This window comes from Vigna unguiculata, chromosome 5 (genome assembly GCF_037176805.1).
Source record: "Vigna unguiculata cultivar grain cowpea cultivar isolate G323 ecotype 2 chromosome 5, ASM3717680v1, whole genome shotgun sequence".
Classification (NCBI taxonomy): domain Eukaryota; kingdom Viridiplantae; phylum Streptophyta; class Magnoliopsida; order Fabales; family Fabaceae; genus Vigna; species Vigna unguiculata.
The window spans coordinates 7,257,576-7,329,664 of record NC_140796.1 but is presented as its reverse complement, the minus strand read 5'-3'; the positions used below and the strand labels follow the sequence as shown (position 1 = coordinate 7,329,664).

Here is a 72,089-nt window from a genome sequence, read left to right as displayed (position 1 = left end):
TTCTTTCTACATCTCCAAAATTTTTTCTACACCTCCAAAAAAAATTTTAAATCTCAAAAATACCCTTTGAACATTTAATTAAAGTTAGGCGCATCACACTCCAAAATTACTTCTGAATGTCAACTGTCGGTGAACAATACTTCTGGAAGTCAAAATATATAACCAGAAGTCGACTTTTAGAAATCAAAATATATAACCGGAAGTCAACTTTCAGAAGTCAAAATATATTATCGGAAGTTGATTTCTGAAAATCAAAATATATTACCAGAAGTTAATCTCCGGAAGTCAAAATATATTACCGGAAGTCGACTCCCGAAAATCAAAATATATTAACAAAAGTCGACTTCCGGAAGTTAAAATATATTATCGGAAGTCGACTTCCGAAAGTCAAAATATATAACCGAAAGTCGACTCCCATAAGTCAAAATATATTACCGAAAGTTGACTTTTAGAAGTTAAAATATATTACCAGAAGTTGACTTCCGGAAATCAAAATATATTACAAAAGTCGACTTCCGTAAGTTAAAATATATAACCGGAAGTCGACTTCTGGAAATCAAAATATATTACCGAAAATTAACTACCGAAAGTCAAAATATATTACTGGAAGTTGACTTCCGGAAGTCAAAATATATATATTTTTTTTTTCATTCATATTTTTTTTTAATTTAAAGTTTTGTTTTTAAATTTTATTTTTTAGTTTAATTTTTTTAATACATTATATAAAAAATTATATATGCATATATAATTTTATTTTTTAAATATATATATATATATATATTAAAAATACTTAAGAAATAAATTAAATTAAAAATACTTAAATTTTATATTAAAAAACATTAATTTTGTGTTAACTATTTTTAATTTTATTTAAAGTTTATATTTTCTAAGCTTTAAATGTTTTTTTAGTTTTTTAGTTTTTTATTTTTATTTTTTATGTTTTCATATTTCTTAATATAATATTTTCAAATAAATTAAATTAAAAAACATTAACTTTTTAACAAAATACTTTAAAAAATTAAAGAAATGGAGAAATATATATATATATATATATATATATATATATATATACATATATATATTAAAAATTTATTTTATTTTTAAAATATGCCTTGAGAAAATAAAATTTTAAAATATTAATATAATACCGGAAGTCGGCCGGAAAGTCAAAATATATTACCGGAAGTCAATTTTCAGAAGTCAAAATATATTATCGAAAATCGACTTCCGAAAGTTAAAATATATTATCGAAAATCGATTTCCGGAAATAAAAATATATTATCGGAAGTCAACTTTCTTTCAGTAATGTTATTTTTGGGGTGTAAATGGTCAAAGATAAAAGAGTACTTTAGGTAGTTTTGTTGGAGGTGCAGGGAAAAACAACCAAAGTAAATTATTAGAAGATGTCAAATTTATTATTATATAATATCAATAAGATAAATGAAATAAGATTTATAAATTGTAAAACAATGATAAATAAAATAAGATTTATCAATAGTAAAACAAAGAAGTGCAAGAAATTTATGGGTGTGTTTGGATTGAGGAGTGAATTCAAAGGAAAGTGAGTAAATGAGTTCGAAGGAATACAAATATAATTATATTATTATTTGGATTAAGAGATAAATAATGTGATTTGAGTAGATTTAAGACGCAAATATGTGAAAGCGTGATGAGATAGATACTATAATACACCGATACTTCAACTTGGGTCACGTATCTGTGTCTGACACGAATCGTGTCCGATCCTTTACCGATAATTATCAATGAGTATCTAATTTATGAAGTCGTAGTACAATACAATAAATAAAATCTTTGAATAATGATCAATTTTAGTGAAAAAATAATTAGTCACTGTATAATGACCAAATTGAGAACTAAAATAGTTCAAAAAAATTACAATTGGTGTCTAAATTGATCATTAAAATAGTTTCAATTATGAATTGGTTTTTAAATTGATCACTAACATTAGCTACCATGTTTTGGCTACCAAAATAATTGGTCTCTGATTAGAAAATTTGGATGTACACATTGACAATCATATATTTATTTATTTGTAAGAATTATTGTATACTTTTCAATATTTATATATCACGTATCTATCACGTATTGTATCCTATTATTTTGACAATAAACGTATCGACGTATCGGATACGTGTCGTATCCGATACACTATCGTATCTATACATCATAGGATAGATATGATAAATTAAAAAAATATTTTAATAAATTAAAATAAGTGATTTTTATTTTACCATTGATAATAAATGTAATATAAATTTCAAATACAAATATTAAAAGATATGAAAATTAATTTCAAATTCATTTTCCTAATTAAAAATAAAGTCAAAGTCAGAAGATAAAGTTAAAATTATAAAAGAAATGTAAGAACACTTTTTTGAATATGTAATTATAATAATACAGTAAATATTTAATTATACCTAAATAAAAGCACCACTCATTTGAATCTCTCATAAAAACATAATACAGTAAATACAGAATGCACCCACAAACTCATGTGAACGTAAAACTAAAACTCAATGTGTACTTTTCTATAGATAAATCATGCATGTTACAACTTTTCTATTGATAAATCACTTCACAAAAACAATTTCTAGCATATATTTTCTTCCTTCTTTTTTTTTATGTGTACTTTAATAATTTTATATAAGAAAATATAATTAATTGTTTTTATGTAAACAAAATAGTTGAAGGTTCCTTTCGGTATTTTTCATTTTAACTCATTTTTGCTGATAAATGTGATTCTTAGACAAGAATCAACACACCAAGTTTCTATGGTGAAGTTCAAATCTCACTTTGATGTTAAGAATTAAAAATATGTTTTAAGTGATTTTTTTAAAATTTAATAGTTTTTCTTATTTAACTATTTTTTAAATTTAATTATTTTCTAAAACTAATATAAGTTTTTATTGTAACAAATATGAAATACCAATTCCACAATATATTTAAGAATGTTAGAAATGAGGTGTTACACTAATTACAGTGTGCACATACATCGGTGAGATTTGATGGTGATGAATTCCTCTCATCTTCACATAAATATTTCTGTGGGAAGCCTCGAATTACAGTTACTATGAGGACTGTCATTAATCTCATGTGCCTGAATTTAAGTTTAAGAACACTCAATATGAATAATCAAATAAATAAGTATGAATATAATAAATCAAAGAACACGAAATCTCAGACATTTCAAATGTGTCTGTCATAACTATGTCCTTTCCCTATTTAATAGAGTGATGTTCTTCTTCCATGGGCTCCATGATGAGATTACTGTGTTTCTTATCTTTTAATTTTCAAAAAATTTAATTTAAAATCAATAATAAATATATCATTATTTTTCAAAATAGTTATTAAATATAAAATAAAAAAATAAGATATGTAAAAAAAGAAATTAAAATAATGATTCAAGACAAAAAAAATTAGAATAACAGCTAAAAGTAAATTATTTATGAAATAATTAATTTTTAAAATAATTAAGGATAAAACTGGTATTATAAAATGTGGACACAAATGAGGAAATCTTCCTCATATATTGTTATAGATTAAGTCAATTTATTTTTATAGTAAAATATTCATTTAGTTTCGTTATTTTTATTTAATTTAATTTAATTTTTATTTTACAAATTTTGATGCAATCAATTCTTTTCTATTAATGATAGTGTTAAAGATGTTAAGAATATGTCACGTGTTAATTTCTAATTTTTTTGATTATTTATTTATTTTTTTAATTTAAAAAAAACATATTGACATGTATTAAGCTATCGTCGTGTCACATAGTGGGATGTGGCATAGGTAGTGTCACATATCACGTTGTCGTGTCACATAGTGGAATGTGGCATAGGTAGTGTCACATATCACAGTTACGTGAGGTGTCATTTAAAGTGCCACTTATTTTTTCCAACTAGATTTTTGTCTAATTATTAATGTCATTTAAATATTTTTTATTTCTTTTGTCTTTTGCTTGTTTTGGAGTGTATGTTGGTAGTTATGTTTTAGGTTTTCGTGATACCTAAGTGCAATATGATCAAACACTTAGTTGATCTTTCTTTGGTCATAATATTTCATACACTTTGAAAATTATTTTCATACTTAAAATCTAATTTGATTAGAATTTTCATTGAGAAGTTTTGTGAATGCCATTTAGAAAGCTCAGGCTAGGAAATGCTTGGTTTCTAAGCCTATCCAAGAGAGTCACCTTCTTTTTCTAGGAGCATCTTTATATATCTTTCACTTTATATTCTTTTTAGAAATTTTTAAAGTTTCTTTGTGAAAATTGTTTTAATAAAAGTGTTTGTTACAATTGTTTTGAAAAATGTGTTCTCATTCATATGTTAGTAGGTTACGGATGAAATGTATCATATATTTGAAGACAATTTTCCTTTCTATCAAGATTTCGCTATCTTTTCAACGAATAATTAAGATTATAATAATTTTAATATTTTAATTATATTTTAAATTATTACTTTTATTGAAAAAAAATCTCTATAATTTGTGTTTATGTCTTATTTTAATGTATTTTACATATTTGTAGTCATTATATCACTATTCTCTCATTATTAAAATTAAAATGTATGTAGTAGCCTTTTAGAAATAAAAGTAAAATCTATGATTTTGTTAGTCGAGACTCTTGAAAAAATTTCATAGATCGTTTATGATACATAGTATAATAACTTGAATTAACCCATTTAATATTTTATATTTGAAAATGACTGTATACTTGTATTATTTTCTTATTAATCTTTATGTTTTATACGTTAAATAAACATAATCATATTATTAATACTAACATTAACATAAATACAGGTATTGTTGTCGATGTATTTTTTTATTTTTTAAATATTTGTACTATATTATAAATTAATAATACATTTTAATTGACTAAGTTAATATATAAGAAAAAAATATATATAGCAAAAAAATACCTAAATAAATTAACAAGTTTAAATAAATATTGTAAGTAAAAGATAAAATAGTTTAAAAGATTACGATAAAAGATAAGAAGGTTTATTAAAGATTTTCTAAAAGATAAAAAAGTTTTAATAATTATTTAAACATTATGATAAAAAGATAAGATGGTTAATTAAATATTTTTTAAAAGATAAAAGAGTTTTAATAATTATTTAATTTGAAATATTTTTTTCAATTAAAATATTTTTGAAGAGATAAGATTTTGGTGAATAATAATATCAATTACGAAGATATAAAATAAAGTGAGATAAGTAGTTATAATGATGTATAACTTGAATTAGATAAGAATATGTTCAAAAGTGAGATAAGTGGTTATAATGATGTATAACTTGAATTAGATAAGAATATGTTCAAATATTTTCTTCGTTAATATTCTCTTAAATTTCTTATAAGATAACTAAATATTATATATATAAAAGGGAGTTGAAACACAAAAATTGAAAATATTTTATTAAGATAATGATAGGTAATTATTTTTGAAGCATTCTTTTAAAGAGAAACACGGTATGAAATACAAAATGAAGGTTAAAAATTCAATTTAAATATTTGAGTATTCAGAAATAATATTATTGCTAAATTATGTTTTTGTCTTTATTTTTATAATAAAATATTAATTTGATCTTTTTATTTTTATTTATCTCAATTTGATTTTTATTTTGAAGATCTAATGTAAACAAGTTTTTTTCGTTAATTAGTAGTGCAATAACAATATTGAATAAGTGTCATGGGTTTTTTTGTAATTATTTATTTATTTAGTTAATTTAAAAATAAATAAAAATTTGTCAAATGTCAAGTTGAAGTTATCATGTATGTAAGGCATGTTTATTTTTCTACCTTATTTTAAGGGTTGATCCTAAGCAGATGGGCCTAAGGGTTGGCCCATAGGGTGCCAAGGCCCCTAAAACAGCTAGAGTTCACCATTCTGCACTCACTTGCAAATGTTCTCGTTTTTCAAACACTCTCTTCTCCTTGCAGAAGGCTCTGCTAGGGTTTAGCCAAGGTTTCGTCAAGTTAACCAATCTCGCCCCTTTGCTCCACGTAAGTTGTTGTCAACTTGTGCTCTTTCATTCAGTCTTCTCTTCACGTCTTCCAGCTAGGGTTTTGTTAGGGTGGGCTCGTTTTTAAACTGTGCTACTATTTTCAGCTCTTGAATCTGCCCTTAGAGTTGTTGTGCTCAACTATCGGTTGTCAGAGCCCTTTTTCTAGCTATTTCCAGGTAAGGAAAGCTAGGGTCCATTTGTCTAGTTCGTTTTCTGCTTGCTCTAATGCTATTGTATGATTTTGTGGTCTGGATGCTACTGTGAGTTGATAAAAATGTCGTTTTAGTTTTTGGGATTATGTTTGTGTGATTGTTGCATGAGGGAACAGTGGCAGGCACTGATTTTCTCGCCCAAGCGAGCATGTCTCGCCTAGGCGAGACTAACAAAGGCTCGCCCAAGCTTTTCTGCGCGAACTGTCTCTCAAGCGACTCGTCTTCATTTTGAGAGAGAATTCACAGGAGCCACTGTTCCACTGCTCTCGCCTAGGCGAGAAGGGGCTCGCCTGAGCGAGGTCTTCTAGCCTGAGCGAGACTGGGGTGAGTTTTGTGCTATAATGTGAATAGCCAATGATGTGGTTGCTTGCTTGCCTGACTTGAATGCTTTATTAGAAAGGTTTGAGGGATGATGCCTTGATTAATATATGAGGTTGAGATGGAAATGATGTGTTGCTTTATTGCTGTATGAATTGAGAAGCATGAGTTGTATGATTGGTTGTTTACGCATGACGTTGGTATTTATGGGAACTTTCTGATTGGTTGGCGAAACATGTATAAAGTGTGAGTAGGACGTAATTCCATGACTCTTGTAGTGAGAACTCATGGTGGTGCCCCATCTAATGGACGTAATTCCATGGGCCCTCCTAGGGGGAGTCCATGGTGGTGCCTCATCTATAGGACTTAATTCCATGAACCTCAAGGTGAGAGTTCATGGTGGTGCCTCAACGACAGGACGTAATTCCACGAGGGTAACGTGGTGGTGCCTCAAGAAAAGGACGTAATTCCACGAAGGCCACGTGGTGGTGCCTCATGTAAGGATGTAATTCTGCGAAGGCCTCGTGGTGATGCCTCACTATTAGGACATAATTCCACTGTCTCGTGGTGGTGCCTCATTATGCGTATCCGGATAGTCTAGTCTTGGAGTTTTAAATGATTAGGTGCCTCATGTGTGGTTTCCCATTATTTATGCTTGACTATGTGATTGAATGTTGAGTGTTATGATGTAAGAATCTTGTGCACTAGCTTACCCTTTCGCTTGTTTCTATGGTTGTGTGTGGTTTTTCTCCTTTGCGATGATCATCAATTTTATTGATGTGAGCAGATGTGAGCATATGTGAGAACCCCTAACAGTGGTAATGATAATAGGGATGCTGCAGCTTGATGGTTACGGACGGGTATTGGGCTCACAATGGAGCCCATTGCTGAAGGAGCTTTTATTAGTTATGATTCTCTTGTCTGTACAATACCTAATACTACTTTTTCACCGTGTACCTTGTTTTAGGTCGTGTGAGGTCTCTTTTTATGTAATATGGGTATGTTTGGTGTACTGTGTACCTTCATACTCCAAACTTCGTAGTCTCTGAATATTCATGTATGTGACGTTTTATTAAATTGAGGTTATCCAGTTTTTGGGATGTTACAACGTACCAGTGGCAATGTGATGTGATAGTGCAACATATCAGTATTACACAAGATGATGTAGTTATTTTTTCATTCTCAAGAAGACTGTGAAAGATTTTCAAGATTTGTTACCGTGATTTGATTTGGACAAATAAGTTTATTTCCAAAATTCGTTACCGTGATTTCATCATAGAAAAATAAGTTTGTTTGTATATAATATAAAATGCATTGGATTGGAAGACGACCGTTAGTTCAATATTTGTATAATTATTATTATATTTAAATAGAAAAAATATATTAAGTGTTATAATTATGTATAATTATATATAATATCTAAATAAATAATTTGATAATATTTAGATGTAAATTTATTTGCTTTAAATTATAAAATTGATTAGTGATGTGTAATTAAACCATATAAAAGGTTGAGGTGGAGTTTACACTTTTCCATATAAAATATAGACATAAAATATTTTAGGAATCCGAACAAAATAATAAGAAGAATAATAATCACAATAATGATAATGATAATTATTATAATACTAATATAAAATAATTATACTATTAGTAACATTAATATTAATAATAAAAATAAAAATAATACTGAATATTTATTAATACTAATATTTACACTAATACTACTAATACAAAAAATAATAATAATAATAATCTATAACTATATATAAAGGGGATTCCCTCTTTTGTGTCCACATTTCATAATTCCAACTTTACCCTTTATAATTTAATTATTTATTAAATTTTTAAAAATTAATGGTTATTTGTATAAGTTTTTATAAAATTATTTACTTATCTCCTTTTTCTTTTTTTCTCTTACTATTCATCAACAGTTATTTTTCTCTTATTTTCTCCGTACATTTTATTTTATTTTTTATAAATATACTTTTATTTTATTTATTAACTTAATAACATTACAACATCATCAATTATTAATATAATTCAAAAAAATGTGTACACACAGGCGCGATAGCGCCTGTGTTTACACTAGTAATAATAATATGGATCTCATAAAAAAAGAATAATAGTATGAAAACAATTAAATAACCAATCACAAGTATTCTTAATAATAAATAATATTTATTTCAGAAAAATAATAATAATAATAATTTTTAATAATAATGTTAATAATAATACTAATGTAATACAACTAGTAATAATAACTAGTAGATGGTATTAAGACATATGCATGTATACGATTATTATTATTTCTTAAATTATATTAAGAAAATTAATATAATTATAAATAATATGATATTTTTTTACTAATATATAATTAAAGAATGAATGTTAGTTGTGCGCACACATACGTATATATAACTTGTAATTTAATTATATGTCTTAGCTTATGAAATTATTTTTAAAAGTATACTTTGTATGATCTATATAATATTTTATGATTAGATTAGATAAATTAAAGTTAACTCCTTTATACCTAAATCCAGTGCAAATGATCCTAAGAAAATTTCTTTGGTCAATTAAATATCAGACAAATTTCTTCGGTGAATTTTTATCCTGCAAAAGAAAAACATTTTACATTCATATCTATCTTTTAATTGTAATTATTACTTAGAACGTCATGAAAATATGATAATTTTGGAAAACATGTGACTTTGTCACCTTTCTTAGTAAAAAATTCCTATTACGTAATTCAAATACACTTTATTATGCTATAATTTGATCTTCAATCCAGATCCGTATCTTTCATTATGCATGCTCTATAAAATATTTTTTAAATTAAATAGATCTACACTAAAGTATAATGAAAACAACACTTTAATGTTAAATATATTCACAGTAAAGTACACAGTAAAAATAGTGATTTAGGAGAAAAAAAAAAACTCCTGACCAACTTTAGTGAATGTCTTCAAGAATGCACCCACAATTAATGATTGCAATTAATGATTGATGGGTCGATTTATGATGAATTAATGATTGCAATTTATATGCACCGAAACTTTAGTGTGGGATTTAAGGGGAATTTGGCTTGAGTGTAACTCATTTTTGTTTTGTTAAACTTTCTCCTGTCAATGAATTGTGCTTTGGATTATTAGGGAGGAATGACCCATGTGTTTGCATATTAGTAGGGAAATGTAGTCTAAAATCTTTCATATTTTTTCTGTGAAGAAATTATTGTGATAAGTTAATCTTGAATAAAGTGTAAGTTTTTTTTTTCTCTATCATGATTTTAGTGTATTTTGCCATGATTTTGTTATTGTTTATTTTTTACTTTAACAAATATTCCATGTTATAATAAATGAAATATAATTTCATAATGACATTTTATTTGAGACTATAATTTTATATAATTTACTATTAAATTTAAATAAAAATATTGTAGCAAAAATTAAATATTAAATTTAAAATTTATTTACGAATTTATAAATAATAAATATGTTATTATGGAACAACTGGCGACTCCTGGAACAACTGTTCATGGTCATTATGGAGAAATACTTTCATATGTTATCCTAATTTAACTATCAACATTATCTATATAACTTTTGTTATATTGGCTTCTTGACACGTCTCATAATATCTCTAAGACTATTTACACTTAATGATATATAGGAATACTTTAAACATATTAGTTTATTACTAATAACAATATTAATAATACTAATAATAATATTAATAAGGCTAATTCTAATTTCAATGTTGATAATAATAACAACAATAATCATAATCATAATTATATTAATAATAATAATAATAAAATACAAGTAATGATTATAGTAATAATAATAATGTAAATCATCTTGGAACTCCATTGAAGTCCTTCAATTACTCACCCAACTTTATATTTTGGAAACAAAAGAACACATAGTGGGAAAACTTTTCCTAATCCTGACAAAATCTTTCAGATATATATATTTTATTTCATTCCACGCCTCTTGAAAAAAAAACACATAGTTGAAACACTTTTATTGTATTTGATTTTTTTTTATCTTAATTTATATTAAAATATTAATGTAATATTCTTATATTCAAATAAATAATTATGAGTAATTTTTATATATAAATTTTAATCATATGAGAAAAAGATAAGTAATTAATTATGAGTACTTTTTATATTATATATTAAATAAAATTAAAATTTATAATTAAATTTCTAAATTATAAATTATATTAAAATGAAAGATATTATATGGATTGTTGTTAAATTAAGATGTATGCATATTATACAATACAACATATTGATGTTTAAATTTTTCAATAGAAGCATATACAATTATAAACCTATAAACAATTTAAACCAAAAAAGAACATCGAAGAAGCATTTGTTTAATAATAATAATAATACTAGTAACAATACTAATAATAATTATAATAATAATAATAACAATACCAATAACAATAATAATAAAAATAATAATAATAACTTTACTAAAACTACAAATATTAATAATAATACTATTACTATGATTAATTGAAACAATATACTAATACAAATAGTGCTAATACTAATAATAATAATAACAATAATGATAATGCTAATTATAATCCTAATAATAATAATAATGTTAATATCAATACTAATACCGATATATACAATAATATTATACCGATAATAACAATGAGGGTTAAATATGTTTTTGGTCATTTCATTTTGACTGAAAATTTAATTTAGTCCCTTTTGGAAACATTGAACCAATCTAAATTTAGTCATTTTAACCAAATTTTATTAAGTTTATTTGACATTTCAAACACATTTTATTATAATATTTTAGTTTGTTTACACTGTTTGACATATTTTCTCTTCAACGTTATTTGACAAATGCGTTTGAAACGTCAAATAAACTTCAAAATAATTGTTTAAAGGACTAAATTCATGCATTTATAAAGATGAGAAACTAAATTGGTTCAAAGTTTTCAAAAGAGACTAATTCCAATTTTCACTAAAAGTTAAAAGACATATTAAATTTAATTGTGTTTAATATGATAGTATACTTAATGTTTAATATATTATATATTATAACATATCGATATTTCAATTCAGATCATTTATCGTGTGCGATATATATCCGTGTTTGATACTTGAAGATACTTAATAATGTAGTATCTAATCTATATAGTAGTAGTACTTTTATGATGACAATAATTTAAAAAAATATGTTGACAAAATTTAATACATACGATTTTAATTTAGATTCATATAATAATATCAATCATATATTTATCATGTTTTTAAGAATTATTGTACACTTCTCCTATCAATTTATACAACCATAAACCGTGTGGGAGTGGAAAAATAAAATATTTAATTAACATAAATATTTATTATGATTAAAATTTAAAAAACAATTTAATTTTTTGTATTGTATTTAAAAAATTAATATCAATCTACATTTAAACTTTGGTGTTTCAGTTATTAAAAGCATCATATCAATGGATTACACAACCATATATATTATATGATAGTGTCTAGCATGAATTGAGAGCTTTTTAGAGATCACATGAGAGCACAAAGATATTGAATTATCTATCTTGTAAATTTCAGTTCATCTGCTTAAAATTTTGTAAACCCACGGCTAACTACTACTATAAAGAATTAGAGAAATTAAAATTGAAATTAATTTACATAGAATCCAACAGAGTTCAACAATTCAAGAAAAAAAGCTGAGAAAAACCAAACAATTCTACATCTATGCAAAAGTGGAATATAATCAAAATAATGAACTACCAAATTGGTTAGAATCTAAAAGGAATTGCAATTAGCAGTTTCAATTGAAAATCTAAAAGTGTAGATACAATATAATTACAGAGATTATATGTAAATATAAATGAGCAGAAATATAATTAGGGGGTTATGTGTAAATATAAATGAGGGGGTTATGTGTAAATATACAAAGCGCTCGATGCACTTTACCCTTTGGCACAAATGTAATGACAAAGAGCTCTAATTACTATCAACATAAATGTAGTACCAGCCTTTAATTCATTCGATGAATAGTCATCAAAGGAAGCTACCAATCCCAAGGCATGATTAGCAAGGTTGCACAACTTTCTATGTTGTCAGTGGTGACACCTACCTAACTAAGATTTGAAAAAAAGCAATAAACTATTTTAACGTGTAAACATATCAATAAATTTAAAGATACAATAAAAGGAAAATTAAGTTATTGAAATGAGTCTCTTAGTAATTTTAAGGAATAACCCAAGGTTATCACAAAACCTAACTAAAGTAATCATAGCCCACCCTAAAGCTAATCCTGAATAGTTAATCCTGCTTGATATTTCTCCTTGCGCATATTGAGCATAAAAACTCAAATCAATCCAAATATATAAATTCTGAAAATTTTTGTATCTGTATCCAATACTTCGTAATACCATTGTTTCTTGATAATGATGAAAATGAATGGACCATAAAGCCAAAGACAATATAAATCTTACCTACTCTAGAAAGATAAAAACAACCTTTAAATCCTACCTAGCTACATGGTGTTTCCATATCAATGAGGTTTGTTTATTTTTTATTTTTAATGAAAGAATCCTCATTGAAGCGAAGGCTAAGGATCAAGGCTTTACTTTGTTAATTTCACGAAGAGCTTCTCCAACATTCTGTCCTAAAATACTGCCTCATGTTATTAACGACATAAAAACAGAAAATAATACAGTCAAGAAAGAACATCATATACCCACATTCTCTAATTGCCACTTACTGATTGAGTTCAATTTAACTCTTGAGGTTGCATGTTACCATAATCTTAATTTAACTTTAAGATCATACAATGGAAGCAAGGCAAACAGGCCAAAGAAGCCAGATCCCATAAGAGGTAACACCAATCTCAACCTCCAAGCTCCTCTATTGAAACACTCGTGGTATCAAGCAAGGGGTTACAACCCATTATAGACATAAGGATCATAAAGGATGATGCTGAAATGATCTAACATAACTCCAATTCATTCAATATTGTTTGATTCCCATGTATATATATATATATATATATATATATATATATATATATATATATATAAAGAAAGAAAGAAAAACCTACCATTTGAAGATAAGCACGATCAGATGATCTTGGTTTGGGACTTCGATTTATGGAATGGAACCAACATGGGAAACCACCTCCATCCTACTCTGAAACAAATCAACAATAACTCATCATTTGGAATTCTTGTTCACCATTTTAACCAAAATATGAAGACTGTTTTAAATATACACCATACAAACTTTGAATTTGCAATGGAGAACACATATTTCCTTCTCTTGTTGTCATACTACAAAGGCAAAAATAAATGGCCATCATGGATTGAGATAATAACTTTGCATGTCTTTCAAACTTGAAAATCATAACAACAAATTGTTGAAGTTTATAATTGACAAATGATCCTGCATATAAACAGGATGAAGTAAAGTAGTGAAATGAATTTCAAATATGTAATTCAAGATATTTATTAAATGAAATGTAAGCAGTATAACAAAATCATACATCACAAACTACGATTATAAAAGGATTAGCAAAGGAAGGCTTTTTAGAGTGAAGAAACTTGGTCACTGTAAAAGTTTTAGTAAGTGAATCTATCAGTTATAATCATAGTTATAATAATATTCCATATTATGGACATTTGAATAGATTAAATCATGGAAGAGATCAAAACTATCATGGAATTTGCATGACAATGGGTTATTACAATTATACAATCACATACTATAAAAAAAAAACCCATGGATAAAATAAATACAAAACAACAATGGTCTATGATGGTTAAAAACTAAAAGAAGGCACTTGATATAACTAAATGCAAATAAAGAACAACTAAAACAAAAACCCACACTATTATTTGATTCTCTCTGAGTTTAGAACACACAAATAGGGTATTCTTATCTGAAATAAAAATCAAACATTAATGAAGAAAACATTTACTCCTAAGCTTTAAAAAAATAAACTTTTCTTCTCTGTGATGGTTAAAATTAAAAGAAAGCAACAAATTTTAATGCAACTAAATGCAAATAAAGAACCAAAAGGAAAGTCCATAGCATTACCTGGTTTTCCCAAGTTTAGCTCATAGAAACAAGATCCTCCTCTCTGAAAACAAAATAACTTAAAAATTGTAAAGGGAATAAGAAAACCTAGAAAATTGAATAAACATGAATTGAAATAACAACCCTATATTCTTAAAAGCCAACCATGCAAACATGTTGTTTCCCATCCTCCCCTCATGAAAAGTTTTCTACAAAATCATAAGCTAATCAACCAAATAACTCCCAAATTAGATACTTATTCCACTTCACATGATGATGACAACTTACTTTTGATCATTGGGGAGATAAAAAAGTTTTCCACCATATATTTCGAAGAAACTAACAAACAATTAGAATTCCAGTAGGAGTGGTGCATTAATCTTAAAATATCTTATGAAGCTTTGAGAGGCAATGGTTGCATAGTATATGTCTTCCCACTGCCTATATGATAAAGTAATTTCATATCAGCTAAAATGTTAAATATAGGAGAAAATCAAGACAAATGAAATGCTTGCGTTTACCAACATATGATGTTTCTTTTGGAGGTACATAAGGCCAACATTTATTTTATGGTTGTGGCTTTAATTGATAACCAAAGACTACTTTTATAGAAAAGTGGTTCCCATGTATCATATTTATTCACCCAACAGATTTATGATTAAAAGTTAAATGAACTAATCAGGTTAATCAGATAATTATAAATTAATGATCTAATTTGTATGTAGATTTATGGTTTACACATATAAAAGCTAAAGGACAAAAATGTTATGGTTAAAGTTGAGATTCACAAATAATGTGGATCAAAATCCATATTAAAATTATAAAGCAAATTGAATGCTAAAACCTTGTTTCATCATCACGATCTATAGTATTATGCAGTTCCATGATGTGATGTAGAAAAGTTTTCTCAACCTTAAAATGACAACTCAAGAGATTCAACACATTAATTACTATGATTAGTTGTATCGTTTCAAATTTATATATTTTGAGAACTATGCAAAAAATAAGGCTATGGATGTATGTAAAATAATGAAATGTCATTGAACAACCAACACCTCGTGTCATTGGCAATAAAAATTGAGTAGTTTAAAAAAAATATGGAGAAAGAATACTCGTAGATAATCTTAACATACATAATTATCTTGAACAAAAGGCCTATTAGTATATAATAAAGGCAAAAAAATGTATGTCTCACCAATTTAAAGAAATTGTCTTAACAAACCTGTCAAACTTTCCAAATCATAAAACATCAACTGACAAATCATATTTAAACAAAAAGAAAAAACTTATACTATTAAAAATGCATTCAACTTAGAAACAATTTTAGAACCTAAATAAATTTAAAAAATTTGAATGCGTACACCTTTCTAGATGAATAAACTAAAATTTTAGAATCCCAAATAACTCTAAAAAAAGTTAAATGCATGTACATTTTTAGATAAATAAACTAAAATGCGTACAAAATATTAATATCAACGTCATTAAAAAAGTATTTAACATTAATCTGCACAGTTAACAAACCTGCCAAACTTTCCAAATCATAAAACATCAGCTGACAAATCATATTTAAACAAAAAGAAAAACTTATACTATTAAAAATGCATTCAACTTAGAAACAATTTTAGAACCTAAATAAATTTAAAAAATTTGAATGCGTACAAATTTCTAGATAAATAAACTACAACTTTAGAACCTCAAATAATTCTAAAAAATTTAAATGCATGTACATTTTTAGATAAATAAACTAAAATGCGTACAAAATATTAATATCAATGTCATTAAAAAGTATTTAACATTAATATGCACAATTAAAAGGTGAATAAAATTGGAAGTAAATAACAATATTAATATAGCTAATAAAAATAAAACAAACAATACAAAAATTGAAAGTATTGATTTTTTTGAAAAAAAAAAACATTATTTAACAAACCAATACGACAAGGTACCAAAATGATGAAAAAAATCAAATAAATACATACGTGTCAAATAAACAGATCGAGATGTTACAGTAATATCCCTAATAATTTGTTTTCTTAACTTTTAAGTAGATACAGCGGTCATGAAGAAATCGTTAAAAACTAATTTTGACAAATGTATCTATGGCGTTTATCTTAATCGCTAAAATTAAAATTGTTAGTCGTCATAAACTACATCGTTGAAAACTTCAAAAAATTTGTTGTAAAAGTAAAAGCATTGACATTGACACATATTTTAAATAATAAAAAAGTTTACCATCCATTATGAATATTTGTTGATTATACTTTCAAGCAAAAAAAAAAACGTTAATTATACTTTCAAGGAAAAAAAAAATTGACATGCTAATATTTATACTACTTAAATAATTAATAACATATATTAAGAAAATGTGCACTGGAATTTAAACTTGTACATATAATTATGAGAGAATCGAAAGGACTATAATGTTTTTGGAAGGATCCAAATAATTTGATAAGTTAACACATCAGATTTTTCTTAATTGCATGAATAACTGAACGTGTAATCTCCTATTTGAAAATAAAATTTTTATTTATTTATATTAGAATATTAGTTATATAATAATAATAATAAATTACATAAAATTAAAGTATATTGCTATAATCTTGTATAATATAAGGCTAACATATTTAATATATAAAATAAATATATAAAAATAATGATATTTGACCAGAGAATGCAACAATTAGGTTTCAATTAATAACATATTAATTGAAATTAACTATTATTAACTGATATATGTTACGGGCGGAATGCAAAATCATATTTCCATAAATAGTAAAAAAAAAACTACGGAGACTTCACAGAATTAAAAGAAATTAATTAGTGTCATTTGACATAAAGGATGTATCATGAGTCAAATTCATTTTTTTTATCGTTTTTATCCGAAACTATTATTTTTTTTAATACCTTTCTTTTCAATTTGAACTTTATTGGTCTGCACACGTTTTAGGAATAATGCATACCCTAATACCTAGAGTGGAATCACTATCATTTGTATCATTCGTACTAGTTATTAAACTAAAACTAGAATTCTCACTTTCACTACAATTTCTGACCTTACCTAAAAGTAACTATAAAAATAACTGTTATTATATTCGACTATATTACCAAAAATGCAGCTATCAACACAGATTTGAGAATGAAAATAACTATCAATGCAACTATTAATATAATTGTTCCAACTAAAAAGAGTATCATTCATGGAATGATCGTAATCACTCTGAATAACAGTATTCAGATAGCTAGAAAAAAAATTTTCTTGTTCACTTAGAGAAGAATGATTGTTTTATTTTCAATATCTAAATATATGGAATAACTGTTCTTCTTACTCTTCAGTGTTTATAATTCAGAGAAAAAGTTTTCCCGATAACAGATAAGTTGAATCATTCAATTCAAAAATACTTTCAAATAAGCAATTCATTCAATGGTAAAAATATTTGTCAAATAAATTAAATGTTAAATTTAAATCTTTCAAGTAAAATGTACGCGTACGAAAAATAAAACTAATATGTAATCATCATTCTTATTTTTAAAATAAAAAAAATATACAGTAAACAAAGATATTTTGTATTACATTGTGTTTTGAAACTAAAATAAATCAAATCTTATACAGGACAACGACATAAAGGACAAGTGTGTCTAATTTTCAACCACTTTACAATACACTGACGATGAAAAACGTGATCACAAGACAACGACGATAACCTCTCACTTTCTTCGTAACGAAAATCTTCCATGCAAATGCTGCAGTTCTTTTCCATCCTCAAAAAAAGTGTTGGAATTATATCTAGCATGATGTCTAAATTCAAAGAAATCGGGTCTTCTGAATCTATAGACATCGGATCACAACAAAATTCTAGTATATTCATACTTTTGTTAACAATTTCTTTTGACATAACATCAACAATTTCTGGGATGAAGTATTTAGAGCAACACGGATCAAACATGAAACTCCTTAAAAAATTTTGATTATTTTTGATGAAATTCTGACTGCTAATTAACATCGACCTTTTTAATAAGGTTGATCTTTCAATGTTATTAGTAGAATGTATATATCGAATTGTGATAGTCACATTTATCCTTAATATGTCACTGACTTTGACATTCACTTCATCATCAATTCGCACTCGATGGTAGTAATGACTTATTTTGCTTAAAGTTGCCATGTTGAATGATGAACATGTACCGATCTTTGTGTATTTATATTGAGGTTGTAAATAATTCATACAAAGGAAATACTACTAAATATAATATAAATGATAAAGATAGGATTTCTTCATTTTATAAGAAGTGCATACATATATATATATATATATATATATATATATATATATATATATATATATATATATATATATATATATATATATATTATTTTAAGATTTCCATAATATTGATTAAATCAATTTTATTTTAATTTTGCCAAAAGAAAATACCCATCTATCAAGATTTCGCTATCTTTTCATTGAATGATTAAGATTACAATAATTTAAATATATTAAATTATTATTTTTATTGAACAAAAATCTCTATAATCCATTTAATATTTTATATATATATAAGATGGTTTATTAAAGATGTTTTAAAACATAAAAGAGTTTTAATAATTATTTAAAGATTATGATAAAAGATAAGATAGTTTAATAAAGATTTTCTAAAAGATAAAATATTTGTAATAATTATTTAATTTGAAATATTTTTTCACTTAAAATATTTTTGAAGAGATAAGATTTTGGTGAATAATATATCAATTAAGAACATATAAAATAAAGTGAGATAAGTAATTATAATGAAGTATAAAGTGAATTAGATCTCATAAATATCAATATAAGAATACGTCTAATTTGTTAATATTCTATTGAGTGTTTTAGAAGATAATTAAATATTTAATATATATATATATATATATATATATATATATATATATATATATATATATATATATATATATATATATATATATATATAGATAGATAGATAAATAGATCGATAAGAGAGTTGAAGACAAAAAAATTCAAAACATTTTATTACTTTTAAATAATGATAGGTAATCAGAATGATTTTAAAGCATTTTTTAAGTGAAATACTGTATAAATTACAGAATGAAAGGTTAAAAGTTCGATTTAAACATTTGAGTATTCAGAAATAATATTATTCTTTAATAATATTTGGAAAAGAATAATTTAAACGTGTAGAATCATATTTTCTAAAATATTATTTTTCAATGAGTAGCTTTTTAAATTTTAATTTTTTTAAATATTTACTTTTCAAAACAATATTTTTATTTTATAAATTTAAAATTCTTTTCACTTTTAAATAAAAATTAAAAAGAATTTGAATTCAGTTCAAAATTCAATTATCCGATAACTGATTTTTTTTCTTTCAAAATTATACATAATCATTTTTAGAATTAGTTCAATAAACCATACTATTTGAAAAATTATTCGAAATAATATATTTTTGGAGTGAAAAAAAAAAAGTGAAATCGTATCATTTTGATAAATGTAACATGCTAGATAACATGATCTAATAGTCAAAAAAAGACTATAAAAATTAAAAGATACATATTAACAGTAATTATAACAAAATTTTGGTAGTTTGATTACGTTTTGATATTCTTTGATATCAAAGGATATTTGGTATATTGGGTAACATGTCACATTATTATTATTATTATTATTATTATTATTATTATTATTATTATTATTTATTTAAGGTAAGTTATTGATACTAGTTAATATTACACTACCTTATCACATGGATCCAAGACCAAAAGGCCTTATAAATACATTTAGTATTCTCTCAAGAATACACACACTCAAATAAATGCTAATTCTCTTCTATAATCCTTCCTTACTTTGTTACTGACTTGAATGTCAAAGAGTCTTTTGCAGTGGATCTTATTTTGTGTTTTAGCCCTGAGGAGCATACATCAGGATTCTCCAATCCACTTAGATCTTGCAACTTGTACACATGTTCATGCTTCAAATTTAGTAAGAACATTTAGTGCCCACTGTGGGATCTTGGTAAAAATTTATCTTGCCTCTACATTTTATGCAATCCTTACAAGAGGTAACTCATTATGGTCAGAATTTTGCAATGTCTTGTAAGAATGCTACCTTGACACTATTCCTTTCATTAAATACTTTGAAACTTGTTACAAGATTGACATGTGTAATAAATCGTACAAGTAATACAGTGGACAAATTCAAATATCCTATCCCATAGGGATTAATGCAGTCTAAATAAAATGGTTAGTTACTGTAAAGTGTGAGAATAACAAAACATTTGTCATTTCAAGGAAAAATGTAAATTTAAAATTAAATGTAAAGAATAAACAAAAATTGACACAATTGAAACAAATAGCTTGATTGAGAAAAATATAGGATAAAAACCTAATCGGGATTGGGTTTCATGATTCCATTGAAAGTAAAAATAATAAACAATATATTTCTATTATTGTCTTTCACATTCGCAAGACTATGTAACAAGTCTTAATGTCTTGGTGGCAAGTCTAAACTTTAATAAGAACCCTAATGTATGAGACATTTCCTTATTAAAAGTTCGCATTAAACCCTAAGTTCGGATGTTAAGAATGACCAATGATATACTCTATGTCTAGATGCACAATCAATTAGTTGTATATTCTAGTATAGGTTCTAATATTGTGTTCAATGATTAGATACTCACAAATATGCACCATATCTAGAACATGCAATTAAATATCATAATCTAGGTTTCTAAACTATCTTTTGGATAAGTATGGACTCTCGCACGTGCAAAATTTATAGACTATGCAGTTAAATCAACAATAAAACATAAGCGGTTATGGAAAATAATTATATTGAATGAAGAATTTACAGAGAATTAAGAATACATTACAATCAACCCCGTGAATGAGGAATGTAACACCACATCTGATATGTCGTGTATGATTTAAAAATTTCCAAAACTTCAAAACACAACCTTTGATACCATCCTATTAAATAGGAACTTCACAACCATTTCATTTATAAAAACCACTTGTCATAATGTCCTTTGAATAAAACTTTATTATCCAAAGAAAACATCATTAAAACTCAAACTAATTCGGTATAAGTTGTCAAGAAAAGTTAGTACAAATACTTCCAAATGAAAATAATTCTCAAAATAGACAATTATCACATCATAGTCCAAAAATAGTTCTAAACAAGTCTTTCCCCTGAGCTCCTCATAGTTAGGCATCTCCAGTAGCATCTGCATCAACATCTACTCTCATATAACACACACGTTATATGATCATCGCACAAACACAAACAACACACAAAAGAAAGGGTGAGCTAACCCATGCCACCCAAGATATCGACACAACACATGCTCCAAAACCACAACATGCAATCATCAACATGTTACCTTAAAGTAATATAAATGGTATGACATTCTCTCATAACCAACCACTCTACATTTCCTTCACAACAATGCCTTTGGAAAGGGTATTTCCCCCGCTTTCCATATACTTACAAGCAACAATTATACTCGCTTTACAAAGCCTTGGATAAAAGCACTCTTGCTAAGCTGATGCCAAAGACTTATGGCTGAAAGAAACACTTTTACCTTGACTCAATAAAGTGCTTTGGATAAAAGAACCATCATGGATTTACTCAACAAAATTCAAAAGGCACAATGTTGCACATATTTAACTTAATGCCTCTCAATAAAACTTACCAAAGACTTGCACAACCTATACTCACACTTCACCATAATACTTGGCACTTACCAATTGGCACATAATTCCACCACTAATTACTTCCAATTTCATATTCACAACACAAAAATACCAAATCCTCAAGCATCAACAGTATTGCAAATATTACGTACCAAATAACCATGATCATAACCTATTGCATACATGAACATGAACAACGATCAACTCAACTTACCTTTCATAAGCAATTTTTGCCACTAATAATTTCTCAACACAATTCTCTGTTGTCCAAATAAAACACTTTTCCAAAGCCACAAAAAATATTGCATAACAACAATTAAAACTATCCTTCATATCAGTATACCCCAAAATCATGAACACCACTATATCAACATAGACTTACCCAAGAGATGCTCAAATAATTTCACTACACTAGCCAAACGATCATATAAAAATTCCCAATCCTAGTTCATCCCCTATTCACAAACAATATTACAATGATTTTTTTTCTAGACACAACAAATCTTTCTTTACGCCAAAACTTAATCTAAATTGTACTGTTTACAATCCCTCCATTGATTCATCCATACATGAATATAGATCAATAATCAAAATCATATAGTGCTCATAAATAATAATGCATCTTACATCCCAACTTCAACCATTTTACCGAAGAAAAAAAAATTGTTTCTCTTACAATTCCATATTCTCATTGCAAAATATTTTTATCCAATCAACCACAAAAGAATAAGAAGGAAGTTTAAGCTCATCTTACTTGGAATTTCTGAAACAAGAGTTCTCTTCTTTAAAAATTGAAAATTCCACTGCTCCAAAAAGAGACTCTCCTTCCTATCTCCTCTGCCTCCAAAACTTAACCAAAATTTGGATTTCTCTATCTCGGAGCTACGTCGCCTCACCACTCCTTACAACCCAAAATTTAACTCAGGGAAAATCATTCTATTCTAATTTCCCTTTTTAATAATCCATTTTAAATTAATAAAATAATCCAAATAATGACTGCACTAAATAGAAATTATTTTGACCACCCTTTTCAATTTTCTACTCATAAAAGAATTAAAAATTAAATTTTTAATATTTATTTTTTGTACTTAATTCACCTCGATGAGCTATTATTTCCTATGTTTGTGACTAGATACAACGAATTTGTATTCAACCTTTCATATTCCTAAGAGCACCACAAAAATATCAAAAAAAAAAAAAAAACAACAGTCATGCCTTTGAGCACCAGAAAAATACCAAAAAGAAAAAACATTCTTTCTTTTTGCTCTGGCCAAGATTCAAACTCACTACCTCTAAATGTCAAACCAACACACCAAACCATATCAACCATCCCATTTTTTCTTAACAACCACATTCACAACAAACATTACAATAATACCCTCATAATAAAACATGCCAAATAAATTACAAATAATTATAAAATTATATGTCACACCAAAGGCACACATAAAATCTTCCAAATCAATTATAAAAATAATATTTAAAATATAAACACTATAAATACACTCATTAAGAATCAAACCCATGACTATGCTACATTTCATCTCTAACTATATCATTAACTATTAATTTGATTATTACTCTTCACATCAAATTACCACTTTGAAATAATAATTATTGTTCCTGAGTCTTACAAGGAAGTTAGATACGTTAGCTACAAGGCACACTGAATACTAGATTGAGGTTGAAATTGAATGTCTTCATCCTTCAAAATGCCCTTCTACGTCAAGTGTAGAGATATCAAGTTTCTTTCTTTTCAAATGTGTTTAACCTATGCCAGGACCTTCTTGATATATATATATATATATATATATATATATATATATATATATCTTTTAATCTTTGGAGATTCCATATCTTCTAATTATTCTTCAATTATTCTCACTTGTAATTTGAGTAACTAACTTTGTGGATATATGATACTGTTAATAATCTTCTCAAATCTCTAAGATTTTCCTTTATTTGTAGAATATAATTCACACATTTATCTTTTCTACTTTTATTTAATAAAACTTAAAATATTATATAAAATCCAAAAATAAAATAATAATAATAAACATAAAAATAACTAAAATAAAAACATGATAATATCAATTATCAGATATGATATGTACGGAGGTGTGAGTTCATGCTTTATACTTTCATCATCATAATACTTCTGAAACTCCAATGAAGTGTATTCTCCTCCCCTATCTGTTCTCAAGAATTTGATGTTCCTTTCGCATTGTTTTTTTACCAGCCTTTTGAACTTTTTTAGTACCCCCAATGTCTCATTTTTCCTTCTAAGCAAATAAGACCAGACTTTTATAGTTAGATCATCAATGGAAAGAAGGAAATACTTGTTGCCACCAGGTGTCTCAACTTTAATGGCCCTCACACGTATGAGCAAACAATTTCAAGCTTTTCCTTTGTTTTCTGAGGCAGATGCTTTTGAAATCTTCCTCTAGTATGTTTACATTGCACACATTCTATGCAAATAGTTTCTGGAACATCCAACCTTTGTTGTAGCTTGTAGTTCTTTTTTTCGTCACTTGTAGTTGTACTGCTTATTTATGAAAGACCACTTTCAATCACCTTTGTTACTTCTTAGAAACTAAAATGGCCTTCATTATGGTTTTCCAGTCATCGGACATTTTACCATCGAATACTAGCAAGCCACCCTGAACAATACCATCCACACTAGCCATGTTGTATCTTGCACAAAAGATCACATATGCACAAAATATTTTCCGACAAAGTGTATTATTTCACGATGAATGGCTAAAGAAGATGATTATGTGATTCACCGCTTCATGATGGGCTCATATCATGGTCATTGTTCCATTATCAACATGTAGTTTTGCCAAGGTAATCAATAAAATTATTTACAATGAAATTAAAAAAATTATTTATATTTATTTTTAAAATTTAAAAAGTATACTCGTGTTTTCCATAATTTATATTAAAATCTATTTTATTTAAACTGAAACTTTATGAAAATATTAGTGATAAATTTTAATATTTAAAAATTAGTAAATTTGAAAATAATTAATTTAATCCAAAATAATATTTATAGACTAATTGTGTTGACATTTGTTTTTGTAAAAAGTTTCCATTACTAAGCTAATATTTATTAAAAAAATATAGATCTCAATTTTTAATTTTTAGTGAGCTATATAAATTTAAAATTAACAATAATAATAATAATAATAAATAAATAAATAAAAACGAACAGGAAGTGTATGGGCTTAAACTGGGTTTATGCCTTGCAAGGTCCAACCAATATAAATGTTTGACTCTCACCACATAAGCGATCCATAGGTGCCTCACCGAAATTTTAAAACTCTTCAACTCTGTTCTTCGTCGCAACACAGCGAGAGAAGGAAGATAGAAGATAGATTTGTCTATAGTCACAGATACACATAGTTTTTTAAAGGTCAGAAATATCTTCTTCACTCTCATTGTTTTTCTTTTTTTTTCTCATTCTTTTTTCTTTTTTTTGTTCATCTCATTCGTTTTGCGTCCTCATTGGGTCGCAAATTACAGTGCATCCCATTGACATTCAAAGATTCAAAGTTGAGTATTTAATCGGAATGTGCACTCTTTATGTAATTATCAATCATGGGCACTTCTTTTATGAATTGTGTGCATGAAAGAATGAACTAGTCTGCTGCAAGATTCACTTCTTTTGTGTGTGATAATGAATTGTTTCTGAAGATGCGTTTAAAGGTGTTAAATGGGAATATTTCCTTCTTTTTTACGTCCAAGCAAGTATTCTTTGGTTTGTTTTTGACCCAACTCAACTTTGTTATCTCTGTTTTCAAGGTATCCACCTTTTGTAAAACTCTTGGCTGTGGTATATGTAATTTTTCTTTTATTTCTTTTTTCTTGTAAGGGATAGTGAAAACCAGAAACGAATTAACCTAATTTCTCCCAAATTTTGTTTTCTTTTACTCTATAGAAACAAGAGTGTGACCGGAATTCTTGATCCTGCACTAAAAAAGTATGAAAATATTGTATTCCGATGTTTAAAAGTTTGTGACTTTGTTGATGTTGTTAATGTGCACATTAATAAATACTGCATAAGCTTTTTACATATTTGTGAGGCTGTGATTATGATTATGCAGCCAAAATGATTCTTTAACAAATAGATGACTTGGTATCCAATATGCTCCCAATAGTTTGATAAATATGTATCCTAAGCCTAAACTCAGATTCTTTAAGGTTGAATATGATGATCACTGTTTTATCCTTGCAAGTGTGAATATGAGTTTGTGATGGATGGTGTTGAATATGATGATCACTGTTTTATCCTTGCAACTGTGAATATATGAGTTTGTGATGGATGGTTTTCTGATACTTTGCATTACTGTGAAGATAGATATTGTTAAAATCTGTTAGTGATGGATTGCTCTGATAGTGCAAGTAAAAAGGCAAAATCCGCTACAGGGAGTAGTGTTATCCGGAGGAGACCTCGTGTACTACTTGCAGCGTGTGGAAGTGTTGCTGCTGTAAAATTTGGACATGTTTGCCGTTGTTTTGCAGAATGGGCAGAAGTAAGGGCAGTTGTCACAAAATCATCCTTGCGTTTTATATCTGCACAAACATTTCCTACGGATATTCATGTATTTTGGGATGATAATGAATGGAACACTTGGAAAAGGATAGGTGATCGTGTGGTTCATATTGAGCTTAATAGATGGGCTGAAATCATGGTCATTGCTCCATTGTCAGCTAATACTCTTGGTAAGGTAATCAAACTGACAAATTTTGCTGGTTTTATCTCTTTCTATCTGCATTATCATGTGATAAAGACATCACCATGCATTGAACAAACTGTGTGGTGTAAAACCGGTCTGTTTGTGCAACCATGGTGAATAATCTATTAATAGAATATATGTAAGTTCCTTATTATCATGTAATGTTCAATGTCATTCTTGGATTTAGATCTTCTCCATTGTTGAATAATAGAATGTATTCATTGTTAGAGAGGATATAGTTTTTATTAAATAAAAAACTCACTATGATTAGCAATGACATTGTGTGATCCATGTAATCTGAAAGAATTTGGTGTTGCTGTATGATTGGTCATAGGAATTAGATATGTCACACATTTCTGCATTTAGTCAATATTGAAACTGTTAAAATCAAGATCAAATGACTTATATTTTATTTATTATATCCAACTTATAAAACACATTCTCTGTATGTGAACTTATCTTCATCTATCAATACTAGTTCATGATTCCAAAAATGCATGAATGTAGGGAATCTAATTAGTAGGACACAAGATTGATAAAATTTCTGGCCACTTAACAAAAAACAAGGATTCAAATCTGATTCACCTCTTGTATAAGTCTATGAGCATGTTCCAATTGGCTCTTGTTATATTTCTCACTCAGAAATGTTTTGTTGTAGATAGCGGGAGGGTTATGTGACAATCTTCTGACATGTATTGTGAGAGCATGGGATTACAGAAAGCCACTTTTTGTGGCACCATCCATGAACTCTGTTATGTGGAAAAACCCTTTCACAGAACGACATTGCATTGCCATTGATGAGCTCGGCATCTCTCTCATCCCACCTGTCACACATAGGGCAGCTAATGGGGATATTGAGCATGGGGCAATGGCTGAACCTTCTACCATTTACTCAACCGTGAGGCTCTTTTATGACTCAAAGATGCAGTAAAAGGAGTTTTTAATCAGGACTAACAATTTTGACCATTATGGTGTAAGTATGGATTTTTGGTTGTCAAGAATCTTCACTCTTTTTGACCTTTAATCAATTGAGTTGAGTACTTAACATACTGTGATCATATTTGATTTGGTCATATAGTTTCATTGAGCAGTGCCTCTTTACTCTGTAGTAACTTAATAAGTAATAAGACCCTGCATGAGATTGTTTACTTAATGGCAGATGGTTATGTTGGTTTTTATGTTTTCTCTTGCAATGGTTTTTAAAGTTAAACATTTTAAGAATATTATGTGAAAACTAAATAATGTTCCTAAATCCTAAATAACAATAACAAGATAATTACAAATCCAAACAAATTTTTTACCATGGAGATGCTTTGAGAGAAAACTCAGTTTTGGATATTTTTTGGTATTAAGGTAATCTAATGTCCATCTTGCTTAGGAAGGGGCTTACTGCATGTCAGGCTAGTCGTTCAGATTTTTGTCTTTTTAGTTTTCTCTTTGTACCAAAAAAATATCAATTTGAAATTATTGTAATTACATTTTTAAATTTAAAACAAAAAAACTATAATTGTGTCTTTGATCTTACAAGACTCTTGGCTTAGATGAAGGTCTGATATGTGTACAGCTTTTTCAACCTATAAAACTATAATATTCAATTTAGTTCGAGTCCTGTCTCTCCACTTTATCATCCATAATTCTTCACTTCATCAATTTCATTACTCTTTTTATCAACTTCTGGAACACAATAAACATGACTATTATCTCTCTTCTCTAAAGATCGTTGACAGTAATCAACAACTTAATTTAAATCATGTCATGACAAAACTCATACCAGATTATCTCTTAGACCTATTTTTCCCTTTTATCCCCAATTTCATTTCAAAATATAATAAGTATTGCAACGACTTACATTCTTACATTCATTATATGATCACATAATAAAAGACGATCCATGTAACACAATTAGTACCATCTTGTATAGTGTCTCGTTATCAATTTAAATGGTGTCAAGAAAAATGACCAAATTGAATCCAATTTTATAAAATAAAGATCAACTTGAATGAGAAAAAAAAAAGGACTAAATTGAACAACTACAAACTGTATCAAAATAATATTTAGAACATAATTTTATAATACAGAGAGATTAAATTAGATAAAGTATTTTAATTATTATAAAGTAAAAATATTTTAACATTAAAATGTTTAATAATTAAAAAAATACCAGTTTATGATATTTTTCAGTGTTACTTAATATTATTTTTAGTTAAAGATACAATATTTTTTAGTTAATGTTAACAAAATAATTATTTTTATTAAAGCTGATTATTGTTTTTTGTCTGTGAATGTTGGTGATAGTTATTTCATATAACATTGATTATGTTATTTCTTAACATAATTAGTCTAAGTCTTTATACTATTTTGTTTTTTTCGATGTCGGCCAAACATTTTCAAGAGTTATATTAGTAGAGGTAATTATAAATAAGGTTGGTAAAGTTTTTTTTTTCTATGTTAACACAAATTCTGGTCAACTTTTGGGAAAAAAAAACATTCGTGACATTTTGATTAAAAAATAACCATTGCAAACATTTAAAAAAATAACCAAAGAAAAAAGCTTTAATTAAATTTTTTCCTTGTCAATAAATACAAAATTCTTGATTAATGTTCATAAAAAAATTAATATTATCTTGCAGTAAAAAAATCAATATTAAAAAAAACTCTCATAATTGTCTAAAAAGAAAAAAAATCTCATAGTTCTGTGATAAAACAATTTTAACTAATAAATAATGTTGTAACTTATTTCAATTGTAAATGAACTAACAATATCTTAATATTAATAAAAAAATATAACAACATAATATATAAGAAAGATAACTTCGTCGTATCATACGAAGATACATGTAAAAAAGAAACGACTGTAATGTCTCTTATCAATTATATTATACCTGGTCTATCCTATTATCAATACTTCTATGTTATTGTATAAGATAATTTCTCACACAATTTTTTTTTCTAAGTTTATTTTCTAATAACCACCTTTTTAAATTCAAATAATTATTCATAATTAATAATTTTTTTTCAATTTTTTTCTTATAAATATTTTTTAAAATTTAAATAATTATTATAATAAATAATTAGTTATATAATAAAAAAGTTAGACACCTTATTTATTTTTATAATTATTTTAATTAAAAATATTTTATAATTTAATCAACTATTGCGGAAAAAATGATTATTTATTAAATGAATTAAATAATATGTTAAATATGGTTATTTTTCACATCGTGTACTTGTATAAACTTCCATTAAATTTTACTACTTAATATCTTTCTCTAGTCAGTTTGATATTACTAGAATATTATAATATTATGGTTGAACCTTCACTCTACTAAGCTACATTTCCACACGTTTTTTTATCTCAAAATCTCAAACATTGAAGTTCAAACATAAATTATTCCTCTACCCTTTCATTGAGATCATAAACTAGATAGGTCTCAAAGTTTTTAAACATGATTAAATATATTTTTTATCATTTAACTTTAGGTAATAATTAAAATTAGCTTTTTTTTTTAACTTTAAACCAATTTAGTCTCTATGTTTAGGAATGCATAAATTTAATTTTTTCAACTAAATTTTGTTAAATTTATTTGATATTTCAAACGTATTTTTCAATTTACATTAAAGAAAAAATGTATGAAACAATTCAGATATTATCGTAAAATTCATCGGAAATATCAACTAAACTTAAAAAAAATTATTAAAATAACTAAATTCACACATTTTGTAGGTTAAAGAGTATATTGGACTAAAATTTCAAAAATAAATTAATTCCAATTTTTCATTAAAAATTATTAAAAGACAAATATATATATTTCAGCCTTTTAAATGCTAAAATAATACAGATAAAATAACAATCGCTTCACCTAATTATTAACAAAAGTAAACAACAAACAAAAATTTTGTTAAAACTTTATTTCAACTTTGATTTTCTTCTTTAATTTTCTTTGTTATAGTTTTTCTTTCACCAATTTTCCTTTCTTCTCTTTCTCTGATTTTTCTCTATTTATCTTTTTTTCGTACTATTCATTTGGTTTAAATAAAACTTTATTTACCTTCCATTTATATACTATTCATCCAGTTTAAATAATTCATTATTTGAGCACACATTAATATTGCCTTTGTTAAAATATTTTCTAAAGCATGGTTTCTACATTTTAAAATTGAAATTGTAAAAGCTTTTGTCATCACAAACAATATAAATTTAATTTTCATTGTCATTTAAAAATATTAGTATATCATTTCCATGGCAATTTTAAATTCTTGATTCTAAAATGACCAGACGTTCTTAAATAAATAAATAAAAAGAGTTGTTTTGATTATTGCTTCTATATTTGATTATGGGTTTAATTTGGGGTTATTTGGATCCGAAACAAAATGTTTGACCGTCACAACCAGTGCTGCGTGTCATAGTTTCCTCACAGAAAATTCAAAAGACTCGAGCTTATCATATATCTCTATCTGTTTCTGAAAACTTTTTGCGCGAAAGAGAAACACACTTTCTGTTAATCATCAAAGTTATATATCTCATTCATAAGGTGATGAACTTTTCTTTACATGTCATTCTTTTTGTTTTTGCATTCTTTGGTTCATTATTCCCTTTGTTCTTATTTCATTTGGTAAGCACCCCATCAATGTCAGAAGCTTCAAAATCGATTCTTTGACAAAGGTTCATGCAGCATTTCTTGTTCAGTGTGGTGTATGTCATGCATCTGTTTCAAGATTCAGCTCTCCATCTTCTTGCCATGATCATGCATGGTCTCTGAATATGTAGGCACTAGTGAGTGTCAAAACTTTCTTTGCTTTCTCATGTACTCAACTCTGAATTCATTTCTGTTTGCTGAAGCTATCAACTTTCTTTCTTGATGTTACAAGCATTTCTATAATTCATGACCAAAGTTTTATCCCTTCACATATATATATCTGAAACAAGAAACCATTGTTCTTTCCCATCTTCTAGTCTCTATGTAGTTCAATATGTTAATTGCAGTTCTTAGATATATACATGCAAGTGTAAATATATGAACTTGGTTTTGTTTTGTGAATGTTCGCATTATCAGTGATAAATGAAAACTGAAGCATGGTTATACATTGACAAATTCATCAGAACAAAGTGCAATTGTTGAAATCTGTGGTGATGGGTGACCCAAATCCTGCGAGTAATATTCGAAGATGTGTTGTTCGGAGAATGCCTCGGGTTCTACTTGGTGCTTGCGGGTGCAATGATGCTGTAAAATTTGGGGTTCTTTATCAACATTTTTCCAAATGGGCAAAAGTAGATGTTGTTTTCACACGATCATCGATACCTTTTATTAATGCTACAGAAATTCCTCATCTAGTTGCTAATGGTGATCGAACTTCTGCTCATCAGTATCTGGAATGGGCTGATGTCATGGTCATTGCTCCATTGTCTGCAAATACCCTTGCTAAGGTAATCAAACCATTGAGTTCGATTAGAGAGACAAAAACTTATGTAGAATGTTTAAGTTGTTGTTATGTTGTTCATGAATTGAAGTTTTTTATGAGACTTTAACGTTTTTTTTCTTCTAGTGTTTGTTTTAAAGGTGAATTCTTCAACATTGGGGATTTGTGTTGCAGATTGCGCGAGGGTTATCTGATAATATATTGACAGAAATTGTGCGACGTTGGAACCCTAACAAGCCGATTTACGTTGCACCTTCCGTGGACGTTATTACGTGGAATAATCCTTCCACAGAACAACACCGCAAAATATGCGTTGATCAACTTGGCATTAATATCATCGAACCCTCTAAAATGGGTGAAATGGCTGAACCTTCTGAAATTTCTTACACTGTCAAGATCTCTAATGATGAGATTTGGGACTATGTTTATTGTTAGTATTATGGAAAATTGACAACTTATTTTGAGTATTTCGCTCATTGAAAAAGTTTATTTGTAAAAAAGGAGAAAGATTGAAAGGTAATATAGTAATGTAAATATGTGTAAAAATTTGTTTAGTGTGAAACTAATGGTGTCTAAATATTAACGCATATGTACACAATTGTGGCTAAGTTTTTTTATCAATGATTTGATTGTTTTTTTTTTTTTTTATTTTATTTGATGTGTAACAACTTTATTCAATGACTTCACATTCACTGTTTATTACTTTTTCTTTTTTTCCCATTATAAATATTTATTTATTTTAATTATTGCATACTTTGTGAGTTGTTAAGTAGATTTATATAAAAATATTACTTTTATGGATAAGTAACTTATTTCTTATTATTATTCAAATATATATATGATATCATAATTCTTATTTGTTTTTCGGTTCTAAGTGTGTATTTGGATAATATTAACTACTTAAGTTCAATGGAATGAAAATTAAAAAAAAAAATACTATAATTTTCAATTCAAGTAGAGTTCAAGGTGTATTTTCCTTCTAATAAAAAAATATAAAATATTGATATAATTTTCAACAAAGAAAATGAAAACTAATATCTTAACGCATCCTAAAACTCGTTGACTCTGGCATCAACGTTCTCGCAAATGGCCTTACCTAATGAACATCATTAAACCGAGGGTTAATTTTTTATTCACTTATGCGTGTAAGAAATTTTTGGAAGTGAAACACTGAAAGAATAAGCTACGAGGTAAGACCAGCAATTCTTGAATAGAAGATTTTAGCCATTTTTAATAAGAATTTTCTTTAATTAAATTAAAATTTATTTTTAAAATTTGTATTCATATTTTAGTTTAAAGATTAAACGTGTTAGATAATTTATACATCCTAAAAAAATTAAACATTTGATATATAACATTGGTCCCTCCAGTTGTACGCGGTTTCACGGAATTTAGAAAATTATTTTTCCGAATATTTTATTTTCTGAGATTAATAAATTACACAAAGCATCATTCACTAAAACACCTCTTCTGACACTAATCGCCACTCATCACCGCCAATGGCGCCACCTATCGCGGCGCAACTCACGGTCTTCGCCCTCCTCGTCACCGCCGTCTCCGCTGCCACAACTGGATACCACAACCACACCGTTGGCGGCGTCGCCGGGTGGTCCTTCAACTCCACCACCAACACAACAGCCACTAACTACACTTCCTGGGCTTCGAATCAAACCTTTGACCTAGGCGATTATCTCAGTAAGAAAACTCAATCTCTACTTTTCTTTTCATTACATTATCATTGCACATTTAGAACACAAATTCGTTAAACTGAATTAAGTTACACTGTTCTATTTCCGCCAAAATAAACACAAATGAAATTGGAATTAAATCCGATCGAATCTAGAAATTCAATGCGCATTTCAACTTTCTAGGAAATCAATCGCGAAAACCTAATTCAATTTTTTGTGTTTTTGCTTCTTTCTTTTTTGTGGTTAATTTTTAGTTTTCAATACGAACTCCAACCAAACGGTGATTCAGACTTACAACAAGACGACCTATCTGAACTGCACCGCCGACGATAGCGACAATGGTACCTTCGTGTACGGCAGCGGTAGAAGTGGTTTCGGCGAATCGTTGACCATCGCCGTGCCGTTGACCATAGTTGGACCAAATTACTTTTTCTCCGACGCCAGCGACGGCGTGCAGTGCAAGCACGGCTTGGCCTTCGAAATCGACGTCCAGCACGGCGCCGGCTTGCCGCCGAGCCTCAACCAGCCGCCTCCGCCGCCGTACCAGGAGCCTCCCGGTCCCGACGCCAATCAGTCTCCTCCGGTTTCGATAGCGCAGTCTCCCACTGGCGGCGCGTTCGCGAGCCGCGCTGACGTGCGCTTCACGTTTTACGGTTTCTGTGCGGCGTTGCTGCTGCTGCAGCAGTTGTTTCAGTGAGGAAAATGTTAGCTTCGGTGGAGACTCAGCATTGGATAACTATTTTTACATCGTTTTTACTGAACTTTAACTTTTCATTTCGTTTATTTGGACGTTTTATTATTATTGATATTATTATTTTTCTTTACATTTTACAGTATTTTGAATGATAACATCCTGTACTTTTTTGAGAGAAGTTTATGTTGTGATTTTTGTTGCGGGAAACTTTGAATAATCATATTTTTTGGACATTTTATTTTGACTGGCCAAAAAAAACATGAAGTGACATTTGGAGAAGATGAAGCTGAAAAGTAGATAATCCAAGTGAAACAAATTTATGATGAAAATATCATACTATTTTTTAATTTCCAGTAAGTTTATGTAAATATTTCCAAGAATATTTTAACCACGTGAACAAATTTAGTCATCCCTATAAATTTTAATTCTTGGGTTTGTTTGTAACTATCAGGAATCGTATCTCTCAAATATTAAAAATTTGCATCGCACCAACTCTGTATGTAATGTAAGGGATAAAGTTGTCCTTAAATTAGTTTCATGACTTATAGATAAAAATAAAGTTAGATAATTTTAATGTTTTTTTTTTTTAATTTTGGTCTTCAAATTTTTTAAATGAACAAATATAATCATTTTAATATAATTACATTAATTTTTTTAACGTGTCAAATGTATTCTATATTAATATTTAAATTGTTTACATTTTTTGACACATTTTTTATTTGATGAATGCAGAAAAAATGAGTTTCATGCTAGTAATGGATTAAAAGGATTATATATATATATATATATATATATATATATGTATATTCATTTTTTTTATTTGAGACAAAAATATATCAAAATTTTGAACATGTACGTATTTTATTTTTTTGTCAAAGTTTAAGAAATAAAAACATAATTAACTCATAAAATATCTATCTATAACAATATATAAAGGGGATTCTTCTTTTTGTGTCCACATTTCAAACTATCAATTTTACCCTTTAAATATAATAATTTATTAAATTTTTAAAAATTGACTGTTAATTTTACAAGTTTTTATAAATTCGACTATCTCTGTTTTTTTATTTATTTATCAATAGTTATTCTTTCATCTGTTCTAATACATTTCAATAAATATAATTTTAGTTTATATAACAACTTAATAATAGTACAATATTATCACCTATTAATATAATATCATGCATATTTAAAAAATCATACACACATGCGCTAGCGTCTGTGTTTATGCTAGTATATATATATATATATATATATATATATATATATATATATATATATATATATATATATATATATATATATATATATATATATATATATATATATTTAGAAAAAAAAATGTATACGGGTGAAATTGAAAAATAGTATATAATATAAAGATTAAGTTTTATGAATTTAACTATTTTAATTAGGTTTCTACTATTTTTTTGTCTATTAGTATTTAAAATTTATATTCTTTCCAATTTTTGTTATTTAACTCTTTTTTAATAAAATGACATATCTATTATATTATTTCGTCAAATGCTTTCTTGACTCTACTACGTATTGATATATTTAATATAGAACAATCTTAAGATCACATAAAAAAAAGGTGAGTCATAAAATATAAATTGTTAATTATATCACACTATCTTAATGTATTTTTAAAAAATATAATAATTATTTTATTCCTTACAAATATTTATTTTATAGATTTTTGAGAGAAATGAAAAATAAAGTTATGTAAAGTTTTTCACTAATTTTCCTTTTTATATTTTTAATAAAACAAATAATGAAATATTTTTCTTGTGACTTCATCTCCCTTCACAATTTTTTTCTTTCGCCAATTGTGTACCTAGGTTTTTAAATAAATCATAGATTTCGTTACTCATTCAATATTTGGTGGGACACGGCAAAGATAGAGGAAGCTGCACGTGTATTCAAGAAAACGAAACTTGCAAAAGGAAGAGAAAAGAAATAAAGTGAAGAAAATGTCCAAAACTGACAAAAGACAAACCAATAAATGCATGAGGGAAGGAAAAAAAGTGGAAGGATGATTCATTGATGCTGAATGAGTATAGTCAGTCCTTAAGAAAGAAGGCTTCGTAAAACTTTTCAATTTTCATTCCAAATTCCAATCTTGTGGAGGAAGAGCCAAAGAACTCACCAATCCCTCAATTTTATAATTTTACGTTACAAACAAAAAAGATTACAGTTTTGAAGCATCCCAAGGAGTGAGAAAGAGAAAGAGAAAGAGATTCTTCCATAACTGCATAATTGAAAAATAAAACTTGGTTTTTCATTCAGTTGAAAATCTTGGTGTCTTTCACAATTCTCATCCCAATTGGTACTCATTTTCACAAGATTGACGTTTTGTGATCCTTTTCTCAAATCGGACAGTAAGTTCCGGTTGTGGCTTGATTGGTGCGTTTTTCTTTTTGAAGGTTTGTTTCTAAAATTCGCATGCTCTATTCATTTGGGTATCTTTGGTTTTGATTTGTTTGTTTTGGTTTTCTTTTTCAGGTTTTGTAGTGAAAGGGTAGCGTTGCTTTGAATCAGGGAAAATGGGGTTGTTTTCTGGGATTTTTCTGGGGATGGTATTCGGCGTGGCATTGATGGCAGCGTGGCAACGCATGATGTCGTACCGTAGCGCCAAGAGAATTTCAAAGGTATTGTTTATGTAATATGTAACGATCAAGAAATCAATTTCATTGCTTTGATGATCAATGTTATGGAAAAAGAAATTATAGATTTCATTTTACTGGGCAATGTTGAAGAAAAGTTGATGAATTATCATGTAATGGATTAGTGAGCGAGCCTTTGAATATTTGAAAGAACTTATGGAAAACACTGAAGTCGTGGAATGGCTAGTGATGACCTGTGGGGCATTTTAATCTGAGATTACTGATCATGCATTGGCATTGTAAATTGATCTACATTGTCAATTAATCACAAATCAATGTATGATTTGTTTTCAGTAGTTTTCGTAAAATTCAGTACGTTTGTTACAAATGACAATTTCTGATTGAGTTTAAACAATTAGTGCATATAAGTTTTTTTACTGTGATTTTTTGATAAAGTGGGTCATTTGTATTGAAGATGTGTAACCAATGTGATAAAGAATCATATCGAAAGTCAGAAGTAGACAGAGAAGGCTTTTGTTAATCAATTGGTTTGGCTAGAAGAAATGAAGAGATACTTTGTCCATTTACAGAATTGATGCCCTTCGATAAATTTGCAATATCTCTGTCCGAAAGTTTTCTAGAAGACAAGTGAAATTAACCACTGTCTTAATATGTAACTGTTGTGGGAATTGAGCCCTTGTTGGACCTCTATCTGGCTCATAATCTCGGTGGAAACTGAAGAGTCGTAGCATCAATATCATAGAAATTAGTTTTGCTCAAATTCCTCACCATGTTATCTAGATTATAATTTTTTTGATTGGAAATAGATATTCTGCTCAAGAAAAAGAGGGAAGTATAACTTATACCGGCGTTGATGAGAAAAGAAGGAACCTAAAAAAATATTGCTCGTCTGTATATGTCAGAAATGGCAGAGAGAAGGCATAAACACAATCCTACCTAAGGTCAGGTTTACTGGCAAGGAAATGGGGTGCTTTTTCCTCCAACTAAATGCAGTAGAGTTTAATTGATCATCAGAAAAGACTCTAAAGTAAAAGTTCACTGATTTTCTCTAAAGGATATTCCATTAGAAAGTAGTTGACTTTACAACAATGAGTACCCTACTTCAAAGAACTATACACACATATGAAGACTCAAGAGAAAGATTTGTTGATGCCTACAATCTGCAACTAGTCATTTTTTAATAGTTGCTACTCATTAAAAGATTTGATCTTACAGGGAGCTCTCATCTTGCAAATGGGTGTGACTATCAGCAATCTCTGATTTTTCAGAGAGTAAGTTAGAAATTGGAAAAAGACTACAAATAACATCCCAAAAGATAGTTCAACTCTTCTACCTAGATTGGTAGAGGTGAGAGTAGATTCAAGCTAACTGTTAGGAGTAGGTTTAAAGCCTAACTCAAGCCTACAAAATCGGTGAGGTTTGCACCTCACTTATATATTATGAATTGGCCTTATCTCTAGTCAATGTGGGACTTTCAACACACCCCCTCACACTAAGGTATATTCGCTAGGATAGGCTTTAACTTGGTTCTGATACCATGTTAGAAGTGAGCTTTAAACCTAACTCGACCCCACAAAACCGGCTTGTAAGGTGAGGTTTGCACCTCATTTATATATTATAAATAGGTCTTATCTCTAGTCGATGTGAACACACCCTCTCACGCTGAGGTATATTAAGTTAGGCTTAAAGCCCACTTCTAACATGGTATTAGAGCCAGGTTAGAGTCTATCCTAGCGAAATTTCTTGGACATTTTGTTCCACCCGATATCGGGCCGTTAACGAACCACCCACTAATTTCTTGTCCCACACATGAGATGAATATACGTCGGCGTGAGGGAGTGTGTTGGGAGTCCCACATCGACTAGAGATAAGGCCAATTCATAATATATAAGTGAGGTGCAAATCCCACCTTACAAGCCGGTTTTGTAGGGTTAAGTTAGGCTTAAAACCCACTTCTAACACTAACCATTTTTACCATTAAGTTCACCAATGTTTACATTTGTGAAAGCTCAAATGGAAAACAAAGTTAATAGTATGTAGGTTTGTCTCACTCTCTTTCTCTCTCTATTAAGTATTTAGAATTGATCTACCTTTCACTAAGAACGAGGTACTATTGAGCCCAATGCCTAGGAATTTTTCTGTCATGTGAATGATCAACTCCAAGATTGTGTCCCTCTAAAACAGTGAAAGCCTTTTGCATTCCAAAGCCTTGATTTACCTTCTACTTTACACAGACTCGTGTTTGCTCCTGTTGATTTGTAGTCCTAAAATGTCAACTTGTCAAGTGATTTAGGACTATTAATTGGTAAAGATTCAGGGATATGAAAAAAATTCTGGGTGGGACTAATGATGGCCATTTTGTCTATGCTGCTTAACTTGGAGTTTTCTGAAACCATTTAAAAGAAATGGTTTTCTTTTAACACGTGACTTATCATTTCATGTGTTTTTGTATGTGACATCATGTTTTCTTTGCCTTTATGAATTCTGCATTGAGGAATGCTAAAAATACAGGACTTCCATTATTGGAGAGGAGAGGAGTACTAATTTTGGAATAATAGTATCTTGCTCTGTAATTGTGAAGATCCATTGTTTTCTGAAGTCCAAGTATATACCTTTGTGTGATGCATCACTGATATCTCTTACCTGATGTTATGAATGGGGTGTGATGGGAAAAGTTAAAATAGTAAACCTTGGCCAAAAACTCAGGATACTGTTATCTCTGCGTTATCAGTTACAACCTTATCAGTCAAATGTCTGCATGGCCAAAATAGTAGACTTCAGCATGAAGTATGGATCCAGGACTTCTGCACTGATTAAACCACTGCATTGGCAGAACACAAGGAAAATAAGGGTATAAACTGGAAATTTAAAAGTAAGGCATTTTAAATTAGAAGGATTCATGTTAATGATGAATTCTATGACACTGAAAAGACTTGAGGGTCCTTTTTTAATGAACACACTTTTGCTTAACAATAGAATATGTTTTAATCTCTGTGTTTGTGTCTAATCTCTTAATCCTAACATCATTTTTCTCCACAGGCAGCTGATATTAAGCTCCTTGGGTCCCTCAACAGAGACGATTTAAGGAAAATTTGTGGTGACAATTTTCCTGATTGGATATCTTTTCCAGTATATGAGCAGGTAAGATTCACGTTTACATAGGTTTTTACAGAAATGATTTCACCTGGCTCTCCTTTTATTCCAGTTAATACGAAAAACATCAAATGTAGCTGCAAAGTCAATATAGAAAACTATCTTTTTGCCCAATTGGTATACTATGCATGTGCTCCGTGTATGACCTTTCTTGCCTGGGCATTTTCAGGTCAAATGGCTAAACAAGCAGCTATCCAAACTTTGGCCATTTGTTGCAGATGTGAGTAAACTTCCTTGCATGTTATATATTTGTATGATAATCTACAGCAGTTTGTGTGGTGTTTGTTGTTATTTAACTATATTTTGTAGGTCATATCTTGATGTTGCCCTTGTTTCTGTAGTATGAATGTTTTATTGCAACTTTAATTAGGTTGTTTATTTATTATTGAATGACACTATATTGCTTTCAAGTTCTAACATCCTGTAGTTCAGTTTGAATGAGGAAAAGAGAGTATATTGGATCTGATTACTTATTATAGGGAGACTAAATTCAAAATTCTTGAATATAGAAGTCAAAAAATAAAAGCCATGAAAACTGGATGTCCTTTGGTATTTAGTTAGTTTTGTTTCCACATCTTCAAATTACTAGGATTTATCAAGTGAAATTGTTTGGCTACAACATACATGCTGCTTTCCTCGGGCTCTGGGAGACCCTTTTTTTTGGTTTTCTTGCAGATCTTTGTCTTAGATGGGTATTCCTGCATTGCTTAAATTATTGACTTTATCTTTATCTCGATTATGTTTACTTTTAGGCAGCAACATTGGTGATAAGAGAATCTGTTGAGCCGCTATTGGAAGAGTACAGACCTCCTGGCATTACTTCATTGAAGTTCAGCAAGCTCTCCCTTGGAAATGTTGCTCCAAAAATTGAAGGTTATTCTGTCTACTTTAATTCCTCTTTGTTTTTTCTGTGCTAAGTTTGTTACTGCTTCATACGTAATTTGTCATTCTATTTTGCTAATATTTCTTTTAGGCTGCTTCATACGTAATTTTTGTACCACTTTCTCAAAAGCTGGCCATCCAAATTTTTTATGTTAATTTTTTGCTTTATTATTTGATGAACTTTTGTTCTACGCCTTGAGATAGGGGGAGGGGGTACACAATCTCTTTTGCACTTTTGACATTTTAAAGATGCAAAATATAGTATCCTACAATATCATTGTGCAATTTTTATGAGTCCAATTCTTATGTTTCTCAATTGGTAGGAGGGGATTTTCTTTATTTTTCAGTGCATTCCTTTGGTCTTGCCATGTTGTGGAATTATGTTAATTTTTGGGTTTGTGGCTTTTCTTTAGAGATCTTCTCATGGTTGTTTTGGAGTAAATTCTATAATCAATATTCTTAGAGATTGGACAGTTTTGGTGCATTTTTGAGCCACATTAAGAAATGCATGAAGTAAATTCTTCATTTTCGTTGTTTCACGGTTGTCAAACTTTCAAGTTAACTCATTATCAAATTTTTTTTTGAGTAAACGCTTTAAATTCATGGCAAACTTATATAAACTCCAGAATTAAGAAGTGGGTTAATGATTTTGATAAGAAATGTAATTTTTTCCTAACTTTTTCCTAACATGATGTTTTAATAGACTCAAATTATTTGAAGAAATTAACTCCTTTAATTGTATTCACATTATGAACTAGTGTTTTTATGAATTTATATATGACTCAGTCATTTTTTAATCTTATTTAGTACTAATGTACTATCACACTTTAGTATTGTGATTTGCTACTTTTCTTTAATATGATTTGGAAATATTGATTTATTTTTGTATGAAGAGTATTATGTTATACATATGTGCGATTAATAGATTTTTTAATCGTATTTTTTATATTAGGAAAACTGTTACGAGTTTACATCTTCAACCTACCCACCAGTCTAAGATTACGAAAGTTCCACGCGTTTATGCAAATTTTCGTATTTGACAATCTTGCTTTGTTTTATTATGTTCTTTTCTGTTTTAGCAAAATATCAATTGAATATAGCATTTCAGCATTTTTATCAAGTTTTATAAAGGAATTCAGCAAAAGATATCACAGAAACTAAAAACCACAGAGCACGCACAATCATAACCAAATTCCAAGAGTAAATAGAAAATCCCATCATAAATTTAGAATATGAAGGAACCTGAGTCTTGTCTGAAGAGACACTTTGTTATCTTCAACTTTTATTTGCCTTCATTTTAGACTTATCTTCAAGCTCTAGCAAGTGACTGTTAAGCACCAATCATGTCTGGATCTGTGGCAGGGACGTCGGCCATATTGGAAACTTGTTATAGCATGTAGAAAATATCATTTAATTTGTGTGGCAATTTCTATCTTAAAGCAAAGCAATCTTTCCAAAATCAGGGAAAGCCATTATTATGAGATTAAGATTTATCAAGTATTGAAATATCAAACTTAAATGAAATACGAGAAATAAAAATATTTTAGCTCTGTGTTGTGCAACTCAAGGCTTTAAAGAATAACATTGTTTGCTAAAATCTATAAATACATGAAAATGAGTGCATGTCAATAATTATTAAGACCATAAAAAAATTTCTATGAAACACAGATTTTTATCACCCTTATCCCTATTAATTTTTCTGCTTTTTTTTTTTTTTTTTTGAGAATTAATGTATGCATATTTTCTTTATCCATATAGGTATTCGTGTTCAGACTCTTAAAAAAGGTCAAATAATTATGGACATTGATTTTCGTTGGGGTGGTGATCCCAATATTGTTTTGGCTGTTGAAGCTGCGCTTGTTGCATCAATTCCTATTCAGGTTAGACTCAGCGGTGTTTGTTGAATTTCACTTTCTTATGACAAAATTTCAAACTTTTGAGTGTTGTTTTTGGCTTCAGTTGAAGGACCTCCAGGTTTTCACCATTATCCGTGTTATATTCCAACTTGCTGATGAGATTCCATGCATTTCTGCTGTTGTTGTTGCCCTACTCGCTGAGGTAACTTTTGAGGTGCAAAAATGAAAAAGAGAATTTGGATGATGATGGTAGAACCATTGTCATCAGCTGTAGGTTGTGAATGAGTGGACTGATACATTTGTACATACTTTTAAGAGTTTGATTTTGACAACCTTTGTCAATGATCTAATTGAATTCTTGGACTACTTTTATCAGCATAGGCTACTACATGATAATTGGGATGCCAATATCATTTACAGTTTTGAAATTACTGACTTTTTCAATAACATTTTATCAGCCAAAGCCTAGAATTGATTACACTTTGAAGGCTGTTGGTGGAAGTTTGACAGCACTTCCTGGAATTTCAGATATGATTGATGTGAGCTCTATTTTACGAACTTGCGCCTTCTACCTTTTACTGATATTGACTTAAGTACTTATGATACACTTCCCCCAACTTCCAATAGGATACTGTGAACTCAATTGTTACCGACATGCTCCAATGGCCTCATAGGATTGTTGTTCCTCTTGGGGGTATACCTGTTGATACTAGGTAATGTGAATCTTATGATTTTTTTTGTTTTTGTTTATTATATTCCTATCTCCGTGAAGGTTGCAGCATGTGGTTTAATTATGTATCTGGTAAGCAGTTTTTCAAATTGGTTAAATTCTATAGAAATATTCCTCAAGCAAAGAACTTCAGTTTCATTTTCTGTTTCCTCCAACCCCTTGAAAAGAAAAACAATTTGAAACAGAAATGCAATGGGAACATGCAAATTTAAAATGGTAATGCTCAAATATCTATTCTACCTAAGCACCTTTTATTTTGCAGTGACCTGGAGCTTAAACCCCAGGGAACACTTAAAGTGAAGGTAGTGAAAGCCAATGATCTGAAGAATATGGAAATGATTGGGAAGTCCGATCCATATGTAGTGTTGCATATTCGGCCACTGTTTAAGGTTAAAACAAAGGTTATTGATAACAACTTGAATCCTGTTTGGAACGAGGAATTTGAGTTGATTGCAGAGGACAAGGAGACCCAATCACTCATTGTTGAGGTTTAGCACAACTAATCCTTTTCTTGTATCCCATTCTGTTATAACTGTTATTTATTTAATCTTGGTTGAGATACTTGCAAGCTACCCCTGATATGACCACATGATTGGGATATTAAAGATTTGCATTTCGTAAACAAAGTGGTGAAGAGATTGAGGCAGATATGTCATAGGGTTCTTGCGAGGTCAATGAAATGGTGGATATCCTTCATTGAAAGGTGCTGATACAACTGATATTAGAATTAGAAAGAAAGAGACAATCTTGAATTTTGTTGCCTCCCTAATTCGAGTCCCAACCAAAGTAGTAAGGATGGAGTCAAGGAATAGAAAGAATATAACAGTACACAATACAATTTGAGGTTAATAGAGAGAACCTCACTCTCCAAATATCATTCTATTTTACTTCTCTCCAAAAAGTCCCTTTACTATGCTAGAACTATTGACAATAGTTCAGATACAGTCGCTCAGATACGGCTACATTAAATACCTTATATTTTTCTTCATTTATACACTTTAATGAACCTACTTACTCTTGGGAAAATTGTTACTAATTATGCTTAATGATACTGAAAGTTGGGCAATCAAGTGCCGGCAAGTCTTGTAAAGCTAAGAATGTCGCAATGAGGAAACGGGCTTACAAGAAGAAAATAAGATCATGAATAAATGTTAAGAGAAAGTATGAGTACAAAGCCCTGAAAGAAAAACTTGTAAGAATTGCTTTCATAATCGATTTTTTGGGTGAGTTAGACCCTACGACAAGATTCTATGATATCATTAGAGCCTCGACTATAGATATGACTTAAATAAAGCTTATAAAAGCTCGGTTAATCCTTCCCTTAAAAACCAGTTTTGTAGAATTGATTTAACCTAAGCTTAAATTCTAGGAGTTTGGTCATGTGAGAGTAAGACCTGTAGACAAATGGAAGAGAACTAAGATCTAATTAGGCCATCCTGAACTCTTATCACAGACAGTAATTAACATATGTATGGATTAATATTGACTTCTGGGAGTAATATATTCCCTTTTACCTTGTTCATTTTCCTGGAAGTGCTTATGGATAAATTTATCCAAACCTTAATCTGTTTTGACTAGCTACACCTAATAGTTTTTTGGTTTGAAATCTTGTTCTTTTCCCAACTGCATAATCCTGATTAAATTCTTTTGTCTCCATAATTGATGGATCCGAATTTAGGTTTTTGATGAAGACATTGGGCAAGATAAGCGATTGGGAATAGCAAAATTACCACTTATTGGCCTGAAAGCAGAAACTGAAAAGGAGTTTGAGTTGAGGCTGCTGCCATCACTTGATACACTGAAAGTGAAAGACAAAAAGGATCGAGGAACCTTGACATTAAAGGTACAATTAGACATGTGCATAATTTCTGGAACTATCCTTGATATAGTTGTATTGTATATATGTTCTCTGGATTAAATTAAAAGTGGCAATCCCATTGAAATTCCAGATCTTTTATCACGAATTCAACAAGAAAGAACAATTGGTTGCACTAGAGGCAGAGAAAAAGATACTAGAAGAAAGGAAGAAACTTAAAGAGGAGGGAGTTATAGGAAGTACAATGGATGCCATAGATGGAGCAGCATCGGTGGTTGGTTCCGGTGTTGGAATGGTGGGTTCTGGAGTTGTCTCTGGTGCAGGACTTGTTCGTAGTGGTGTTGTTTCTGGTGCTGGATTTGTGGGGAGTGGTGTTACTTCTGGTGCTGGATTTGTGGGGAGTGGTGTTACTTCTGGTGCTGGACTTGTGGGGAGTGGTGTTGCTTCTGGTGCTGGATTTGTGGGTAGTGGTGTTGCTTCTGGTGCTGGACTTGTGGGTAGCGGAGTTTCTTCTGGAGCTGGGCTTGTTGGCGGTGGCATTGGTGCTGGACTCGGCGCTGTTGGCAGTGGATTCGGCGCTGTTGGCAGTGGAATCAGCAAAGCAGGGAAGTTCATGGGAAGGACCATCACCGGACAAGGGGGAGCCAAAAGGAGTGGTTCATCTACTCCGGTCAATGCGGAGGAGGCTGGTGGTGGTGCAAAACCTCTGCAACAGTAACTGCAACCCTTTTTTACCGTGAATCTTTTGTTTCTTCTTTTCCATATTCTGAGGCTGTTGTTAATTGAAATAGAGATTGAACACTTGTAGTAGAGATGTCACTTCACTTTTAGTTGTATCATTTTTATTTTTTTTGTAGTTATGTTTCTCATGGCCGTGTAATAAACTTACATTGTAAAAATTCCTGAAAACAAAGTCATTCAAAAAGAAAAAGAAAATAACCATGTTACACAAATTTTTGTTAACTTTTAATTATGATTTTTAGTGTAGACTTCTTTGATTTTTTGCAGTCTGTTGTCTTATCAGAGAGTTGGAGATTTAGCATTTATTGAAACACATCATGGAAACGGACAAAGATTTCAGAATTTAGTTACTTTTCCTATCACAAAGGTACAAAAGTCTCTCTCCCAGTAGTGGTAAGTTGTCCATTACTGAAGAAAACATGTTATCTTTAATGAATAGAGATTTCTCTATTATAAATGAGTTATTTTCTATCAAGGATATCATTAAACTAACACCAGCTCTAGTTCTTCCCTCTTTTTCGGCTCCCGTTTTTTTGTTTCTTCCCGTAGTGCTACTGACTCTGCTTTTTCAACTGATGGAACTTAATTTTTTCGAAAATGATATTCCGATAAAACTTTTTGACTCATTTTTTATAATATTTACGTAATAAGGGATTTTAAATTTTTTTATTGCAAATGTATTAATGAGACAAACCCTTACGCGTGAGGCAAAGTGAAAGAGAGGTGAATGAAATACAAAGAAAGAAGGAAGTGGTGGAAAGGAAGAACCATTAGAGAGAGAGAGAAGTGAAGCATTGTAGACATATAAAGAGAGAAGTATTGGAAAGTGTGAAGTATTGCACCTGTGTGTGTGGGTTAGCGGAGATAGCGGCTACCAAAAGTCCTTGATGGCAACCATCTCATCACCCCCACCGTAGCATTGAACCGTTGTTGAGTCCATTACACATATTTTTCCCTGCGTATTCATCGAAAGGTGTTCCTAAAAAATCCCTTATATTTGAACATGCAAAAGTTTGTTTATTGCTATTGTATGTCATTTCGTATTTGAATAGGTTGTTGAGTAAACTGGGTGTCTGTGACAGTTTCAAATTGTTATATTTGTCATGTCATCCATAAGTGGGGAGTAAAGGCTACATGTGTGGGAGTCAAGTTACAAATTGTGGAGCGAAGTTGCAGATTTTACAAGAACTAAAATATGGTTTTGTGATAACAGAATACAGTCACTTACACAAATTTTGCACCATATAAGGTCCATTTAATAAACACTGAATATTCACCGTTGTGGGTGTTTGTGGCTCTTTCAAATTGTTCAATTCATCAAATCTTCCATATTTGGGGACTAAAGCATTAACATGAGGGGAGTACAGGTGGAAAATGTGGATGTAAAGAAATATAATTGCGGTAATTTGATCACACCATGGAGTCACCAAAACATTGAATATTGACCATGGTGGATATTTGTGGTTTTTTAAAATTATCAAAATCCACATGTCATCCGTAAGTGGGGAGTCAAACATTAATATGCGGGGAGTGAAGTTGGATATTATGTTTCGAGGTTGCAGATTTTTTTAAATATGGTATTGGGTTCACATTATTCACTCACTTAAATAAATTTTCCATCTTCCAATCTCAATTGACTAACGTGGGTGCTTTCATACTTGACAATTGCTAAAATACTCATATCATACGTAAGTGAGGAGTCAAACTTTAATATGTGGGGAGTTAAGTAGGACATTATGTTTGGAGGTTGTAGATCTTTTGAAAACTAATTTAAATATCGTATTGGGATCACACAATTCACTCACTTAAACAAATTTTCTATCATCCAATCTCCATTCACTGACGTAGGTGTTTTCTTACTTCACAATTGACAAAATACTCAAGTCATACGTAAGTGGGGAGTCAAGCATTAATATGTGGGGAGTTAAGTTGAACATTAAGTTCGAGGTTGCAGATTTTTATAAAACTAATTTAAATATTGTATTGGGATCACACAATTCACCGACTTAAACAAATTTTCCATCATCCAATTTTCATTCACTGACGTGGGTGCTTTCTTACTTCACAATTGACAAAATATTCAAGTCCTACGTAAGTGGGGAGTCAGGAATTAATATGTGGGGAGTTAAGTTGAACATTATGTTTCGAGGTTGCAGATTTTTATACAACTAATTTAAATATCATATTAGGATCACACAATTCACCGACTCAAACAAATTTTTCATCATCCAATTTCAATTCACTGACGTGGGTGCTTTCTTACTTCACAATTGACTAAATACTCAAGTCATACGTAAGTGGGGAGTCAAGCTTTAATATGTGGAGAGTTAAGTTGAACATTATGTTTCGAGGTTGCAGATTTTTATAAAACTAATTTAAATATCGTATTGAGATCACACAATTCATCGACTTAAACAAATTTTCCATCATCCAATTTCCATTCACTGACGTAGGTGCTTTCTTACTTCACAATTGACAAAATACTCAAGTCATACATAAGTGGGGAGTCAAGCTTTAATATGTGGGAAGTTAAGTTGAACATTATGTTTCGAGGTTGCAGAATTTTATAAAACTAATTTAAATATCGTATTGGGATCACACAATTCACCGACTTAAACAAATTTTCCATCATCCAATTTTCATTCACTGATGTAGGTATTTTCTTACTTCACAATTGACAAAATACTCAAGTCATACGTAAGTGGGGAGTCAAGCATTAATATGCGGGGAGTTAAGTTGAACATTATGTTTCGAGGTTGCAAATTTTTATAAAACTAATTTAAATATCATATTGAGATCACACGATTCACTGACTTAAACAAATTTTCAATCATCCAATTTTTATTCACTGACGTGGATGTTTTTTACTTGACAATTGCCAAAATACCCAAGTCATACTTAAGTGGGGAGTCAAGAATTAATATGTGGGGAGTTAAATTGGACATTATGTTTCGAGGTTGCAGATTTTTTTAAAGTAAGTTAAATATTGTATTGGGATCACACAATTCACCCACTTTAAGAAATTTTTCATCATCCAATTTCCATTCATTGACGTGGTGCTTATCTTACTTGACTGTTGCCAAAATGCTGAACTCATCCGTAACTAGGGAGTCAAGCTTCAATATATAGGAAGTGTTGTTGTAAATTCTGGACTACACTTGCATCTTAAAAAATATTTTAATATGGTATTGGGATCACACAATTAACTCACTTTAATAAATTTTTCATCATCCAATTTCCATTTACTAACGTCGGTGCTTGTCTTGACAATTTTCAAAATCATCAACTCAACCCGTAAGTAGGGAGTCAACCATTAATATGTGGGGAGCAGTGTTACAAATTCCTAATTGCTCTTGCAGATGGTTAAAAAATTAAAATATTATAACACACATTGCATTGTCCTTCATACAATTTCAATAACCGAAATATTGCTTATCCACCATAGTCCGTGCTTATGTTGCTTGAAAATTGTCAAAATTCTCAACTCATCAGTAAGTGGGAAGTTAAGAATTATTATGTGGGGACTAGTGTTGTAAATTCTGGACTGCAATTGCATCTTTTAAAAAAATTTCAACATGGTTTTGTGATCACACAATGCATTCACTTACACATATTTTACATCATACAATTTCCATAACCTAAACATGTATATTGACTAACGTGGGTGTTTTTGGTCCTTCAAAATTATAAATTAAGTCAAAGCTTAAATAAGTGGGGACTCAAGCATTAAAATGTGGGGAGTATTGTTGCAATTTCTACACTGCAGTTGCAGATTCATAAAAACTGTCAATATATAAATGAACAACAAAGTTCCAAATTAATATTCAGCAGAACTTCAACAACACCTATGTCCTTCATGTGGGCACCAATTACAAAAAATCAGGGGATCTACCATAGGTTTTTACTCAACAAAACAAATAACTTTACCAAAATATCACACTCCGCTCAAATTAATTGAGACCACTACAAGCACCCAAATACGGATATCCTCAAATGTGCTTTCTTCATATATTCCAAAGAGCCACAACTCTAGAAAATCACCGTAGTCTCCGCAAACCCACACAGATCGCTGGAAAATCATAGCGAAGTCACAATGCAACGGTCTCGATGAATGTTATTGAATGGGAATAGTGGAAGTGGCCTCCCTGTGGACTATCAAATGGTTGTTGGTGAGCACTTCAGGTGGCCGATGTCTCTTGTTACCCAAAGAGAGGGGCACAATGCTTCTTCCTTAGCAGCAATTCCTTCTCTCTCTCTACCACTTCCTTCTTTCCTAGTATTTCATTCTCTCTCTCTTTCACTTTGCTTAAGAAATGTTCCCGCACGTGTAAAGGTTTATCTCATTAATGCATTTGCAATAAAAAAATTTAAGATCCCTTACCACGTTAGTATTGTAAAAAACGAGTCAAAAAGTTTTGTGGAAATATCATTTTCGTAATTTTTTTCGGAGTTTATCGCAATTGGGAAAAACTTCTACCTCCCAATTTGCTTCTTATACACTCATGTTTCTTCCTGCACCTTCATGTTTTCCTTTCTGCACCCAATAAAAGTGGTACTTCCTGACCCTCATAAAAAATATAATACAATTCCTTTACTTATTTTTAATATTTTTCGGAATATAAGAAAGAAAAAAAATTATAAATGAGTGTTCTAAAAGATATTTTTGGATTCGGAATTACTTTCCAAAGTACTTCTCAAAAATATTTTTTATATTTTAGAACTAGAAATAGCTTTTGAAACACCTAATCCGTAATATAAAAATGAAAGTGTTTGTTTGAACAAAATCAAAGTTTTTACGTGATGGCATCCTCAATGACTTTGCCAGAGAAGAATGGCCACGAAGTGTGAAATGTGGTGTGTCGCCATGTTGAAGGAGAGTTGCTACAAAACATGATGAGAAAGAAGGATAATTTGTTGTATCAGTGGGAAAATGGGATTGAAGAAGGGATGCAAGGGAGGTAGGTGCAGGGAATGCAGGATGAGGAGAAGCTACGACACAAGGTTGGAAGAGAAGAAATTAGAACTCACTTTACTTTTGATTTGAGGGTATAATAGGTATTTATTAAATTAGAGGGTGTAGGAAGAAAAAAATGTGGTGGAGGAAGTGGCAGCCATCCATCACTCTTTCAAACAAATCATGAGGTGCTTATATGGTAAACGATGTAGCATACTGTGTTCTCTTGTTTCATCTGGTTAGTAAAACTTTAGTTAAATGATATGCACACCGTTACACTAACCTTGTCTATTATGAAATTATTTATGAACTTATTATGTGTTGTAGGAAATATTGTTCATATTCACGTCTACCAAGAAAATATCGTAAAACTTTTATCAACATTAAATATTTCTAAAAGAAGTTGATAAAGTTGTTCCACGTCAACACACACATCTTAACAGGTCTTACATCAACTATGGAAAGACTATCTTATTATGTACAACTCTTTGATTTACTCTAATTTGAGAGTCAAAACTCTTTGACCTAGCCTGATAACTTATGCTCATTATCATAATATCACTTGAAGAAGATAACCATTTAATGTTGCATGGAGTGTATAGTTGTTTTCTAAGCTTCATAAGAACATTTTTCATGTTCATTTGCAATCTATAAGTATGTTTTAACCTTGTGTTCATTGAAAGACATTATTATCTGCCTAGATCTAGTGATCTTTTAAACCATCCATTTCCTTTAATTTTGAATTATCCTTGAAACTTTATTTTTTTAACAAATTTTATTATGAGATGTTCTAAACTCATAAATTAAAAATAGTTAAAAACAAATCTTGATTATGCATTAAAGATGAAATTCAAAATTCCCATTCCAAAATATTTTTAAAAGAAATTTTCTAAAAATTTAAGACCTTGAGAAAGTCATTTTCATAAGGAAAATGAGTTTACAATGTGCATTACCATAATAAAGTACAAAAGATCATCAGGCCACTAATGTTATTTACCCCTTTTATGTCTTTTTTTTTTCATAGTAAACTAAATTGGATTCAGCTTCCTTTCGACGTTTAATAATCATTTTGAGAGACTCAAACCAAGGCTCGAAAGTAAAAACATTTCATGTTACCTTCTTAACGTACTATGTAGTATTCATAAATGGTTACAAACAATCAGTTGAAGAGCAAAGCCTCAAGTCAAGAAGTTTGATTAATTGATGTTCATCTGTTGAATGTCGTTTCATTGCCTAATTGTGTTTGCTTAATATACTTCCCAAGTTGATTATGACTTAAAAATTGCTCATTTTATCATGAACTAAAATAATTAAAATCATACTCTGATCACATATTGTGAGAACAATGCTTGTGTCATTATATCAATTCCGATGATTCGTGCACTAAAAGAAAATGCAATCATCAAAACAGAAGAAAGCTATTTTTGAAAGAATACATAAAAATTGTTATTCTATTTCTAGTCCAGTCTCAGTATCAGAGTATTGTATACAATGAAGGGATTTTATAGAAGTAAACAAGGTATACTACTTATGTACCTTGTTTCAAATCAGTGAGGGTAGTGTAAACAAATAAAATTAATTGAAAGCAAAAAACAGTGACTTGGGAAAGAGATGGTGTAAGGGTAACCACAGAATAAGCACTGACCCTATCACTCTGAGAATTGATCATCCCGAAAGGCACTTCACCTGAAATTGCCAAGATATTGAGCAGAGAAAAAGAGTGTTTCTCTGGACTTTAGGACCTAATTGTCAGGATCATTCATGTAGTTTACAGTTCTGAAGATAGGGATGACTAAATTTTACATATTTGGTCCAGTAAGACCGATATTTTGTCATGGCTATCTCTAACCATGGCTTCATATTACCATTGTAGTGTACAACTGCGGCATTATCTATCTCCGAACGATCTATACTTGGATTGTAACCCAGACCAAGCACATGCCATGATTTATTTAGCGGATGTGTTAATCCATAGAATGTCATCAGCCCTGGAGGCAATGTCCCCAGCTTCCACAGCACCCTGTCTTCGTTCTGGAATCAAACAGGAAGAAAAGGGTCAGTGAAAGATCAATCAAAGTGATCTAATTTAGTAGATGAAGTGGCAGTTAAAACCCTTTTGTTGTTGCAATGTAAATGGTTGATATTGTAACAAGATGCATTCACACATATATATAGCTAACTATGGAAGTTGTTAACATTACAACCGTCAATTTTTGAATCAACAGTTGTAATTGCACTTTATCCTCAAAAGGGCAAGTCTTCCCTTTAGAAGAGTTATATCTGTCTGTGGTAATATTTATTATGTAAGAATAATAGACACGTGATGTGAGCCAAGTTATGTTCAAGTACTTACCAAATTCTGCCACTTGTGATATATGCCAGTGATGTCCTTCTTTTTCCACACCTTCAAATCAAACATGTTCATCCCGTATGCCCAACCACAAGCATTTGGATCAAAATTTTTTGCAATATGTGGATTTGAAAAGTTAAGGTACTTGTCAAATCGGTGAAAACTCTCCCCACATGTTTCAACAGCACCATTTACCTTTCCATGAAGATTTACTGCCCATAATCCAGTCAGGTCCTTCTGGACAACAATGTCATCATCAAGAAAAAGAATCTTATCCAATTTAGGATAAACTTGTGGAAGATAGAATCTCAGGTGGTTAAGCATTGACAGATATTTTGGATTTCTGTACTTGAGATTCGAAGCACCGGTAGTAGTTGGATGGCCTGCCTTGAAATAATACTCTTTCATTGTTGCAGATTCAAGCTGTTTCAAGACTGGGCAGTAGGATGAGTTCAACCACTTAAATTCATCAACGTTTTCAACATTGATTGTAGCTTTTCCAGGAGGATTCAACAAAAACCACATGTTCATGGCTCCAAAATTTAGCTTATCAGTAACAAGGTGAAACACATGCTTTGAAGGATCCTGATGTTGAAGAAATGAAGATAAGACAAAGGAAAAGTTTAATTATATTAGTTACTGACATAGGGATGCACTGTACAATGCCAGCAGAAACTATTTCATCATCTGTAAAAAAAATCACTTTATACACTTGCGTGCACACATTGGTATGGTAAAAGATAGTACAAGTCACCTTTGCATTCATAATAGTTGAGTTGACAACAACGGATGCAGCCAAGACATTGTCCGAGAATAGGGCATAATGATAGAGAGCAGGATTGTCCAAGTTCTCACTTCGAGGGAATTTTCTCTGTTCAAGAGGAAGGAGGAAGTAGTCTATGGTAAGGCGCATAGATAAGCAGTGAATTCCATTCGGTATGGTCTTGGCAGCCAACTGACTAAGGAAGGTGCTTTGTTTTCTCAAGCTCCTAACTCGCTCATCAGCTGTTTGTAGCATTGCCCTCAATTTCCCAGTAACCAACTTGCAGTCATACAATTTCTCTTTTGCCTTGGAAAGAACTTGGCCCATAGTTTTTATATTTTCATGATCTCTACAGATATTAAACATTTGATTAGTAAAGTTGGTTAATGCAACTAAGACACAGATGCATTTGGATATCACTACTGAGAAAATTGCACATAGCTTTCATACCTGGGATTTAGGTCAGCATCAGAAGTTGCCTCGCCTAAAGCACGCTGACTTCCTTTAAGCTGAGATTCCAATTCTTGGTACAGTTGAAGATTTTCCTTCAACTTTGCAATACTCAAGTAAACCTTAGCCATAATGATTTGGTCTCGCATCAACCGTACAGTAGAATCAGGATTTTCATTCTCATTTTCTTTCCTCCAAATGTTGTATTTACCAAGAACTGCTGAATCAACAGATTTCGAGTGTTCAAGAGCTGAATTTTCAAGCTTTACAATTGCTTCATCATCCTCTCTTATCAACTCAGCTGCACGCTTTTCCTTCCTTTTCTCTATTAGTTGCTATAAAAGACATTTACAAAGAACAAAACAGGGTTTATTTCCACAATTGTTTTGAAGTCTTCAAGTCAAATGTGTATTGGAAGAATTAATTTAGGAATAATAAGCTTTACATTTGGGAATTATCAACCATATGTTATAGGCATAGATTACTAGATAGTCTTGGGTTAAATCACTCGATTACAAAAATGAATAAAATTTAGTTTGAGATAATATTTTGTTGGGTTGTGAGGGGAGCCTAAATAACACAAAGATCTTCCATCAACGGCTCCTGTGTCCTTGTGTCACTAATATGTTACTTAGCTTGGTCATTCTAATTCAATGTTAGATTTTTTTCTAGGATTTGGTACTCCAAAAACTTATTTGCAAGTATATCGACAAATTAATAAATTTCCAATGTGTCAAATACAATGTAGTCAAACTCTTGTAGTCTCTCTTAAAACTCATGAGTTATCCTAGATAGGAAAAACGAGTTAACTCAATCAAATTAATTTCCCTTCCTTATTTAGGAATTGAAAGGTGGAAAGTCTCCACTGTAGGTGCATGAGTTTGCTAAACACAAGCATGCAAATTTTCACATTACCAACAGAAAGAGCCTTGCCCCATTTTATTTTGTTCATATTGATGTATGGGTCCCATTAATGTCCCTGATATCTCTGGTGCTAAATGGTTTATAAATTTTATAGATGATTGTACCCGAGTGACTTTGGTTTTCCTACTGAAACACAAATATGAGATTAGTTCTGCTTTTATTCAGTTTGTCACAATGAATAAGAATTTGGACTCAATCTTGAAATTAGGTATGATAACACCAACGAATACTTTAATCTTGAATTAAACTATTTTCTTTCCAAAAAGAGGAAATAATCCATGAGTCTTCATGTGCTAACACACATCAATAGAATGAGATTGCTCAAAGAAAAAATGCGCACTTACTAGAACAAACTAGAGCTTTGCTTTTTCAATATCATGTTCCTCAGCAATTTTGGGGACAAGCCCTTCTTACACACACTTATCTTATCAATAGATTACCCTCTAAAATCTTAGGATCACAGAGTGCCATGGATGTCCTATCTTGTTATACCCATACATAGACCAACCAATAAAACTCCAACCTAGAATATTTGGGTGTGTATCCTTTATGGATGTTCATAGTAATGGAAGGTCAAAACTAGATCCTAGGGCAATCAAATGTGTTTTCTTAGGATACTTAACCATGCAAAAGGGATAAAGTGGGATAAACCTATGAGATTACATAGTAATAATAAATATGCAATTAAAATAGCCCACAAACCGATGCAACATGACAAAACTAAACATATTGAGGTGGACAGACATTTTATCAAGGAAAATCTAGACAATGGCTTGATTTGAACCCCATATATGTCCGCTCAAAATGAACTTGCAAACATAGTCATCAAAGGGCTAAACTACACTAACTTTGAAAGAATTGTATCCAAGATGGGAATGGAGAACACTTACTTGCCAGCTTGAGGGGGAGTGTCAAAACCGAGTTCTTCATTGTGTATTTTAGGATGTGTTATCCTTACTATAATATTACCCTTTGTTATAGTGGTATCATGCCATTAATAATAGGATTAGATTATGTATCTAAAATCAATCCCATAATTACTAGGATTTGTTTCCTTAGAATTAGCTCTCTCTATATTTCCTAACATAACCAGCAGACCCATGTATTAATAGGTCCAATGGCTTCATTATTGTAATACAGAAATATATTATATATTATTATATCTAAAAATGAGAAATTTCATTTAGCACCAATGTACTATCACACTTTCTCATTGTGATTTGCTACTTTCTTCATTGTGGTGTTGAAATGTTGAAATATTGTTGTATTAAGATTGTTATGCTATTCATATATGTCATTAATAGATTTTTTCAATATTATTTTTTATATTAGGTAAACTCTTACAAGTTTGAGTTAAATAGGAGCTGAGTTCATGTAAGCATGAATGTATGTAAACTCTCAAATTTGATTAACTTGATCAAACATATTCTAGACCAGCGCAGCTTCATGTCTGCTGGAGTGACAAACAGTGTTATCATGGCTGGTTGGGATTTGGGAAGGCTTATGTATTATATCAGTAGTGAGGCTGTTTCCATAACATTGTAACCCCTTACAAGGTGTAGCAGACTACCCCACAGTGCAAACATGCATCAGTAAATGCCTATCAGAAAAACTGTACACAAGTTTAAACAAGAAAAATACTCAAGAACGATCAAGGATACTCACCCTTCTTGATAGCTGTGCAGGACTGTCAGTCCACTGAGCATGGCCAACTGCATTCCTAAAAACTATACAATGAGAATGTAAACTAAGAGAACATAAGCAAAGTATGCAGCAGCACGAAACCACCTGAAAATCTTCCTTCCTTCCCATTTTGCTTCTCTTGTCCGACATTGTTTGCTGGTTCGTTAACCTATAATCAAAAATAAAAATGGCCTATCATAAAGAGAAAAAAATATGCCCTTTTTTCTTTAAAACAGGAAGTGAAAGCTTCTAGCAGAAATAAACCAGTCTTCCAAACCTGATTTGTAGCATTAGAAGCCTTTGATCCAACAACTCTCCATGAAGCAGACAATTTTATTCTAAAACTCTCGAGACTCAAAGGTCCCACGTCATTTGTGTTGGAAACAATAACATCCAGAACCTAAAGCATAATAACTATTAGAAACCCAGGAAGAGCATGAACTCTTCAACAAAAAAAGCATTACACACGAGACACAGAGCAAGAGTAAATATAAGCTTTCGCTTGCCTCTTTCGAAAAAAGCGATTCAAGATCCTGCAATGACTGCCACTCTCTGAATCTGGCAACCTGCAACAACCAACACCGTTAAAAAAAGAAGGTCCAATAAGCCACTTGTAAGAAAAGAAAATAAGAAGGTAATAAAATGCATTGAGCTTCTCCATAAGCCGCCTATCTTTTGGGTAAATTAAATGAAGAAAGCTTTTTATAAAAGTTAAATGCATAAGTCAATATAAAACTTAAACTTATGCAAGAAGTTCGATTTTTTACCTTCATATTCTCTTCTCCCATAAGTACTTACAAAAAGTTCATCCAAACAGAGTCTTAATCACATAACCAATAAACCCAAAAACGTACCTTTCTGCTGGTAACAGCCGAATTACCACCTTGATCTGCACAATGCACTTGAAGTAATTAATTAAACTAACTTAAACCCATTCCACGTGCATTGAACAAAAACCCATAGACTCTAATCCCAATTATTCTTTCCTCCCATTTCCCACTCCTCACGTCAAGAACATTATACCACACCCCATTTAATTCCCCCGAAAATTCAAAACTCCCTAGAGAAAAAAAAAGACAGAGAAATAAAGCATATAATCTACAAGAAAACACAAAGCATTGGAAGAGTAGTGGATGTGAGATCTGGAAGAATTATAAGATGTAAGCAATAAGCAATGCCCAATTGGAAAAGAAGTGAGATTTGATTGAAATAAGTAGAGGAAAAGGAATGAGACCGTGAAAAGTATGAAGGGGCGATGCGCGGAAGAAGAGAAGGGGCGCAAGGAGGCACAGAAGGAGGAAGGCAAGCAGAGGAAAATGCGATCCCTTGGTTCTGTTGTTGTTGGGTGCCATTGTGGATCTGAATCAATCAAAATGTGACAGAGAAAGAGAAAGAGAAAGAGAAAAAGGGTTTATTGATTGATTCTGCAACAATGCTTCACTCCAATGGGTGATTGAAACAAAAAAGTGTATGTGTTGTGGTGAAGTGAAAGTGTGTGAATGAATGGTTTGGTTTGGTTTTGTGATGTGTAAGAATGTGGGTTGGATGCAATCTTTGGTGAGTCAATTTCCAACTTCCACTTTCCTTTCATTCCCCAGCTGTTTCTTGCTGGCTCCTTCTTTTCTTCTTTTTTTTATTTTTAAGGATCTTAAAAAACCAATCTTCAATTTTACTAATTTCGTCTTCCTATATTCTATATATAATACAAACATTTCTTTTTTAACTTTAGTTCTAAGATTTATTAAAAAAACTGTAATGTTGATGTAATTTTCTAAATTTACTTTTGGTTTTTTATGTAGTTGATAGATTAAGTTTTTAAAAAATTACTACAATACTTTATATTCTAAAATATGTATAAAATTGTTTTTTTTAATTGTCATTATTAATACACCCAATATTTGTAAAACATTATTGAAGAAAAACATTTCAATTACTCGTATATGAGAATGGATTAAGCACACGGAGTTTTAATAAGACTAGGGAGCGTATTACCAAACGTCTTAATCTAATTTACGCGTAATGATACATGTTAATAGCGAGTGGTCCTTTACGTAATAATTATGGATTTAATCTAATATATATTTAATAGATCTAATAATCGATTTATATTTAATTTAATTTAAATTGAATTGAAAATAATTCAAATCTAATTAATCTGATTAAAATTAATTAAAATGGATATGAATTATAATATAATTTATTTTATTGAAATTACTAGATTTTTTTTTTAATTTTAAGTTATTGTTTATCTTTTGTTAATGTTGTGATGGTAATGGCTTGGATGTGGATAGTGAAAACTTTGATCCTTCTTGTGTGGCTATCAGGAAAGGGGAAGAAGGTTCGTGAAAAGGGTAGGAGTCGGAATGACAACAAATTTTATGTTTTTTATTTGGATATTTTTAAAATAAATCAAGTGATAAAAATAAGAGCTATTGATAAAAGAAAAGTAAACCGTTTAAAATTTGATTTTATAAATTTACAATTTTTTATTTAGATTTATAAATTTAAAGGTCGTCAATATTTATTATGTACGAAAACTAACTTTTTAAACGAAATATATACATATTGTTATTTTGAAGTGAATAAAATGATGAACAAAAAAAAAGAAGAAATATATGAATTTCTATTAATTAGTTATCCAAACGACTTAACAGTACTGTATGTGATATGAATTTTTAATTTTATTTTTGTAAAAGTAATATGACAGAGTTTACCATTTTAATATACCCAACAATTTTATTTTATTTTTTTATGTTTTTGTCATCCTCCATCTCGCTAATATTTTTTATGTTTAATGTGTAGATATATACTCATTTTCTAACAAGGAGACACCCAAAGTTGATGAAAATGACATATCGCCATTAGTATAAAAAAAACAAAGAAGTATACAAGAACAAAACAAATATGTATAAATGCTAATCTCCATATTGGTCTATCTAACACACAGCCACAAAAGAGCAATGAATATCAAATTAAATGAATTTATTGAGTTATAAATCATAAAAAATACATTTCAAATATAAATTCTTACGATACATAACATATTTCAGAAAGCAACACAAAGATCACATAAAATATACTGGATATAAACAAAGATTTTAAATAAAGGAATGATTACATTAATACGAAATTGGTATTATTGTTAGATTAAAATATTGCTATGTATTTTTAATTAATTATTTTTTACTAAAAATTAATAATTTTGCACATAAAATTCTTAACATTTTATTAATTTATATTATTATGTATCATAATCGTATATATATATATATATATATATATATATATATATATATGCAGTTTATATTCAATTTTATTCTAGTCAACTAAATTTCAAAATAACTTATTATATATATATATATATATATATATATATACCGTTTATATTCAATTTTATTTTAGTCAACTAAATTTTAAAATAACTTTTATATATATATATATATATATATAAAAGAATGAAATCCATCTCACATGTTTTACTTTGAAATTTTTTTTATGAAAACCAATTAATGTGAATTGCATTGATATCGGCTTGGTGCTTAGGAATTACAAATAAATTTGTTTAGGTGGATATTATTCAAATCTGTTTCTGTTTTGACAGAAAATTTTTGCATGAGTATAAGTATAGGTATAGAGAATCCCTGATTATTTTCAGCTGGGTATGGAGATGTGCATATCTGTTCCATCTCATCTCCGTTATATCTCTGTTCCCGTTTAAATTATTAAAATATTCATAGTCAATTAAGTAAACTTATATATATATATATATATATATATATATGGATACACACTTTCTATATTCTATTTTCTATTTCCTCTAATTGTTTGGTTTGGCATAAAATTCATTTGCATCTCCACTATATTTTTCATCTTATCATAATTTTTATGCAATGATGTATGTCAATTAAATATTTTTTATGTCTCACATTTGAATATTTCTATTTTTTTTAATATTTTTATTTATTATATATTTTATTTTTACATAAGAACGTTTAACACTCTCAATTTAAGTGTTTAATAGCATAAAGATTTAATTTACTATGTAATATAAAAAATTATCTTTTTTACTCTATTATTATTATTTTTTCATTTGAAAAAACTATTTTGTTTCGCTAAAACAATTTTTGTTATTTCTCAACCATTGATTATATTGATATTTGAAAGTTTTATTAGATCTGTCAAGTATTTTTCATTTTATCATATTCTTAATTATATATTTATTTTTCTTTGTGTGACTTCATTCAGTGGTCTCTCAAATTATTCTAAGATACACATTTGATATTTTTTTAATATTTTTATTCGGTTTTTTATTTTTATAATGTAAAATACTATTTTGATATATTTTACATAATTATCTTTTATTTTTTAACTCATTACCATACTGTGATTTTGTCACTATAATTTTATAAATAAATTTTATTTACTATAATATAAAATATCAATGTAATTGTCATGAATTTCTTTTTATTAACATTCAACATATTTTGAAGTTTAAAAGATACAATATCTATGTTAAAATTTTATTATTATTAGTGTAATATTTGTTCTTTGCGTTATTTGGATCAAGTGATTCATTATAACTTTTATTAGTATATAAAAAAGAGATTCATTAGAATTTAAAAAATTGAAATAAATATACCTTTAACATAATTTTTAATCTGAATATTTGTTTTCTTTTATATTTTTTTAAAAAAAATAAATTTTATCAACTACAATTCATTAATATTTGCAAATTTAATAGATATTTTGGTTCTCATGAAATTTTGTTTAGTATTTTAATTTGAAATGAATACAATTATAATATAATTTCTTTATAAATATTTGATATTAAAGAAACAACACTCCTCTTAATATTAAATATTTGATAATATTATGTTTCATTTGTTATAATTTGTTATTATTTTATAAAAACTAATTAATTAATATTGAAATAGTAAGAAAGCGAGCTCGAGTATGGGTACAAATGTATACTCGTTATCTTATGGGATGAAGATGAAACAAAAGTTTGATACCTATTAAATTTGGGTATAGAACATGATGATGAAATTTTCGATAAAGATAGGTATGGGATAGCGAATCTCATCTCATTGTCATCCCTGATATTCATAATGTTTGTATTATTGCATTTGTCATGGTATTTAAAATTAGAAGCGATTGAAGATGAAGTTTTAATTTTAATCAAAACAAAGAACTTACTATTTAAAGTTTGACCATTCACTAATGAGTAATTTAAAGGAAGTGTTAGTTAAGGATTTTTGAATGCACCGTATGAAGTATTGGTTTTGTTAATATTAAAGATCAAACGTAATGAGAGAAAATTCGGTAAAAACACAGCAAGAGAGAAAATTTGGAAAAAAAATCAATAAATAAAATTAATTTTAATGATAAAAAATAATTATTCACAATAATAATAACCAAAACCCTAATGAAGAACATTATTTTATAAGTAACATCTTTAACGGTCACAAAAAAATGGAATTATAAATGGTTCATGTATATTTCAATGCTTTGTTTTAATTAAAACAAGGAAGAAAACAATATTAAAAATCATATAAAAATTTATAAAATTACATATTTTTAGTCTTCTAAGAAAATTCTTTTAATTCCTTAACAAATCTCCTGGTTAATATTTACCTTTGTCGTAAAAAGAATTGGTTTTGTTGATCTGTTTAAGGTTCTTTCAAGAAAAACGAAGTTCAAACTAGTTTTTTAATTTAAATGTATGATTTAGTTTATAAAAGTTAACTTCTTTTAATATATTATAAAGAAGTTAAATTTATTTACTTATTTTAAAATATCTTATGGAAAAATGAGTCCAGACACAATTAAAGTAGACATCCAAGTTTTCAGAGAATAACAATTTCTTTGCTTCGGAGCCACTCAATTATAATAATTTTAGACGCCTGACAAATAGACGATGACAAAACCCAAAGCCATTAAAAAGAGAAATTATAGCATTAATTTCCACGTGATATATTTTTTTCTCATTTTTTTATAAAATAAAGAATGTGCATTAGGTGAAAAGGTTGAAACCATATTACTTTAATCTATTAATGATGGGGAACTAATTTATAAGCCAATTTATTTGGTATATAGTTACTTTATTATTTAGGAGTATTTATAGTTGGAGATGCATCTCAATTAGATATAAATTATATAAAATAAATTTATTCACTCTTCTATTTTTCAGCTTTTTGCAGTTTCACTTTCAAATCTCAGAATTGTAAGAATGTTTCAGTAGCAACAGTTTTTTAAACTACAATTGAAAATTTTCAAGCTTTTATTCTAAAATTAAATTATTCTAATGAAAAAACAAAGCTTTTATGAGTCATTATTCATAATATATATATATATATATATATATATATATATATATATTATATTATATTACTTACTTACATAAATACCTTACTTACATGCAGACATAGTATTTCATTTTCGTATTCTGCTTAATCTTACATATACATATATGTAAGAGGCAAACGAATCAACATTTACTTATCGGATCCAGTTTTTATCCGATTAAATCCGATCTATTTTATTAAATATTCAATTTATTTAAAATTTATTTTATTTAATAGAAATTTTAATTTAATATAAACTTAATATATTTTTTTATTGGATAATGAATCTAGATTTCTAAATATGAAAAATTTGAAATATTTAATCTAAATTTTTAGTTGGGTTGGATCGAAGATTGAGATAGATTAGTCTAGAACAAAGGTCAAGACGAGTTAGTCCAAATTGAAAGTCGAGATGAGTCAGTCCTGATTGAAATTCTACCGAATCAACATTGTCCAAATTCGACTAAATCAACCTCGACCGAAGATTGACCGAATTCGGTTGAGTCATCCCAAACCAAAATTTGAGTGTATTCGGTCAATTCAGCTTTGACCGAAATTTGTTGAGTCAACCTTGACCATATTTCGGTCAAATTCATTTGAGTCAATCGCAAGCAAAATTTGACTGAATTCGACCCCAACTGAAATTTTGGTTCATTTGGCCAAGTTGGGCCGACCAAAATTTGGTTAAGTCGGCCTTAGCTGAAATTTGACCGAATATAGTCGGGTCAGCACCCTCCCAAATTTGGTCGAGTCGACCTTGACCCAATGACCATATTCGACTAAGTCGGCTCCAAACGTAATTTGGCAGTATTCGGCCAAATTTGGCCGAGTCGGGCACAACTGAAATTTGGCCATATTAGGTCAAGTCGGCCCCGACTGAAATTTGGCTATTAGGCAGAGTTGTCATGACTGAAATTCGGCAAAATTCGGTCGGGTCAGCCTCGACCAAAATTTGGTTGAGTCATCCCTGACTCAAATTTGGCCATATTCGACCACGTTGACCCTGACTAAAATTTGACTGAGTCGACCCCGACCGAAATTTGATCGTATTCGGCCAAGTCGGCCCAGACCGACATTCGTCCAAATTTTGCCAAGTCGACCCCCAACCAAAATTGGGTCGAATTCAGCCAAGTCGGTCCCCACCAAAATTCAGCCGAGTCAACAAGGATTGAAATTCGACCAAGTTGGCCCAACCGAAAGTCGACCGAGTCGGCTCCTACCGAATTCTACTGTGTCGACCAATGCCAAAATTCAACCGAATCAACCCCAATCGAAATTCAACCAAGTTGGCCTAGTCGAAATTTGAACAAGTCAGCCATGACCAAAATTCAACTAAATTGTATCATGTCGACCCTAATAACATAAAATTTAGAAAGTTCATTTTAAATTCAGTCAAATTTGATCCAAATATTTGGATATAGATTTAAATCTTGATCTAAATATTTTGATTTTAAAAAATATTGAATCTAGTTCTACAAAATAGATTTAAATCCAAAATCTAATTCAATTATTTAGATCTAGAATGAACCTAGATCTTTAAAAACTCAATCCATGATATTTTACCAAAAAAAACAGGAAACTAACTTGTCCAACAAACAGATATTGGAATAAAAATTTCATAAATTCATCTGGCATAAGTGAAGACAGCATAAGTGTGCATCACTTCATAGATTTCACGTATTTTTATTTTAACTTTTAGAAATTATTTATAATATAAACTCAAATTCGAACAAAGCTCTTAAATATCTGAATAATAAAATTTTATAATTTGATAAATTAAAAAAAAAGTATTGACAAAAAGACTTAATTTCAAATTTTGAACAACTTAATTAATTAAAAAAGAAATAAAATCACAAATATTGTAAATTACGGAATAAAAACACAATGAAGCCAATACGTCCAAAAAAAGTTTGTAGAAGAAAATCCAACAATAGAAAAATATCTATATGCAGACTTATCAAGATTACATGGCATTGCCACAACATCCGTAACTCCCGGAATTTTTGAACTATATTCCTTTGATTATTAGATTAGGAACTCCGCGACAGGAGCAAATGAAAATCAACCAATCAAATTTTGAGACAAAGATTTTAAGATTTCCATCAAAACCGGATGAAATTAAGGTGAAATATAGAAACAATGACCGGCATGCATGCATGCATACCCTTTTCCCTTGACTCTGTTAATTTGAATAATGTTTGAAATGATGAACTGCAATGATGTGTAACTATGAAACATCCTCGATCATGTCAATGGTGAATTCGTCATAACTTTCCAAAGGGTGTCCAAAAAATCCAACATGACAGGCTGTTGCTTCCCGGTGACCCTCGATCGGTCTCGCAGTCGCAGGGGAAGCTCCAAGCTTTGTAAAAGTTCTTCTTCTGCTATTCATTTTCCCACTTTTCTCTCTCTTCATTCATATTACCATCAACGTTATTACTTTCAGGAGTAGATGCTAAATTGATTGAAGTTAAAGAACATTATCAGTGGCAATGTTTTTCATGATTCTGTGGAATGTGATAACAATTACTTGTTATTTGCAGGTTCATCTAAACCACGGAGAAAAGAGAATTATAAAGGGCCTCTGATTGTTTGCTTTGGGGAGATGATGATGAATTTGGTCCCAACGGTGCTACGAGTGTCCCTTGCAGAGGCACCAGCCTATAAGAAATTCCCTTCTGGGGCCACTGCCAATGTTGCAGTTGGAGCTTCTAGATTAGGAGTTTCAGCAGCTTTTATTGGCAAGGTGAAATTCTCTAATACTATATTACCAATATATATTTTCAAACTCTTTTCTTCCTTTCTTCTTTCTTTTTAATGTACTTGTGTCCATTTTTCTGACCACAGTGTCTCTAATATTTGCAAGGAAGGTGGGAAATGATGAATTTGGGTGTATGTTATCTGATATTCTGAAACAAAATGGTGTTGACAGTTCGGGCCTTGTCTTTGATGATGATGCAAGAACAGCATTGGCCTTTTATGCTCTTAAGAGCAATGGAGAACCTGAATTCTTGTTTTACAGAAATCCAAGTGCTGATATGCTCCTTCGTCCTCACGAGATTGATCTAAGCCTCGTAAAGAAGGTAATATAAAGTATACATGAAAATCCACCCTTTTTCCTTTCATCTAACATAACTAATGGTTGTAATTATATTTTCCAAGTTTTCAAATCATGTTAGTGAACATGAGATCTTAAAAAAATGCTAGAATTTAATGTTCCAAAACGTAGATCTTAAGTGGATTTTGCTGTGCAGGCCACAATATTTCATTATGGTTCAGTGAGTTTAATTACGGAGCCTTGTAGGTCAGCTCACCTTGCAGCAATGAGTATGGCCAAAGTCTCAGGCTGTATCCTTTCCTATTCTCCAAATTTGGCATTGCCACTATGGCCATCAAAGGAGGCTGCTAGACAGGGCATCATGAGTATCTGGAACTATGCCGACATTATTAAGGTACATCTTTTGTTTGTGTTTGAGTTTTTTCAAAATGTTCCTTCACTGTCATTTCGAGATATATCCAAAAGGGATCATTTGATGTCAAAAACTGATATTGAAGGAACTATTTTTTGTCCATGAAAATTAGTATGAACTCTATTAATCTACACACACTGTCTGCTGTGAAGTACAGGTAAGTGTTGATGAAGTTAGATTCTTGATCGAAGGTGATGATCCTTATGATGACAAAGTGATCATGATGAAGCTGTACCACTACAATGTCAAACTTCTGGTTGTTACTGAAGGAGAACGAGGCTGTAGATACTACACCAAGGTTTTTGATTCGTAAACAAAAACTTGCCTTATCTCTCTATTCTATATAGTTTTGCAATCACAATGTTGTTGAGGACTAAGTCACTGATGTATTTGTGGTGTACATTTTGTCCTAAACACATTAAACGAAACCACTCTCTATCTTCTAAGCCAAAATGGGTTGATTGTGTTTAATGATGTAGATGTTCTTCTTTGTGTCTCAGGACTTTAAAGGATGGGTTGCTGGTTTTAAGGTGGAAGCAGTTGATCCAACTGGAGCAGGTGATTCCTTTGTAGGAGGATTATTGAGCATTGTGGCTGCACACAATCACATCTATAAGGTCACAAGAATACTACTCATTCAGTTACTTTCATAACATGGCATCAGATTTCCCCTCCTGAGTTAACCTGATTTCTTGAGATTCATAAGGCATGCATGAAAACCTAAGACCATATCCAACAAAAATAATTTTTTGATTTTAAGACTCCAGTCCTCGTATCAAAACTAGTTTTACATTTGATAACAAACCCTGAAAGAACTATTGTTGGAGATATGATTTTAGATAGGTAATGATGGGTAAATTGATATTGATGGAGTATAAAAAGAAAGAACCTTTATGATTTGTTCTTGGAAGGTAAGACAATACGTTTATCAAATAACAAATATTATTAGAATATTTTATATCAAATAACAAATATTATTAGAATTTTATCTCAAACCTTAAACCCTAAACCCTAAATCCTAAAGGTTTACCATGTTTTTTTACCTCAAGTTAAAAGACATTTTAAATTTATTTCACTTTTTCTTTTTTTCTTGTAGTAGATTGTTGTACGGTTTAAATTAAATTGTTGCTTTGAAGAGTGAGTGTATTCAAAGAGTTTAAGAATTTTGTCTAGGTGTTGAAAGAATTTTCACATAATATTATTCTTAGTTGTGATTTTTTTCTGTATTTAGAGTTTTTACATTTTATTCTTTTGGTGATTGTAGAATTATTATTGCTCTGCTGGGTGATTGGAGTAATTTTGTTGGAAACCGTGTTTTTTTTTTCAACAGAACTCTTATAATTTTGTCCGATAGCAGGTAACGCAATAGATTAAACAAATAACAAATCTTATTAGGATATATGTTTTGTATGACTCTATACCATATTAAGATATCAACGTTAAACATAACTCAATTTTTCAAAACTAACTTATTAGACGAGGTTTCCACTCATTTATATATTTAAATTTACTTTGTCTTGATTAAAAATGTTTCACTGGATGGGTCTGTAACCTTTTCAAAATTGCAGTTATAATTCAGGATCTGTGCTGTGTTGAGAAATTGAAGGTATGTTTTTGTGGCACTTTTAGGATGAGAAAAGATTGAGGGAGGCTCTTGATTTTGCAAATGCTTGTGGTGCTGTCACAGTAACAAGGAGAGGAGGCATACCTTCACTCCCGACAAAGGATGCTGTTCTCACAGTTATGTTCTCCTGCGATTCATAGAGGAACAGTACATTTACCATTGGTTAACTCAAATCCAGTTCATGTTAGTTTGAGGCATGTGGCATGTTCTACTCTTCAAATCAGATAACTTTCATTTGCCATAAACATTTTAACAACTAGGTAACTACTAACATGACAAATGACAGTTACACACCTTTTTAAATGTTTTTTTTTATTGACTGATATGTTTTCTAGAAATTATAAATAATTGTGAAGTTTTATATCTTATTTAATGATTACTTTTTATGATTTTTGAAGTTCCTATAATAGATTAGAATCAATTGTAGAATGTGTATCAAAAGAAATATATTTGACAGTATTTGCACTACATATGCACTATCCCCTGCTTACTTTTTTTTCTTGTCAGATTTTGGATTATACAAATTTTAAAATATTTGACATGAGGAGGAGATTTTGTTTTTATACTTTCTCTCTCTAATAAAATAAAATAATATTATAGTATCCTTTTTCGAGGGTCCTTCTCTTCAACTATTTTCATTTGATGCAGGTGACTAAAGAAAAACATTTACTTGGACAAGTAAAATAAAGTGATAAATTTAATGAAGTCAAATTTGAGTGTATATAAATGTAGCTATTTTCGACTAGAAAGTCTAAAGAGAAATGTCCCAAGAAAACTAAAATACGATTCCTTATTCCAGGTAATTAATCTTCGTCAAATTTGATTAAGAATAACTAAATAATAATTGGGAATTATGAACTAACAAGCCTCACCCATTTTTTTTTTTATCAATTTTTGTTCCCTTTCCCACCGGCCTGATTTAAGATTGAATTTTTATTACCTCATGTAATTTTATTATCTATTTCTCTTAGAAAATGCAACGCTATCAACCGTTGTTAATAAATTATAAAACGTTTTAAGTTAACCTATAGCATTTCATAACGAGATATTATTTATTAGAGTTGTCAATATGTGTTGGAACCTACGAGCTAACTCGGTCCATCACGGGTTTGAACTGGGTTGGGTTGAAAGTTTTTTACAAATTTTAATACAGATTAATTTTTTACTTCCACCTAGAAGTTGACTCACCCGGTTTGAACCCGTGGTGAGCCGGGTTGGTACAAATAAAGAGTCACACAAGTGTTTGAATTTGGGTTGGATTAAGTTATTTTTTAGCCAACATATTGATAATTAGTATGTGTTATGATTTTGATCTGTATTTGGAGTTTATCATATTTTTGGATTGCATTAAAATTTATTTAAATTTTAATCAAAATTATAATTTAAGTTTTTTGGGACTGAAGAAAAAAAATTAAATATATTTTTAATTAAGTGAGTTAGTGAGTCAATCTGTTTAACCTATCAACCTATGGTGGGCTGAATTAGAATTTTTTTGACTCGTTAATAAGTGAGCCAGGTTAAATTGACTCACTAAATGACCAACCCGTGATAGATTGGATTGGACCGATCCGGTTACTCGTTTTGATAGCTCTATTATTTATGATAATATTACTTCAAAATATATATTAAAAAATATATTTTAATTTTACTTTTTTTTTACCTATGATTAAATCATAAATTAGGTTCACCTTCCTCTTTCCTTTCTATCTTTATTCAAATTGTCAAATTTTATGAGAAAAGAAATTGGAAAATTTTAAAGATATTTCTCATGGGAATGGGATAATAAAATTTAAAGATATGAGACACTCAAATATAGCAATGTAGAAAAATAACACCATCAAAATTAGGGTTGTAGATTGAAGATACACAACAAGAAGTACAAAACTTTGAAAATGGAAAGCACAAAACAATTCAAAGTTTGACAAAGAGGTGTTGTAGTAGTTCACTAGTATATCAGTGTATATAGATTTTGAACACTGATATACATATTATATCTATATAGATTTTTTCACTCTTATTGTATTCAAGATCTTAAAAGGTTAAAAAATTTCTGACTTTTATCAAGAAAGGGTATTTTAGATAGACAGTACTCCAATAATCTGTCTGGTAATTTCATAGTTCTAGCATGCCCCAATTTCTTCCACACCATCACAGTAACTGATAAAGGTCAGAAATGAGGAAGAGAGGGGTTAACTAAACCCTAATCATTAAATTATAAAATTCAAGCGACAATATTATTCATGTCAGAGTACAAGGAAACATGTGACATCATAGATTACAGTTGGGCTTCTCCTTATTTGACAGTTGCATAAGCAAGGATTAAACTATGTTAAAGTAGACCTAGGTAGTCCAATGAACAATTCAGTCTCCACTTCTGAACTTGGACTGCTTTCTTCATAGGGTTGATTTTCTCTCACATCCTTTGTTCCTGGCTGTTGCTGGATACCATACTGCATACAAAGTTACTGTTAGATTTTCACTCTAACTCAACATAATCTCTTCAATAAATTTCTTTTTTCTTTCGGAGATGGTTCGTTAAGAAGAGATTACGTACATGTAACTCAGTCCAACACACGTAAAAATTGATACTACTTTTAACTCGTAATCTCGAGACATTAGATTCATAAGTCTTTTTCTTATATAATGTTTAATTTTGTTATATTTACATAATGTGAAACTTAAAATCACACTTGAATTATTTTCGACAATTTTATTCTTTAACAAAACCTACCTGAATTTCAAATAACAGTGAAAAGTGTGTAGAAAACAAAAATGAGAAACAGTGGATTGATTGCATTCCTCAAAATCTAAAACTAGTGCTCAACAAACATCTCCAAGACAAAAAATTCTA

General features: G+C 29.7%; 6 protein-coding genes, 1 long non-coding RNA gene and 1 pseudogene across 12 annotated transcripts in view; 5 read left to right on the top strand and 3 right to left on the bottom strand.

The window, feature by feature from the left end:
• The first annotated feature begins 25,636 nt into the window (after window positions 1-25,636).
• Window positions 25,637-28,224, top strand: LOC114185898 (phosphopantothenoylcysteine decarboxylase HAL3a-like). 2 transcript variants are annotated; one of them, XM_028073842.2, is made up of 3 exons: window positions 25,637-25,747; window positions 26,693-27,062; window positions 27,730-28,224. In XM_028073842.2, exons 2-3 carry the CDS (start codon window positions 26,715-26,717, stop codon window positions 28,000-28,002), a joined length of 621 nt encoding a protein of 206 aa, XP_027929643.1. In that variant the 5' UTR covers window positions 25,637-25,747; window positions 26,693-26,714; the 3' UTR covers window positions 28,003-28,224. The 2 variants fall into 2 exon arrangements, with proteins under 2 accessions (XP_027929643.1, XP_027929646.1); XM_028073845.2 differs by having other exon boundaries at window positions 26,689-27,062.
• Window positions 28,225-32,202: 3,978 nt separating this feature from the next.
• Window positions 32,203-32,924, top strand: LOC114183207 (putative phosphopantothenoylcysteine decarboxylase pseudogene; annotated as a pseudogene).
• Window positions 32,925-33,912: 988 nt separating this feature from the next.
• On the top strand, window positions 33,913-35,001 carry LOC114185511 (early nodulin-like protein 18). Its single transcript, XM_028073268.2, has 2 exons — window positions 33,913-34,184; window positions 34,432-35,001. Exons 1-2 carry the CDS (start codon window positions 33,989-33,991, stop codon window positions 34,872-34,874), a joined length of 639 nt encoding a protein of 212 aa, XP_027929069.1. The 5' UTR covers window positions 33,913-33,988; the 3' UTR covers window positions 34,875-35,001.
• Window positions 35,002-36,884: 1,883 nt separating this feature from the next.
• On the top strand, window positions 36,885-46,922 carry LOC114183274 (calcium-dependent lipid-binding protein-like). Of its 2 annotated transcripts, none has more exons than XM_028070228.2 (12): window positions 36,885-37,277; window positions 37,377-37,522; window positions 40,538-40,639; window positions 40,821-40,871; window positions 41,404-41,524; window positions 43,292-43,413; window positions 43,493-43,591; window positions 43,848-43,928; window positions 44,017-44,102; window positions 44,382-44,607; window positions 45,798-45,962; window positions 46,069-46,922. In XM_028070228.2, the coding sequence occupies exons 2-12, from the start codon at window positions 37,418-37,420 to the stop codon at window positions 46,651-46,653; spliced, it is 1,743 nt and encodes a 580-aa protein (XP_027926029.1). In that variant the 5' UTR covers window positions 36,885-37,277; window positions 37,377-37,417; the 3' UTR covers window positions 46,654-46,922. The 2 variants fall into 2 exon arrangements, with proteins under 2 accessions (XP_027926029.1, XP_027926030.1); XM_028070229.2 differs by having other exon boundaries at window positions 36,885-37,297.
• LOC114183275 (uncharacterized) lies at window positions 38,334-45,917 on the bottom strand. Of its 2 annotated transcripts, none has more exons than XR_014995367.1 (3): window positions 45,850-45,917; window positions 42,776-42,916; window positions 38,334-40,319 (listed from the first exon to the last, which is right to left on the bottom strand). It is a non-coding gene; the product is annotated as an uncharacterized LOC114183275 (long non-coding RNA). The 2 variants fall into 2 exon arrangements; XR_014995366.1 differs by having other exon boundaries at window positions 42,776-42,886.
• A 6,129-nt stretch (window positions 46,923-53,051) lies between the features above and the next one.
• Window positions 53,052-59,396, bottom strand: LOC114185147 (polygalacturonate 4-alpha-galacturonosyltransferase-like). Of its 2 annotated transcripts, XM_028072697.2 has the most exons (10): window positions 59,035-59,396; window positions 58,655-58,689; window positions 58,307-58,366; window positions 58,078-58,200; window positions 57,906-57,969; window positions 57,783-57,829; window positions 55,194-55,528; window positions 54,735-55,092; window positions 53,984-54,565; window positions 53,052-53,661 (listed from the first exon to the last, which is right to left on the bottom strand). In XM_028072697.2, exons 1-10 carry the CDS (start codon window positions 59,150-59,152, stop codon window positions 53,386-53,388), a joined length of 1,998 nt encoding a protein of 665 aa, XP_027928498.2. In that variant the 5' UTR covers window positions 59,153-59,396; the 3' UTR covers window positions 53,052-53,385. The 2 variants fall into 2 exon arrangements, with proteins under 2 accessions (XP_027928498.2, XP_027928499.2); XM_028072698.2 differs by lacking the exons at window positions 58,655-58,689; window positions 59,035-59,396 and adding an exon at window positions 58,568-58,646.
• A 6,925-nt stretch (window positions 59,397-66,321) lies between these two features.
• Window positions 66,322-69,659, top strand: LOC114186258 (putative fructokinase-7). Its single transcript, XM_028074301.2, has 7 exons — window positions 66,322-66,510; window positions 66,688-66,890; window positions 67,015-67,227; window positions 67,399-67,596; window positions 67,772-67,912; window positions 68,115-68,231; window positions 69,244-69,659. The coding sequence occupies exons 1-7, from the start codon at window positions 66,444-66,446 to the stop codon at window positions 69,376-69,378; spliced, it is 1,074 nt and encodes a 357-aa protein (XP_027930102.1). The 5' UTR covers window positions 66,322-66,443; the 3' UTR covers window positions 69,379-69,659.
• A 1,753-nt stretch (window positions 69,660-71,412) lies between these two features.
• The window catches only part of LOC114183294 (MADS-box protein SOC1), a 14,280-nt gene continuing 13,603 nt past the window's right edge, over window positions 71,413-72,089 (bottom strand). For both annotated transcript variants that reach the window (XM_085673560.1, XM_028070265.2), the window contains exon 9: window positions 71,413-71,688. In XM_085673560.1, the coding sequence (XP_085529686.1) occupies window positions 71,563-71,688 (126 nt within the window). In that variant the 3' untranslated portion in view covers window positions 71,413-71,562. The remainder of the gene's footprint in view (window positions 71,689-72,089) is intronic.

Excerpts from the sequence above, each read along its gene's own strand:
- LOC114185898 (XM_028073842.2), top strand. The coding sequence starts at position 26,715 with ATGGATTGCTCTGATAGTGCAAGTAAAAAGGCAAAATCCGCTACAGGG. Across the intron at positions 27,063-27,729 it reads CAGCTAATACTCTTGGTAAG|ATAGCGGGAGGGTTATGTGA; the intron begins GTAATCAAACTG and ends GTTTTGTTGTAG.
- LOC114185511 (XM_028073268.2), top strand. The coding sequence starts at position 33,989 with ATGGCGCCACCTATCGCGGCGCAACTCACGGTCTTCGCCCTCCTCGTC. Across the intron at positions 34,185-34,431 it reads TGACCTAGGCGATTATCTCA|TTTTCAATACGAACTCCAAC; the intron begins GTAAGAAAACTC and ends GTTAATTTTTAG.
- LOC114183274 (XM_028070228.2), top strand. The coding sequence starts at position 37,418 with ATGGGGTTGTTTTCTGGGATTTTTCTGGGGATGGTATTCGGCGTGGCA. Across the intron at positions 43,592-43,847 it reads TTGTTGCCCTACTCGCTGAG|CCAAAGCCTAGAATTGATTA; the intron begins GTAACTTTTGAG and ends ACATTTTATCAG. Across the intron at positions 43,929-44,016 it reads GAATTTCAGATATGATTGAT|GATACTGTGAACTCAATTGT; the intron begins GTGAGCTCTATT and ends AACTTCCAATAG.
- LOC114185147 (XM_028072697.2), bottom strand. The coding sequence starts at position 59,152 with ATGGCACCCAACAACAACAGAACCAAGGGATCGCATTTTCCTCTGCTT. Across the intron at positions 57,970-58,077 it reads CTTCTAATGCTACAAATCAG|GTTAACGAACCAGCAAACAA; the intron begins GTTTGGAAGACT and ends TTTTGATTATAG. Across the intron at positions 57,830-57,905 it reads GAAGGAAGGAAGATTTTCAG|TTGGCCATGCTCAGTGGACT; the intron begins GTGGTTTCGTGC and ends TTAGGAATGCAG.
- LOC114186258 (XM_028074301.2), top strand. The coding sequence starts at position 66,444 with ATGACAGGCTGTTGCTTCCCGGTGACCCTCGATCGGTCTCGCAGTCGC. Across the intron at positions 66,511-66,687 it reads CAGGGGAAGCTCCAAGCTTT|GTTCATCTAAACCACGGAGA; the intron begins GTAAAAGTTCTT and ends TGTTATTTGCAG. Across the intron at positions 66,891-67,014 it reads CAGCAGCTTTTATTGGCAAG|GTGGGAAATGATGAATTTGG; the intron begins GTGAAATTCTCT and ends TTTGCAAGGAAG.